Source organism: Drosophila guanche, unplaced genomic scaffold (genome assembly GCF_900245975.1).
Source record: "Drosophila guanche unplaced genomic scaffold, DGUA_6, whole genome shotgun sequence".
In the NCBI taxonomy this organism is placed as follows: domain Eukaryota; kingdom Metazoa; phylum Arthropoda; class Insecta; order Diptera; family Drosophilidae; genus Drosophila; species Drosophila guanche.
The window spans coordinates 2968071-3039126 of record NW_022995751.1 but is presented as its reverse complement, the minus strand read 5'-3'; the positions used below and the strand labels follow the sequence as shown (position 1 = coordinate 3039126).

The 71056-nt window shown below is 45.8% G+C and overlaps 4 protein-coding genes across 4 annotated transcripts in view; 1 reads left to right on the top strand and 3 right to left on the bottom strand.

The window, feature by feature from the left end:
* LOC117587425 (brachyurin) overlaps nucleotides 1–1616 on the bottom strand; it is a 1832-nt gene extending 216 nt beyond the window's left edge. Inside the window, exons 1-2 of the mRNA XM_034278095.1 lie at nucleotides 1176–1616; nucleotides 1–1144 (exon numbers count right to left, since the gene is read on the bottom strand). The exon at nucleotides 1–1144 is cut by the window's left edge and continues 216 nt beyond it. Of these exons, the coding sequence (XP_034133986.1) occupies nucleotides 158–1132 (975 nt within the window). The 5' untranslated portion in view covers nucleotides 1133–1144; nucleotides 1176–1616 and the 3' untranslated portion in view covers nucleotides 1–157. The remainder of the gene's footprint in view (nucleotides 1145–1175) is intronic.
* Nucleotides 1617–9934: 8318 nt separating this feature from the next.
* Nucleotides 9935–17845, bottom strand: LOC117587149 (probable serine/threonine-protein kinase cdc7). Its single transcript, XM_034277656.1, has 6 exons — nucleotides 17814–17845; nucleotides 15933–16661; nucleotides 15666–15768; nucleotides 10874–11135; nucleotides 10481–10815; nucleotides 9935–10420 (listed from the first exon to the last, which is right to left on the bottom strand). The coding sequence occupies exons 1-6, from the start codon at nucleotides 17843–17845 to the stop codon at nucleotides 10208–10210; spliced, it is 1674 nt and encodes a 557-aa protein (XP_034133547.1). The 3' UTR covers nucleotides 9935–10207.
* A 5732-nt stretch (nucleotides 17846–23577) lies between these two features.
* Nucleotides 23578–24439, bottom strand: LOC117587432 (serine protease 3-like). Its single transcript, XM_034278108.1, has one exon. It carries the CDS (start codon nucleotides 24428–24430, stop codon nucleotides 23648–23650), a length of 783 nt encoding a protein of 260 aa, XP_034133999.1. The 5' UTR covers nucleotides 24431–24439; the 3' UTR covers nucleotides 23578–23647.
* A 35713-nt stretch (nucleotides 24440–60152) lies between these two features.
* LOC117587423 lies at nucleotides 60153–69891 on the top strand. The gene is made up of 3 exons (XM_034278093.1): nucleotides 60153–60505; nucleotides 68475–68738; nucleotides 68814–69891. Exons 1-3 carry the CDS (start codon nucleotides 60416–60418, stop codon nucleotides 69585–69587), a joined length of 1128 nt encoding a protein of 375 aa, XP_034133984.1. The 5' UTR covers nucleotides 60153–60415; the 3' UTR covers nucleotides 69588–69891.
* Nucleotides 69892–71056: the final 1165 nt, after the last annotated feature.

The window sequence follows — 71056 nt, the reverse complement described above, 5'->3', positions numbered from 1 at the left end:
ACTCCACTCCTCTCTCCGCCCCACTTCGGACTCCATTTCATTGTGGCTTGGGCTGCTCAAATTGGTTTTATTGTCTGGCCACCCAACCGAGCGACCAACAGACCGACCGACTATATTGTTTAGCAATTAATGGCCAACAATTAGGCGTTAATTGCATTTAGTTGGTCATTCCCGTTTGCTGTCGGATCCATGGCAAATATGCGGTTATCCTGGTGTAGACAGTCGGTGCACCCAGCTCACAGCCCCCAACGCTACCGAACGAGGTTATCCCAATCAGGTGGCTGACATTTTGCCACTGATAGACCAGTGGGCCGCCAGAGTCGCCTCCACAGGCGCCACGTCCGCCCCGTCCATCGGTGCACAGGTGCCGCCGCGTGCTAACCAATCCGGGCAGGAAGGAGCACATGCAGCGCTCCTGGTCGAGCACCTCCGTGTCCAGATAGTGCAGCAGCCGGGTACGCTCCACGGCAGAGTCACCCAAGCTGCCCCAGCCCGAAACGGTCACTGGCTGCAGCTCGAGGAACTTTTGTTGCATAAATTCACCCGCCAAGGCGATGATTTGCACTCGAGCTGAGGCTGTGGCAGGTCTGGGCAGGCGTATCAATGCCAGATCATTGTAGGCGCCAAAACCCAGGTAGCCTGGATATATCCTGAACTCCTTGTGTGGCACGAGGAACTCCTCCGCCGCAGCTCCTCTTTCGGCTAGCTGCAGCGCGCCCAGATAAATCCTGGCAGCGATGGCATCCGTCAGGCAATGGGCCGCGGTCAGCACATATTGCAGAGTGACGAGGGATCCCCCACACTGTATGAGATCTCCGTTGCTCAGCTGCAAAACCAGACCCACTTGATAGGGAAACATTCCCGCATCGGACAGCTCCCCGCCAGCGATTCGAGTGCTCACTGGAGAAGTCTCCTCCTTCTTCTTCTCTGTAAACTTCTCGCAGAGAATGCGATATTGCTCGTAGCCAATCTGCCAGCGACGCTCCATGATCGTCTCATCATCGGAAGTGTCGTCATCGAGTTCGATCTGATCTTTCCAGTCCTGAGTTTGCGATTGCCCTTCTCCCATTATGATTAGCCAAAGGAGCAGCGGCAGCAGGAAGAGTGCTGTAATCGACTGATGATTCTTCATCTATTACGAGTGGCAAGTACGAGTTGAAGTACGATGCCGAGTACGAATGAATGAGCTGGGATGTTGCGTCAGTCCGTCTGAGTGGGCCCTCCACATGGAGTACAGAGATGGGTTTTTGTTCATGTCTATAGAGTTTTATAGTCGGGAGCGTCGGGCGTCTGCGTCAGCGTCAGCGTCAGTGTGTTTGGTGTTTGGCGGTGGCACGTGCCTGTGTCCCCCCAGTCTGTTAATTGAATTTTCTTGGGTTCCCATTGCAAATTATATACGTGGCAGAGGCAGAGGCAGAGGCAGATGTTTGGCATTCAACTTCCTCAAGCATCCATGTAATTGCCGCACGTTTCGGCGATTATGTTGCTTAGGTTTAGGCCTTCGACAGCTTCATTCTGCTAACTGCAGCTCCCTTAATTGCTTTCGACTCATTCATTTAGACGGCTCTCAATTGCATGATATTCCATTCCATTCTGCTGGCAATGCCTGTGTCGGGGTCTCACTACACTAGAGCTTTGCTTATTGTTTATTTGATTTATTGTATATATATTTATGTGTGCTTTGCTATGTGAAATGCCCATTGATAGTGGCAGACAAAGGCCACGATATCATGCTGTCATTCAGTTTTATAGCGTTCGTAAATGAGTTTTCAAGTGTTTTTTTCCCCTTTAATATGTTATTTATTTAATTAAAGATTATTAAGTTTTACACACATCCAATTCGGTATCTGATTCCGAGTAGTGCCGAGAGATTTCAAGTAATTTATTGAGTTATTGCGAAACATCCAAACATATTTTGTTTTGGATTTTATTTTGCAGCAGGAGAATCAATTGATTAGCCTAATCTAAGTACTCTGCGCAAATACGCTATCTTTAAATGATGATCTTAACCCGCTCTTATCTGCTTTTTACCTTGGGGATTTCCCACACTCTGAGCAAAATAATGGTACAAAAAAAACCCTGCTCAATATTTCTTTTTTGAATAAAAATATTTTGAAATTCAATAGATTTTACTACCATTTCAAATTAATATTTAATTGAAAAATCGTAGAAAGTATTTCCAAGAAATATTTGAGTTGAAGTTTATTTATTTTGAATATTTAAATACAATTTTTGTTCTGGTGTAGCTCTTTCTGGCACTTTTGTGAACATTTTTCTATGCTTTCGGGTATTAATTTCATATCTTCCAATTGCCACTGAAACAATACTGTGCCACAATTCTTATCCAAAACTTTTTTATGTTTCTGGAAATCTATGTTATGTATTCGCGCGATTGCTGCAAAGGAAATGCCCGACAGCACTCCTCTGCCAAGCATTGTGTTTGACTTCCATTGAGAAGTGGCAGAACTTTTGTTTGCTCTTTGTTCAATTTTTATTAGATACCATTTGTTTGCGTGCCTCGAATGGATCCACTTCGTCCCTCTACTCCGCGTTCCCTCTGCTGGTGTCTTTGGCTGGTGTCGTTGTTTTTCTACTACTTGAGGCTGAAACCTTTGGAGGTTTTGGTGCGTGGAGCTCTGTTTTTATGTTTATGCGGAAATCTGCAGAAATTGTGTCAATATCAATAAAATTAGATTAGTATCGACGACGGCAAACAGCCAACCAAAGTGTGGCAGGCAACAAATAAACCCCGCCAGAGCCCTCGGCCCCTCTCTGCCCTTAACCAATTTCATGTGTCTTGTTGTTGGGTTCTCTGCTTCCGTTATTGCCGATGCTCACTTCCGGCTACGAAGTGTGTCCGTGTGTGTGTGAGGGTCTGTGTATGTGACAAATGGTTAAATGCCTTGAAAATGGTTGCAATTTTCCATTCATCCTGACATCGGGGAGGAAAGTTAACTCCCCTCCCGGCAGCCAGCACTTAATCTCAGTTAATTTTCTTAATGCAAAAGTTTTCTCCACTCTTCCTTACCATTTTCCTTTCCTCCTCTTTGTTGGTAGGCTCAAAAATTGCTTTTCACTTAATTCTTTTCGGTGCCCTGTGCCTGTGCTGTTGGAACTTTATGTTTCGACCCAATTTTCATAATGCGCAAATTAGAAAAGTTTCTCCCTCCGAAAAAAGTTTTCCCCATTGGAATTTTACTTCTGTGCCCCACAATTCGCTTTAAAGTTGAGACCCTGGGATTGGTTTCCCATTCACAACATTGCCAGTCACAGCATTTACGTGGCACATTATCACCGACAGAGCTTTTCCCTCTCTTGCCTTAACAATTGTGTCTCCATTTCTCATCCGGTGGATGTAATCTTTTATATAAACACAGCAGCAGCAGCTCCAACACTTTTCATTTGATGTCCGCTAAGAAAAACATTTGCACAATTGGCAGCGCCAGAACAAGGACATAAAATGGAAGAGCACAAAAGTGTCAGTCGGTGGGTGGTTGTGGCAGAGTGTGTGACAGTAGTCGGAATCCCTGTGACTCCCCCAACACACCCAACCGAATCACGTGACGAATGATTGAGTGCACTTCTGTGTGCGCTTTTTCACTTAAAATGTGCGATTTCAATCACTAAAAGCAAAGGTACACATCGGAAAATCGAATCAGCAATGGCTCACTGCGACTGCCACACTGCTTGATGGAGTGCCTCCTCGAGTGGCATTCACCACCATTCCCCGGCGTTCGTTCGATTCGAAGTTTTTGGATTCGCGAAGGACGATTAACCGCAAGGTGACTGCGGCTTTCTGTGGACAGGGGCGGGTGTCTAAAAACAAAAGACATTCCCAGTGCATTAGAAGGTAGGGGAAAAGGGAAGTTGGCAATAAAATGCTGAAACAAGTTATGTGCAAAATATCCGGGACACGTGATGGACTTTACAGAAAAACCAAAAAAAAAAAGGAAACGGAGAGAGAGAGGGGGAGAGGGGGAAAGGGACTTTCGCTAAACATTCCGCACATCAAAACGACGCGCCACTTAACAAATCCCAAGTTGTCGTTGCGTGCCACGTGACTGGCATACGGAGAACAGCACAGAAAAGACCACGACACGGAGAGCGGAGACTCTCCGGGGCAGAGCACCGAAAACAATAGCTCTGCTTTGGCCTGTCGGAATGTTACTTGTTCGCTTGTTACTTTGGGGAGTATCTGGACAGGGTCTGGACGGATCTGGCCGGCAAAACGCTTTCACGCACGCTCGCTCCGGCACAGGCGACCTGCCGCGCTTAATTTCCGCTTGTAATGGACGCACGATAAATCTTGGCAAGCGTTTCCGAATCTCCACGAGGACTTTTCTTTTCTATTCCCCTGCACGCAATCGAAATACATCTTTTGTTTGGGTTTGCTCCTGGGCAGGGCAGCTTGTTGCACTTGAGCAAAAGTATCGGGGAATTTATGGGGAATTTTATTAATTTTTTGGTAGAGAAAAATCTTGAATTTCAGGTTCTTAGAGCAGTAAATGTTTTAGAATTCCTTTGGTATGCCATAAATATTAAATATTCTTTCTGAATATTCGAATGTTGTATTTTGAATTATGTTTTTGCTAAAGTTTTTGCAGTTTTTTCAATTTGTTCGGCAATAACTTTGACATTTTGTTGGAAAATACTTTAAAATCAATGAAACTTGTTGGCCTAGAACTTTCTCTGTTTGTCTGCCACCCTCCAGCGCCGCCCTGTCTAGGGGCCATCATTTTAAAATTGGAAATCCTTTTAACTTGCAGCCGCAATGTGCCAATTGCCAGGGCAATTTTTATTGTCGCCCCATCGTTAGTCACAGGCTAAAAGCGTTCGGCTAACAACTATTGCCATTTACCCATGCTCCAGGAACGAGCAGCCAGAAGCCAGCAGCCTGTAGCCAGTTCACCTGTGCGTGCCGCTTAAGCCGGCGATAAGGCGAGCACATTGGCTGTGGCAACCGAGAACCCCTTTCGACTGCTCGATCCTAGTGGATCCAGGAGCCTGGCACATCCTGTACCCGTGCCTTTGCTACGTGCCTTTCTCTGTGGCTGCGATAAATTGCTATTGGTTTGCAGTTGGGCCAAAAGGTAAAGCTGCTAATTTATTAGCCAAAAGCGACAAACAAAGCATAAATAAGCAGAGGGAGTACTGGCAAGAGGGGGGTGGCAGGGGTATGGGTTCGCCGGATAGCGCAGTTCCATCAGTCTGACCTTAAACAATCGATTCCCTTCCATGCCATTTCCACTCTTTGTCGCACTTTTTGGCCATTTTGGTCTTTAATGTGTCCTGTGTGTAGTGTGTGTGTGTGCAAGTGGCATATAAATTGCAATGGGCATAAGAATCCACTAAGCTTTGGCTTTAACTCTCTCTCTCTCTCTCTTTCTGTCTCTCCTGGGCCTCTGTGTGTGTGAGTGTCAAACAATGGGACAACGGGACAACGCATATTCAATAATGTCGCTTTCAACTTTTATGCTTGGAAAATGCAAAAATCTGCATGCCACCGAGAGAAACAGAGAGAGGGGACCAGATAGCGAGTTGGCTAAACACATTCTCATGCATTTTACAATGTTGCCAAAGCCCCCGTTGGACTACAGTTCTTGGCTGTGAACAATAGAAAAACGAATTAAACAAAAAGCCACGCCAGCGGCAAGTTCCACCCCGCACCGAGAGTGGGTGTGTGTGTGTGTGTGTGTGTGTGTGCAGCAACAACAATAAGTAGAAAAGCAGCAGCTGCAACAATGGCGAACAGCAGAAATGAATGTGCGATTCGAAAGTGTGTGTGTGTGATAAGGCGGGGAGAGAGGCAAAGGCGAAAAGCAGAAACTGTTCTACTGTTGCTTTTACTGGCTTTTGTTCGCCTCACCACCTACGACAACGACAACGACGACCTGCCACACTAGGCTACGTCTGCTCCCCCGACACAGCCGCTTGCTTTTGTTGTTGCTGTTGCATTAGCAGCCATAGTGCATTAAAGTGGCACGCCCAAAGCCCAAAGCCCAAGCCCAAGCGCAAGCCCAAGCATGTGGGCACACTGAGAGAGAGAATCCCCCTGTTCAAAGTGGATAAGTTTAGTTGCTGCTTTGTGGCACTCTTTTCCCCCAGTGTACGCCTCTGACTGTGCATCGAATGTGAAGCTAAGAAGCTAAGCAGCAGCACCGTCTGCAATCGAATGCCAGCAGCCCCTTTGCTGAACAAGATTTGATCAGATTCCGATATGTTACGAGTGGGTGTGTGTGCATAAATGAGACCAAATGGGATATTGATAGTCGAAAGAGAGAGAGAGACTTGTAAGACAATGAGACTTCTTGTGAGCTTAAAGATACCCAGTTGAAACTGCAGCCAAATCTTAGCTGGAATTCATATACCCAAACACCAGTGCATGCCCTCCTCTTAGGGTATTTTGTTAATACTTTCCGTTTACGCTTTTATTGCTTTGTGCTTTTGTTTTTATATTTTTACATGGCAGCCAGTCCTTTTAGTTGATCGAACTGCGCTGGCAGGCAGGCAGCATAAAAGTGTTTCTTTTTTGCGCAAAGTTTTCAAGTGCCAGCGGAGCTGAAGCCGTCACAGTTGCAGCAAACTTCACTCTCCGAGTGCTCCGTCACTCTGAAATAAGTTGAAATCTGGTCAATAGCATGCAATTTGGGTTAGGCAAGCAAGAGTAAACCCGGTCAGAGCTCCTTGTTGGGTGTGGCCAAACATTATGGCATAATGAGCTGCCTCCATCCACATCTGCCACGTTCACGTCTGCCGCATTCAATTGGCCATGGGGCAGGGCAACGTCGACGCACGCGGAACGGGGCTAAGCGTCTGCTCTGTCTGCCAATTGGCCAAAAATGCCACAAAAACATATTTGGCAACAGTGGTGCAGGCTGCAGCAGGACAAACTGTGCTCGTGGGTCAATGTTGATGTTGGTTTTTGGACACGGAGACGATGGCTCTACTTGGTTGCAGTTGGGGGCCATAAAATCAGGCAGTCAATGAGCCAAATAGCCAAAATAGCTTTTATTGTTAGTGCCGCAGTCCGGCAAATTAATGAGGTGTCCTGTTCTGTTTAGGGCATCAGACATCGAGACAGCGAGGCAGTGGGCTCTGTGCCTAATCGGCATCGGAACTGCCGCTCCACCCTCGGCTGCTGCAGTTTTGTAATTGAACATGTGGGTGGGACGGGTTGTAGAGAGTAATGGAAATCCCCCAAAGTGCAGACATTTAAACGGATTAGCAATTGTCCATACTAGACCTAAAGCTTTAAGGGGGTGCAGGATATTGCTGGCTATCTGCAGAGCACTTTAATCTCTGATGTGGCATTACATTTAGCCGCTTTCTTGGCCCGCTTTTGCGACAGTCGTCCGTCCATTGCCATTGCCATTGCCATTGCCTGACGGTCCAACAACATTCCCCAGACAATATTTGCATGGAAACTGTTACTGACACTTGAGCGTATTCCTGCCAAAAAAAAGAGCAGCACAAAAAAGGAAAGGAAGTGGAAAACTTTGCTGTCCTCACTTCTTTTTTATTGTTTTCCGTAATTTTCTGTCGCCAGCTCATTGTTGGAGTTTTAATGGTAAGCGAGGAGCATGGCAGGACAGGGCAGGGACAGATCAGAACTCTGGCAATTGTCGCCTTAATGCCAGTCCAGGCGACACACAAAATGTACAAAAATGTTCGCTGGAGTTTACATTTTTATGGATGGAACAGGCGAAAGTTACTTTAGATGCAAAGAGCCTAGCAAGTTTGGGGACAAGATTTGCTAGCCACAGGCAAGAGTAAACCTTTTTTCCTTGTTTCGTGCAGCTGCAGGCAGTGGCAGGGGGAATCCATTCGGTATAAAAGTTCATTTACCTCGCAGCCATAAAGCACTTATTGCGCATACGCCATGTGTTACAATTGCCAGCCAAAAACGAAGAACTTTCAAGACATTCGACAAACACTCACTCCTCCCACCACCCGCCACAGACATTTTTAATTAGCCTAATGAAAAAGTTCAAATATAAAAGGGAAAAGGGAAAATCTCTTTTCATATTTTTTGTGTGGCCCTGAACAAAGGGGATCGGCTGTCCCCCTCGCGACTGTCCTCGCTGACAAATGAAGAGAACGCAACGCAAATAAGCAAAGCAATAATTTCTGCCATTCTGCAGTGGAAGTTGCAGCAGCCAGGGGACGGACGGACAATCTGCTGGTGAACAAAGAAATGCGGCTAATGAAAAGCGTTTGCAAAAGAGCGCAAAAACCTCCTCTGGGGTAAATATGAATGGGGAACCAAACGCAATCTGAGCTCCATCTGCCATTGTCCTTCAACCGATTGGCCGCGTTTGTCTGCGCTATCAGCGCATTGAAAATGTTCAATTAAAAAACTTTCTTGGCGACAGATGACAGACAAAACGCTTAAGCCACTTAAGAATTATTCTCCCGACCCTCCACGGAATTATTTCTGCTCCTCCGATAAGTAGGCATTGCAGAGTGTAATTGATTTTCGACGTCTGACGATGTTTGTTGTGCTGCTACTCGACCACTTTGGCTTATTAAATATTTAAGAGGGAGAATTGTCAGAAAACATCGCAACTGAATGACAGGACATCCCCCGAGCGGCCCCCGCTGGTTTCCTGCCCGTTTGTTTGTCCCGCAATAATTGACAAATAAAGTGCAAAAAGCAGGGGAAAACTTTTCAAGACTTTTTCCCCATGAATACTTTGTGCTGCTGCCGTTTGGCAATTTTCAAATTATTTAAATGGCAGGCATTGGCTTTGCTTTTTTTATTCGCTTTACTTTTATTTCATTTACGCACGCCTTCGTGTGTAGCGATGCCGATAATTGCAACAAAGCAAAAGTTTCCAACGAACCTGAATGCCACAGAAAAAAGAAACCCCAGATGGGGAGCCAAGCAGAAAAGTAGACAACACTTTGACACTGAACAAAAGTAGAGAAGGAAAAGGAAAGGGGGTCGGAAAATAGCCGCTAGCCAGAAAGTTTTCCATTGAAAAAGATTTCGCCACACACACACACACAAGAAGCAAAGAAAAGGAGGAAAAAAATGTGTGTTTGGGAATGGCTGCAATTAAAAATAAAAAAAGGGATTACGCTGCTGGACAGACTTTCGATTTGTCTCCATCCTTCCTGGCCCGCTCCTTCCAGTCCTGCGGCTCCTTCCGCTCTTGATTTTCTTTGCTTTCTTCGATTAAAAGTTTAGCAAATTAAAATCGTATAATGACGGTGATTAGACCATAGAACAAACGCTCGCGGGGGCTCCTATCGGAATGGCATTGAAGAGCGAACTTTAATGTTATGGAATTTCCATGGCCATAAATATGGAGAACTGTGTCGCCGTATAATAATAATAATTAACGTGTGAAAATGTATATCCACACACAGCTGCCCTAGCGACCAATTTGCATAATGAGGCAGGAGACGAGAAATTGATTGTTATTTCCCGCTGTTTCTCCTTCTGTTTTCCAGGTTCTTTTTGTTTTTTTTTTTATTATAAATTAAACAACTTTATTTACTCAATTATGTTACGGTAGTGAATTATTTACATATATTTTCGGGATCCATTTACATACATTTCGTTTCACATCGCTTCGCCTAGGGTTTGCCAATTTCCAATTTCAATTTAGCATTTTGCTTATATTTAAAATATGCATTTTAATTAGATATATATTTTTATTTACGCTTAACAATTGAAAGCAGCAACAACATTTAACATAGATTTTTCGTTTTTTCTTTTTCTCATTTGTTCTTAATATATTTTTAATTTTTTTGCAGTTGGAAAATCCTGAATGGAAGTGGAGCAAAACTATGGGTAAGTTTGAGAAGAAAATATGCCATGCCTTTAATTGCAAATATTATTCCTTTCAATGAATGAAGTTCATGGAATTCTGTGAATTCTTGGAATGCCAACAAATCTACAATACAATTTATAGATAATTTTCTTTCCCTTTGCTTTAGTTAGTTTTCTTTCACACATTTCAAAACGCAATCAAACTTAAATCAAGTAACTAAACTAAACTAGAAATACTTTCACCATTTATCAGCTAGGCGTTTCATTTGCAGTTTCTGTGTGTTTGTTTGTGGTTATCTTTCCTTCTTTTCTTTCGTAGAGAGTATCACATATTCATGGTATCGAATGCCAGCAAAATTCTTTTGCTTGCGCATAATTTAGAACTTAAATGTAATTTTGTGCTACCAGATGTTCAATGTCCGCCATTAGCTACTGCTGCTGCTGCTCCGTCTCGGCGTTCTTGGCGCGCAGATACTTGAGCAGCATTTGCAGCGAGTCGTAGGTATCAAAGTCGTCGAGATTCCGCCGCGATGAGGAGATATTTGTGGGTCGCGGCATGGCCAGCGGCACGGGCAGCAGCTCCGGCATCACCGAATGATGTGTGATCAATGCCTTAAGGCTGGAGAATTCCTTGCGAAAACCCTAAGGGAATGAAGGTTTAATGAGTAAACTCCACGAGAGATTCCAACTAGTTCCTATTACCTTAATTTTGTAGCCCCTGGGGGATCTTAGAATGATATAGTTTGCTATCTTTGGGCCTGGTGGCGATGGCACACGCAGTGTCAGGGCGTAGCAGCCCGGCTTGGAGCTGCTCTTGCGCACCAGAAAGGCGCCCGGACTCTTGCTCTGCAGCACCTCCACGGCAATGTCGCGGGAAATGCCCGCCTGATACCAGCAGGCGTCCTTGAGGTCCAGCTCCTCCTCCTCGTCGGCGCCCACATTGCTGTGTGTGTTGGCCAGGCTGCTGCTCCGCTGGGCACTGGCTCCGCCCTGATTCATTCGCAGGCGATTCGCAAAGATCTTTGGACTGGAGTTGGCTGCAGAAGAGAGTAAATGATGCAGGCAACACCCAATGTGTCGATGTGTAGTTCTTACCGCTGCTCGTCTCTCGCAGATATCGTTTCTTCAGGTTGAACTCGTTGTTGTCATTCAGGTTTACATTGTCCAGCATGGGGATGGCTGTGAGGGACTGCCGGCATGAGTCACCGAACTTGCTGTCGATGTACGAGTCCTCGTTGATGTAGCCATTCGAGTAGACCGGCTGGCTGTCCAGAGGAGCCCTCAAGGGCGTCATGTTGCCCACCAGTGGGCGTGACTCCTCGTTGTGACGCAGCAGACCCATGGTTAAGCGTTTGACCTGTGGACAGAAATCGACAATCGAAGAGTTGACTTGAAGCTTTAAGCAATCCCCCGAAAAGTAGGAAGATCAAAGACGATGAAGATGTAGATGGCGATGGCTAAGGTAAAGGCAATGGCAAAGGCAAAGGCGTTCAAGTGGCAACAAAATTAACTACAATTTAAACACCTTGTAAGCCGACAAGGATCAGGCCAGGGCCAGGGCCAGGGCCAGGAGAAGGATGCAGTCAGGGGCGGGGCTGCAGCGTAGGCGTGGGCCCCGCAGCCACAGACGTGGGCGGACGGGAGGCAAAAAAAAGGGAAAGAATTTATTACCAAGAACCGCAACGAGACAAAATGCTGGCAAAATGCGCCACCGAAAGGCAGCAGAGGAAAGGCAGTCGAAAGTTTTTCTCTTCGCTTTTCTCTCTATTTTTTTCGGCTTTCGGCTGGTGGCACTTAAACAGGAAACGGATGCTTGGACTAGGCATTACTGGGCTGGGCCTGGCCTGGGATGGCAACAAAGGCAGCGAAAAAAGTGGCAGAGTAGCAGCTGAACGATGGAGTGGGTGGGCTAGTGGCAGGAAACGAAGAAAGAGTGCAAAGTGCACAAGGGAAAGGCGCATAAATTCGTGGCAGACTCGAGACTCTCTCTCGCCCTCTCTGTTCCACCCATTGTGTGGTGTGTCTCTCACATTGCAGCCGTCTAAAATGTTGCATTGCAAATGGCGAGTCGAGTCGAGGCGTTGGCGATGCGGCCGCTGTGGCATGCTTGGCGGAATTGTGCCGCAGGACAGCGACTACCGAGGACCAGAAATCAGCAGTAGCATGAGCCAAAAAAAAAAGAGAGCAGGAAAATGAAACAAGAATGGAATAGAGAACTATGTAGAGCAAGTGTTGAATGCTGGTTGCTCTTTTGCACAGTGGGGGAAGAGCGTAGCCGACTAAGGAATGCTCTGTAACAGCTAGCAGTAGGAAATACTCTTAACTTTGCCCAAAATGCATGACAAATGTGTAGCCCTACTGTAGTGTAGTGGAAGGGTAAAAGTCTCCGGCGATAATTCAGATGCACTTGTGCGCCGCATGTTTCCGAGATCCTCCGTGTGCCTCCTTCGTGTGCTTCGCCACCGTTTTCGGGGTCAGTGGCTTTGAAAAAAGTCTGCCTGGCTCTTCTGCTACAATGCTCTTGTGTCTGCCCCGAAACTAGACTACAGTCTAGATGCCAGCACTCTCCCTACCTACCTCTCTTTGGGTCGTTTTGTGTGGCATAATTTAAGGCGACATTGACAATGAGTTGGTGGCTGTGGCAGCGGCTTTATTCTACTTCCTCCAGTACTGTAGTACCTGCTTGGAGTCTGACAGCAATTGTTTGCCCATTGCTGCATAATTTAGATAGAAAGAGAGAGAGCGGGAGAGCGGTTGCTGCTTACGAGCGAAAGCCTTCGCCATTGTTTGCATATTTCACGGCGCATTGCACACTGATTTGCGGCCTTGTATGCCTGTGTGTGTGGGGGATTCCCGGTGTGGGTGTGGAGTTCATTTCTTTTGGATTTACCCCACCTGCTTGCCTGATGATGAAATGAATCGTTCTTCCACCAGGTGTTTTCTTTTGGAGGGTAAGTCGCGTCTCTCCTTTTTTGTTTGCTATTTGCTGTGCGGCTTTTGCTCATTTTGGGATTGGGTTTTGGAGGAGTGGGGTCTGCTCTTGGGGCTTCCCCAAGATGTACACTAATTGCCTTGTACGGCCTGTTGCCTTAATGAACTGCCACCGAGCTGGACATTAGTGGCAGATGTTGTGCTCCTCCCAGAAAGCAGGCGGCACGTGCACCCACTCACAGCAGCACCCAAACAAAAAAACAGAACAACAGCAGCCAACACTTGCCGCAAAATGCTCCACATTTATGCAAATTTAATAAACTCTGCAGCTGGAGCAGGGCGCTGGGCGCTGGAGCCTGGCAAAAGGCTAAGGAGCCAAAGGGATCCCTCAGCTGTCGGGCTCTGTCGGGGTGCGGAGGGAAGGCAAAAGGGTGGCCAGTTTTAAATCAAATCCACCAACTGGTTTGTGGGCGTTTTGTGTGTGTGTGGGCGTGTCCCACAAAATATTATTTATGGCTTTTGAGCTGGAAATACACAAATATTCCGTGCAGGAAAACACTCACACATGATACATGGGCGTAGGCGTGACGAGCGAGAGTCAGGATCAGAAGCGACATGGACTCCGACCCAAACCAGGCCAGGCCAGGCCATGCCACATGTGGCATGCTGATGGCTGTCGCTCAATGTCGGAGCGGAGTTGCACTTGCAGTTGCTAAACAAACATTTAGCGGCGTCGAGTCAACAGCATCGATGCATCAACGCCAGGCGGAAGTTGGAGGAATCAGTGGAAGAGGAAGTGGAGTCAGCCATGACAGACAGCGCGTCATTTCCGGCCAGAGTTGGAGTAGGGACACGGAGAGAGAGAGAGAGAGAGAGGGAGGACAGAGCGGAAGAGTGCTGCAGTAGACTGCAGCTGGGGCAAGGATATGCGGGTGACTCAGACTCGGCAAGCAACGACAGAGCAAACTGCATAATGTGGCAACGCATTTGTCTTTGACTCATGACTGGGTGTCACTCCCCTCCCAGTCCCCTGTTGGTGGCAGTCACTTTTCCAGTCTCTGGTCGCATGTGCAGCAGTTGGCTGCTGCTTTATTTTGCTTATCTGAAATTGAATCAGCCAGCCAAGCAGCAGCAGCAGGAGCACTGGTAGCAGCAGCAGACGACTGCCACGACGACAAGGACAAGGAAGGCAAGTTGCCTGTTGGGCACAATTAGGGAAGCATCACGCCCCTCTATATAACGAGCCCCCCCACAGCCCCTCACAGAGCAGTCCCCCCTCCCGCAAGGGGAAGCAAAAATTAATTTGCTTATCGGGCCGCACCCTGCAACAGAATGATGTTATTGACAGGCAGCAGGCAGCAGGCAGGGCGGGCGGGCGCGACAGGCAGTATGTTGGTTGAACCACACAACGATGGCAAAAAAATGGAAACCCCAGAGTGGCAAACAACAACAACAGCAAAAAAACTATGCAAAACAAAAGGATATGCCTCCTGGTTCGTGCCTGCTCCTGCCCGCCATGTGCCGCGTATGCGTGTTATTTGCTGTTGTCGGCAAAAAAAATGTTTATAGCCAAAATTGATTTATTGACAAAACAAGGGGCGATACACGCCAAGAATATGAAAAATACTCGAAACCAAAAGCGAAAGCCTGCAACCCTTTTTTCTCGTCTTTTGTTTCGGTTTTCGACATATGGGAAATGTCAGGCTGGAAAACGGGTAGCAGCAGCAGCAGCAGCAGCAGCAGCAGTGTCCTTGGCAAGCATTTTGCATGGCATTCCTATTGACAATATTTATGGTTTGCCATTAGAGGCAACTGATTGCTTTTCGCTTTCAATATGGTTGCCCCACGATGCTCCCGGATGCTCCCCGATATACGATTTCAATTTCTGAGAGTGTTGTGTTCTCGTTTCGGTTTCTGGTTGCTGCTTTCTGGTCTTTGGTTGTTTGACTTGGCCTTGACTTGATTTGATTTGATTCGACCCAGCGTTACGGGTCCCTGCAGTTTGCTCTTCCTCTCTGTTTCTGTGTCTGTAGGCATTTAGGTTGCGGCCATTAGTTTACAGACGTAATCACCATAATGCGCAATCGAGTCGAGTCGCATTGCTGCCATAAATAAGACAAACACATAACGTATACGCAGCGTGCCACAACATACGAGTACGAGTACGGGAAGCCGAGCCGAGTCGAGTCGAGTGCAGGAGTCGAGCATGAATAAACTCTCACGTACTTATCGCATAGACTATGCCCGACTGAGCACAGCTGCCGAGACTCTCTTCGAGCACCTACATATACACTCACACACACTCAGACATATACGTGTATGAATATTTAAGGCGTTGAATTTATGAAAACAACGTGCCACACGAGTCGAAGTCATCGTCAACGTTGGGCTAAAGGCTAAAGTTTTGCATTGGTAAACTTTTGGCTCACGCCCTTCACGTGACAAAGAACAGGCCGGGCCCGAAACATTTGATAAACATTTCGGGATGTGGGACGCCTCTTCGACATCTACGTGTTATGACACACACAGAAAGAAGAGCAGTAACCGTAGAAAAATCCACAAGCAATTCAGCAAATGGTCTGTAAGAAGTACCCCAAGGGTTTTCGCCCAGCTCTTAGCGCGTAGCCGAAACTTGTCTAAAGTTCTTCGTCTAAGAAATACTTTTTTCCTCCTCCATGCAATAATTCATAACAAAGCGCTGTGAAAAAAAGAAACGTTGGAAAATATTCGTGGCCCCAAAAAGACTTCGAAGGAGTGGCACACAAAAAACCAATAAACGTTTGGGAGTGATTGCACCCTTATCAAAGTCAACGCCAAAGCCGAAAGCCGAAAGCCAATGCCAAAGCCATCAAATGCGAGTATGTTTGATCTCCTCAATGGGATAATGGGAGGGGAAATATTTGTAATACATTTTGCTAAGCAAATCCTAAACCTACAAAATATTCAACCCACTTACCAGTGGAGGCTTGTCCGTCAGCCGCTTGCAATTGTTCAGCTCTGTGGGTGAGTTGTCCTCATCGGAGCTGGGCGTTTGGGCCACCTTCTCGTTGTCATTGCAGCTGTGGGATTATAGATTTGTTGGGAACCATATATCAGGAGGAATGCTTAGAGCTACAAAGGGATAGTGTATTGGTCTGTGTGTGTGTGTGTGTTTGTCTGATGAATGGCGATTAAAGCTTTTGGGGAAAACTACTACACGAAGCGCGTTTCGAGGGCTACTCACTTGAGATTGGCGTGCGTGAAGAGTTGCAGTGGCCGGCGACGTCCCAGAGTGACTGGCGATGAGGGAGCGCCCAGTCCGAGACCGTGCTTACCTCTGCTAATGGTCGAGACATGCATCGGGGAGCGTGGAGTGTTGCTGTTGGTCGCCTGCTGCTGATGCTGCTGCTGGCGATTGCTGCAGGAGGAGGACCTAAAGCGGGCCCCAGCACCCGTCAGCACAGCAGCCAGATTGGCGGCAATGCGATTGTCGAACCGATTGAAATAAGAGTTTGAATTGGAGTTGGAATTCGAATTTGAATTTGAATTTGAGTTGGAATTGTCGGCCGTGGGGGAGGAGTTGCTGCTGCTGCTGGTGCTGCCATTCCGATTGTTGCCTGTTGTCATTGTGGTTGTTGCTGCTGCCACGACTGATGCTACGAGTGATGCTGCTGTTCTGGTGGCTGTCGATGCTCCCCCGTTGCTTGTCCTGCCGCTGCTGCTGCCACTGCTGCTGCTGCTGGTCTGCTCATAATCCAAATTATTGTTGGTTATCATTGCGGCGGCTTCCCTTTGCTTTTGGGCATTAACTTTTGGCAGGGCCAGGGCAGTGTTTTCCCACTCTGAATTATGTGCGCGTATAAAAACGCTGCGGGCGGCTTTTGTCGCACTGCGTGTCGCCCCCAAAAATACAGGACATCGGCACCACTCACCACCAGACGAAGCTCTTTCAACGACTCGGCTTCGGGGCGGCCTTTATTAAATTTGCCTAGAGTGGGGTCGGTGGGTGGTAGAGGGGAGTTGGGGCACTCTGGTGAGGCTGTGCTCCAGCCGCAGGGGTTCTTTGCCGGCTTCAATCCCGCAAACTGCAGGCGGCGCAGGACGAAGGACAGCGACGAGGAGTCGCAGATTTAAACACAGAATTAATTCAAGCGGAAATTGGCAACGAAGGACACGCGGAGAGGGAAAGCAAAACAAGAATGCAAAAGCGTGAAGCATAAACGAAGCAAAAAATCAAAATGAAAATGGGCAGATAGCAGAGCGGGGTGGGAGGCATGCAGTGGGTGGTTGGGCACGAGGCAGCGATTGAAAGCGAAAACGCAAATGAAAACGCATAAAAGACGAGACCAATTTTTGGGGGAGAAGCCGCAAAAATGCACATAAATAGGAATAGAAAGTGAGTGAGAGAAAGGGAGAGAGACAAGAAGAGGGAGAGTGGGCACAGGGTGTTGTGTGGGTTGGTAGTTAGAGCGGTGGGGAGAGATGAGCAACCCAGCCATGACGTCAGACCCGCATAAAGCGCATAAATAGCAGGATTTTCGCAGGGATTTTCGCATGATGATGGAAATGATGATGTTGTTGGAGTTGTTGTTGTTGTTGTAGAGTTTTATTGTTGTTGTGATTGGGAATACAGAATAACCAGATTATTGTTTTATTCATTTTTGCATTTTCCATTTTATGCGATTATTGATTCCAGAAGCCCCAACAATTTTCCCCAATTTTCCACACAGTTGAAAGCAGAATTTTCGCCAATTAGTTGCCAATTTTCATTTTCGCATAAGATTGAAGTCGGGGAAATTGTTGGAGTTTTTTGTGTTGTTTTTTGCCAATTTCGTTTCGTTTCGGGTCAAATTTCATGTAAATAAAGAGTGAAAAAATATGGTCGATTTTGTAGAACATGTTTTCGGTTTCGTTTTCGTTTGCTTTTTGCAATTTTAAAATTTAATTTCAAACCAACAATTTTTGCACTGAAAGTTTCAGCGGAAAGCGAGAGCTCTTTTTGTTTTTACAATTTTTTTCGCTTGTTTTTTGATAGAACGAAAGGGAAAATTTCAATGCAAATTCGTGGCTAGTTTTTATAATTTTTAGACTGATATTTGTGAAGCGTTTTTTTGGGTGCACTCACATTGGTTCGGGGGGAGCAACCAAACTTTTCATTGAGCCTTCCTTCAGTGGGCCACGTTTACAGATGAAAGAAGATGTGAGGATGCTGCAAAGAGAAGAGTTCGATTTAATTAAAATCAAGCCAAAGCATTGCTCAAGTGTGTGTGTTGCGTAGGGGATGTACATGTGTGTGTGTGTTTGTGGGGGGGCTGCTATTCCATAGCAATCATTAGACGTTCATAGTCAACACCTCATTAGGTGACTAATCAAGCGAACGCTGGGCACGAAATAACAACCAGTTCAGTCCACTGGCAACAGATTAAAGAGAGAGAGAGAGAGAGTCAGCTCCAGGCAGCTCCAAGGGGGGGTAGACAGCGCTGAAGCCGGAACAAGGCGCCAAGCCACAGACACTAAACAAAACCAAAGCAAATCATCAAGATTGCACCATGAAAAACTAGAGATGGCATCGTGTCCGCAAGGAGCGACCAAAGCTAGCACGAAACTAAACGAGAGGCCATCGCCAGCGGTGGACTAGTGGGTGCTGGACTAGACGCAATGAAGTAAACAAGAAGACGATGCCATGCCGCAAATAAAACGCACAGATTAAAGGATGCCCGGGTGAAATGTCTTCTTAATTACTTCGCAGAGTCTAAGGAGGCGAGCGGGAGTGGCAGACAGAGCTAAGACTGGGAAGGATAAACAAGGCTGGGTGGGATGACTGAAACGTAATTGAGAAGTCGACGGGCTGGGACCTGTTCCTGGCTCGAGCTTTAGCTCTAGCTCTGCTGGCTCTGGCTTGGGGTTCCTGGTTCCTGTGTCTGCAGCGCAGTTTAAGCGGAAGTAATTTAATTAATTACAAATGAAACGGAAACACGACAACGACGACAGGAGAGAGAAAGGTACTGGGTGGGTACAGACTGCATCGTGTGTCGATTGTTTGCTCAACTGAATGGAGAAATGAGCGCTCTGAATGGGGGAAACCCCATGAAGAACCCTCTCTAAATGGATAAATCATAGGAATGGGGTGGAACCCCCCTCTAAAATTCCCTTAACAACAGCAAAACAACAAATCCAATTCAAAATTTTGTTGTATTCGTTATTTTGCATGTGGGTTGCGTGGCCTAAGCGTTTTTCAAAACGAGAACAACGAAAAGAAATTAAGGGCAGCTCTGGCTCCCCGGCTCCCAGCAGTGCAATTAAATTTTTCCACAGCAGACCGCAAACTATTCGAAGGCACTGTACGATACACACACACACACACACACACACACACACAGTGCTGTACGCATTAAGCACAGCTCATTTGCATTGCGGTTTTAATTGCCAGAATGAGAGAGGCAGAGAGCGAGCAAGAGCAAGAGCGATAGAGTGTGTGCTATTATCTCGGGTGGCCCTGTCCTTCGGTACGGTTCGCTGGCGGGGCTTACAAGGATAATGAAAACAATTTAACGACTCTCTCGACAATTCGCAGCACTAAAGAGGAAGAGAAAGAGGACAGAGAGCAATCGAGGCCCAGACTAAACAGACAGCACTAATCCTCCTGGTTAAACAAATCTAGAATCCCTTTTTGCAGCCCCCCTCTGAATTTGCTGTTGCTTTTTGTCATTATTTCGCACCCCTTTTTTTTTTGCTTACCCCTTGCCCCACCCATTCCCACCTCCAAAAAATTGCTGCGTGCCTGCGCAAAATATTTTCATTAAAATGTCAAAAAAATATCTGAAAATATTCTGCGTAAAATGTCTTCAAAAAGGGAAAGCGCAAAACAAGAAATATGAAAAAGGCAAAAAGCAAAAAGCAAAAAGGACAAGCTCCTTTGCTGATGAATTCTTGATCCTTTTGCGCTGGCTTAATATTATTTTAACGAAGCGGATTCCCCTCCCCGCTGAGAAGGGCTGCCGGGAGGAGTGGGTCAGTCGGTTTTAAGCCGTGCTGATGGCCAGTAATTAAATGCTTGACATGCCTTCGGGGTGTGAGGTTTGGCCCGGCAAAGGATTAGCGCGGCTAAGAGGATGTCAGAGCGAGCCAAAATCTGCGAGAAATTATGCAGCAAAAAATACGAGTAGATGCGGAGAGAATTTTCGCTCAGTGCAGGGGCAGCAGGAGAGCATTAACGCTGATGCTGGCATTATAATTATGGCATGCAGTTAAGGCGATTGTTTGCCAGCGAGAGCCAGGTAGCTGCAGCTGTCAGGTGTACGGGGCATGGACTCCGCATAAGATTCTCCACTTTATCCACTGGCCATAATTACCCGTTTTGTGGAGGCTGCAACAGGATGTTGTTGCTGCTGACTCATTAAATATTTACAAATTCTCAATTTGCTCAAGTGAGCAGCAAAAGAATAACAATTCCAGATAACAAAAATCAAGAAGCCTTAACGAAAATATTTGCACAGAAGAAATAAGTAAACAAGAGCCAGGAGACTGGAAAGATGTTCTCCAAATTAAAAGAAATCAAAATCATATGAGAATTTTCAAGTGATTGCCGCATGTGGCATGGTGGACGGGAGGCTGCGGGGCTGACAGGAAACGCGGGGAAAACATAAACAAGCAATTTAACAGGCACTCCCGCACACACAAGCTTTAAGGGGTAGGGCCTCTTGAGGAGGAAGGAGCCTGGAGCCGCATCAGAGTCGGAGACTCCATCGCCAGTTGGCAAACAAACGAAGCGTTCAGGCGAAAAAAGTCGGAGAGAAAAAAAGAAGCCTCGAAACAAGCAAAGCGTTTTATGTGCCGCCAACATGGCCAACACATGCATGTGGCCTCGGTGTGTGAGTGTGGCTGTGTGTTGCTGTGTGGCACCGCAGATTTCTCTCACACACACTCACACACAGGCCACACGGCCTTAAAGTATGCCGCAAGTTTTTCACGCTCTTTGTTAATGAAATTTTAATCAAGCTGCCGTTGCCGCTGCTGCTGCCGCTGCTGCTCTTGCTGCTAGCGAGAAAGAGTTTTCCTGCCAACTAAGTTTTCCCCGAGCACACATACGCCTGCCCCTTTCGTCAGCTGCGGCTCCTTCAAGCAGGGATTCATTTTCTCTCTTTTATTTTTTGTTGTTTGCCAAATAGCCAGCAGCTTCATTAGCACTCATCCGCCTGCTCCGCTCCTGCCACGCGCTGCGTATACGTAATAATTTATTTAAAATGCAATTCGTTTATGCCAGACATTAATCATTCGACAGTAAACGATAAGATGTCGAGGAGAGTCACGTTCTGAGGCCTGCTGCATTTATTAACAATTTACGTCATAAATAAAATTGAAAAACATTCATAATGTCAGAGACGAGAGACGAGAGTGGGAGAGGGAGAGGAGGAGAACGTGAGAGCATGGACTGATGGCAATTTCATAAATTACAGGGACACTAACAGGGAGAGAGAGTTGTGCTGGGTGTGAAAGAGCGTTAGGATCACATAAATTAGACAACAAATTTCCATGCAAAATGAGAACAACACGCAGGCACACAGGTAAATCACAAAGTGGCCCCAAAATGACAACATTACTCGCGAGAGCAGGAGCGTGGGTTGGGGGAGAGGCGCCTAAACTCCTCCCTTCCCTCCCATTCTGTGGTAGTTGGGCGGTGAAAAAACACTTTTACTTGCCAGGTTTTTTTGTTTTGCTTTCATTTTTTTAGCTTGTTTGCCCGTATCAGGCAGTTGTTTAACATATTTGTGTTTTGCTGTGGCTGTTACGCCTTTTCCTGGCCAACACAGCCGCAGCCAGAGCCGCAGCAAACTCCGCACCCCGCCCCACCACGCATTTCGAGTGAAAAATGTTCGCTTAGCACGGCAAATAATTATTTCTCGCTTACTGCCAACTGGCATGCCATTTTGGCCAGGCTTTAAGGATGGCTGTCGGTCGACGGTTCGTCCCTGATTCTCACCCTCTCGCACGGCTTTGAGTTCATTATGTGAATTTTGAAATTGTTTTTCTTGTTTTTTTATTTTGTGTTTTTTGCTGCGGGGCACAGAGCTACAAAAAAAGGAGAAGCGAGACTCCAAATGCCAACACGTTGCCCCCTCTCATGGAAGGCAAACAGCAATAGCAACAGCAGCAACCATCCCCTCGTTGAAAAGGTGTTGAGTTGAGCCAAATTACAAAAAAATGCTGCTTTTGTTGCTGTGCATATTTTTCTTTAATGATTTGAATATGCAAAGCGACGGAGGGACAGGGCGAAAACAAAAAGAATTTTAATTAGTTTACCAAATGCTCTTCGGCTGCAATTAAAGCCATGAATGGCGAATGCTTGGCAGCAATAAACAGAACAATGATTATATTTCTGCTCAGCGAAATTCTTCTGCTATTTTTAGTGGAACGAACGAAATATCCGATTCGGAAAACTAAATATTTAAACGTTTAATTTATGCTGGAAAAAGGCAAAAATTGAACTAAAGAAAGGCAAATATGCAAAGCAAAGTGAATTGATTTGGAAATTCTTATGCAATTGGCCTGACACAGAAATGGAAAATGTGGAAAACCAAAGAAACAGAGTAGAGGAAAATGTGTCAAATTGTATATCAATCGAATATTTTATACCTAGGAGCTTATAGATAACTTTAAGAACTTCATTTCAGTCATGGTCTACACCCAATTGCCTTTATCCTCTTGCTCTCTGAAGACTTTGAAGTCTCCAGACTGCTCCCATAAACATCATTGCCTTGCGCTCTAGACTACACGGTATTCAAAGCCTGAACCAGATCCTGCCAAGATGCCAATAAAGAAAAGAAAATTCCCATTGATTTCTGTACCTTGCCTGGAATTTAAAAGCAACAGCAGCAGCCAGAGGAGTAGGAAAGAAAAAAACTATTTCCCATGCAGCAGAGCGGCGGCGGTGGCAGCAACAACGAAATAATTCGACTACCTTTCCGTTGAATGTCTGGGCAGTGTCCCATGACGTGAACCCAGAAGCAATAAATGTTCAAATCAATTGAAACGTTTTGCCAAAGCCTCACACCCCCAGCTGGATCGAAGCAATCGAAGGCAGTGGAGCCACCCCCGCAGATAAATGGATGAGTGAGGGGATTGGAGTAAAGGAATGGTTTTTTGGGCAGCTTAAGGCGGCGATTTGGTTAGCCCCAAACAACAGAAAATCGATAGGGGGATGCCGAATGAACACCAATAAGGGAAGAATGTCAACTGTGTTTGGCACTAGTCCGGTGATGAGCACAAGGAACGGGCAACAGAGCAGAATCCTGTCCCATATTCGAGGCTGGCAAACTTTGGGGACTCTGTATGGATGCGATATATGGACCAGGCAGCGACAAAAGTCGATGGCAATAAAACGCCATTTGGTCATAAAAATAGTCGAACGTTGCAGGGCAAAGTGAAGGCGACAACTGGCCCGAGGGGAGAGTCCCAGCCGGACTGGGTGCGGGGGGCAGCAGGCGATTGGAGGGTGTCCTGTCTGCCAGAGCAAATTACGAATTTTGCATATTGCCAGTGGCCAGTGGCATGCCTGGGCCAGTCCTTTCTTCTCCTTTCTGCCTGCTCTCTGGTTTCTTTGCCCCTTTGGCCCATTAGGGCATTTGGGAGCCGGCGCTTTGGCTATGCCACTGCCGCTGCCTGCCGGGCGCTGGCTACGGCTTTGGTGTGTCGCCACTTTGCAGGATGAATGACCCCGAACCCGGTATAGTTGCTGCCTGCCGGCACTTGCCCCGTCGGCCAATTCACTCGTCTCTATTCCCCCTTTTGGCAGCGGAAATTGCGCACACGTCACAGGGCAGCAATTTTCATATAACCGTTCACCATTTCTTTCTCGCACGAGGGTTGTGTAGGCCATAATGAAATCGGGATTGGAATGCACATTATATTTATTTAGTGATGGAATCGTGCCATGACAGGGCACGATATCCAGCAAAACTTCTACGGTTTTACACCAGAGACAGACTCAATCCAGTCCAGGTAGTCGATAACATTCGTAAAAGCGACTGGCTTGCCAGAATCACATCCCGTTGAAGACACAAATGAGGTGATTCCGATCAGTTTGTTCTCATCTTCGGGCACCAGCGGTCCCCCAGAATCTCCGCTGCAGACGGACTTTTTCTTGTCAGTGCTTACACACAATTTGCCTTCCACATTCCCGTATTCTCTTTCACATTTCGATACATCCAAGATCTCCAGTTTGACCCAATTCAAACGATCGACTACATTTCCGTTTAAAACGGCTGAGCCCCATCCAGCGGCAATGACTGACGTGCCGGGCTTAGTCCATCGTTTGCCATTCAAGGGTGATGGCAGTGGAATGCTTTGAATTTTGTCATTGAATTTCATTTTAGGAGTGTGAATCAGGGCTATATCGTGACGGAAGTTGTTATGAAAAATTTTACGGAACTTCGGGTGCCGATAAATGTATTTTTCCTCCACTGTTAGAAGTTTAGCATTATTCTTGTTTTCAGAGCCATAGGAAACGGTTATCTTTCCTTGCAGCAATTTAATGCAATGAGCAGCCGTGAGTATCCATTCATCGGATATAATGCTGCCACCGCACCAACTGTCCTGAAAGGGAATTTTGGATGCGATATTAAGTCCAACCAGATATGGAAATTGTTCCTGCTTGGCCTGTTCTCCATTGACGATTCGCAGAAGTTGGTTTGACTCTCCAACAATAAAGAGTTGAGCCACCAAAAGGCACCACAAGATTACCATTTTGTTTGTTAAAACTTGACTTAATATTTGCTTTGAGTTCACTCTCCTTATATACTGTTTTTTTCTTATCTAAATCTATTAAAATTCCACATTCCGCATAGTTTCAATGACAAGACACGTGTACGTGATGAATGGATTGCTTCCCGTTTCTAATTTATGGCTTTTTTTGGTTTCAGAAACTCTGCGATTGTAAGGAATGAAAAGAGTGATGCTTGCGCTTATCCGAGTTGCCAAATGGTGAGTTATCTTCAATACAAATATTTATTTTAAATGCTTCGCTGCACAGGCAGTTCCATTCGTGTGTGCATTGTGCTGCCGTTTGTGTTACGTTTAATTGATTTTCGCAGCCGAATGCATCAAAAATGAATGCGTTCGCAATTAATGACATTACCGGTGTGCATTCCCCGTCCCCTCCGTCTACGTCCCGTCCAGGCTGGGTCAGATACAGAGGCAAGCGGTCTTTTTTAATAAATTATCACCATTATCATTATTAAGCAAATGGAATACTGCACAGAGATCTGCATAATGGGCGTGGCATTAATTGAATACGAGTTGAATTTAATTTCTGAATAATTATAAACGGAAGATAAACTGCTGAATTTTCGTATTAAAAATAAAATCCTATTTAAACCGCAGCTCGAACAGAAGCAGCCGAAAATTGAACGAAAATCTACGGAAAAATGTTTCGCTGACAAACTCCATAAATAATTAGTGGAAAATGTGGCACATCCATATGTATCTTTTGGTGGCTACGTGGCATGGCCTTGCTGACACACGCAGCCCCAGCCCCAGCCCCACGCACTCTGCCTTGCCCATGTAGGTCATAGACTGCGCAAAAAGCGTTGCATACCTTCTGGCTGTCAATTTATTTTTCGCGCTTCGCATGTTCTTTGGCCATGTTTTTCGAATTTCCCACACCAAAGCCCTGCCTCCTACTTTACCCTACCATCCATTCAGTCTCTGAGGCAGTCTTATGTCCTTGAAATTTATGCGTTCAACGCAGGCAAACCGCCAAGTGTTGAGCACATCGGATGGCAGATAGGCCCAAGTGCCACATGGCGTGTAATGCGCTCATTATGTTGCCTCTCCCCAGCACACACACACACACACACATAGATGAATGCCACATGCAGGGAAGGGAACCTACTCCTGGCCGCCCTTGGAACTGGGCCAATGCGTACGGCATTGTCTTTTGGGTTCGCCTCCACCAGGATATAATAACAACAAATTATTACACTTGCCAGGGGACCCTTTTCGGGCGGTGGAGAGGGTTCAACGGGCTTTCTGTTGTAACTAAATTAAGCATATCGTTGATAACTCAACGCAGATCGGACGAAACACGATAAGCCACAGTCTTGTGTTGTGTCTTTGTTGGGGTTTATGCCCCAAAGTTGTAATGGTTTGCTGTCTCCCTCTTGTCCCTGGCCATGGCCTTGAGCAGGAGCCTGTTTATCGATTTTGCCATAACCACTTTGCTTAGAAATATCCATCCTATCTGCATTTCGGTTGCCAATCAAGCGGACAAGGCCGAACGAGTGTCATTAAAATAAATATCCATTGCGTATACGCAACGCTGCCAGCGGTGCTCTGGCTGTCACTCATCGTTTTTATTTTTATTTCATAATTTTGTCGTGTCAGTTGCTCTGAGCCATTACTCGTTGGCTTCCTCACAAAACCCAATTGCACTTCCGCATCACACAGAAAAAAAAAACTCCAGCAAACAAGTTTCGTGGAAAAGCCAGATTATTGCAATCATAAATTTTTATGATTTTTCCATTGGTTGCAGCTCTCGGCTCGGTGGCACTGCCAGCCCAGAGGGACTCTAGTGTGCGTGGGAAAAATACTACTCGCATGCCGCATGCCGCATGCCGCCGCTGGCAATTTTATGTGAATTTAATAGCCTTGCAGATATGATGCAGAAAATTATTATAGTCTCGCTGTCTGCAGTCCTTCGCTCTTGGCTGAAAAGAAGCGATAAAGGAACGTAGGGAGCAGCAGCATTTTATATATATTTCGATTTATTGATACATATTCGCACATCCGGTAGAAAGGTTGTTTTTCTTTTGCGTGGCGGCGGCCATTAAAAGGAAATTTAATATAAACTTAGGAAGATGGAATGACGGGGACGAGGCTGATAAAAAGAAGCATATTGACAATGCCGCAAGATCCAACCGTCCATCAATCAATCGGGCTTGACAGCAGCTTCAGGGGTCTGTGGCAGGTAAAGAAAAAAACGCAACAAAAATTTGAGAAGTAATCTAATCCAATTACTCAACACTGGCAAACAAGCAGCAGCGGTTTGCTCCATGCCACGCAGGGTGCTAATGGACGAACGACGCCCCCACATGGCGTAGGATATCACATGTCTACGAAAAAGTTAAATAACCGAAGGGCAATCCCAAAGTATCAATAGCCAGGAAGCAGCTACCAGCACGAGGCCAGCTGGGGGGCAGATGGGGTTTAAGCCACGGGCGCCACACACATTTACATCATCAACAACCACCACCACCACCACCACACAGAAAAACGAATGCGTTTGATTATTAACCAACAAAAGTGGGTAATGGGTGGTGGGGAGGCGGAAAACGAAGTGCAAATCCTCACCAAAAAACACAAATTGAAATCCAAACGCATTCAATGTGAGTCCTCCCAGGGTTCGTAGAGGGTTTCTTCTCTCTTTTGTTGTTGCCACAGGGCTTACAAGCTACGGAATATGTTTCGGGGGAGCCACAGTAGCCGAAACCGAACCCAAAAATTCCATTCTATTGACGAAATTATCATTTTTGTTGCTTCAATAAAATGACAGGCCAAAATACTAATATGGTTTCAGTTTTTCTCTTTGCCCTAAGCAGGCTTAGGCATCAAATTGAAAATATAAGCAACGGCGGCAGTGCTGTGGGTGGAAAGCTCTTTGTTCGGAGGGTGATAACAATGGCGAAGAGAAGATCTTAGGCTGATTGGATGGCAGAAGTTTGTTGACTGTGATGATGGGGACGATGGTGATTCTGTGACATTGATAGGATATATCGATGGAGGAGGAGGTAAGAACTATTCACAATTCACCGCAACTTACTTAATCATTCAAATTAATTCAGGGTTTAGTTGTACTTCCACTCCCACTCGTATTTCGTAAGCAACCCCTCAAGTGATTTATTTTCCCCAGTCCATCCCCCGGAACACAACTTCACCTTTCACTTTCGGCAATCAAATAGCAATTATGCCAGCCCATAGTTCAAATATTTGCCACTGACACTGATGCTGATGCTGAGCTTTCCTTCTACCCTCAGGCCACCCGCCGTTTATGCAAATTTGTACGGGTTAACGTTTTCATTAAATGCCATGCCCGGCCACGCCTTATCTCTGACGGACAGTACGGACAGTACGGACAGGGACAGGCACAGGGACAGGCGACGGCACTGACTGCTCCTGTGGCATCTCGACTAATTTCAATATCAGCAAACCGACTCCGATCCGCCTCCTCCAGGAACTTGCATTAATTTTCACATTTAGCCATAAGCCGCAGGAGGCGTGGCATTGTTGATAAACCGCCGCATCAGAGCATCCGCTTCCCCCTACTCCCCGTAGCACCCCAGTTCCTCTTCTTTCTCTGTCTCTTGTAACGCTCCCCAGTGTCTCTTGTGTATCTCTCAACCGTTGAGGCGACACAAGTTTCCCCAACAACAAAAACGATACCCAGTGCTCCCCATTCGGTTGGGGCCTCCCAGGAAGTCCGGGACACAAGGTAGCCCGGAGGACACATGAGCAACAACAACGGGTTCCAAGGGGTCAATTTGGAGAGAGAGCTTCAAAAAGGGACAAGAATTTTATAAACTACAGTGGAGAATGGAGTAGATGGAGCATGGCGGAGCAGTCTGTCAGCAGAGGGAGTGTCTGGGGCCAGCATATTTATAAACACATTAAAAACGCTTCACTGGCATCCTGGACAGCACTCTGCAACCCATGCCAAGCCACATTCCCGCAAAGGATATGAGAACTTGATGAGTTATCAGTTGATTGTCGGGAAGGACTCCGACAAGGACTACTATTCCTTCTTCCTTTTCTGTGGAAGGAGTGCGCTCCTCTGTGTCTGAAGTATATGTGGGCTCGTTGCAAAATTAACACAAAACAAGTCAAAGTCAATGTTTGACGATGGAATGGGGAACTGGCACTGCTCCGTGCTCCTTGCGAGCATAGAGGAAATCCCACAGCATGTTTGAAAAATGTCAGTTGCACATGAGACAACCGGGAAACCTCAAACCTCAAGAATCTCGGCAGTCATGCTGCACCAGAGAGTGGGGCCATGTGTGTGTGTGTGATGAGGAATTGCTGCTGCAAGTTGCAGCTGACGGTTGTTAAGCTTGTCAACATGCAGCGACACTAAGTCTCCCCAGAGAGGAAGCGAGAACCCGACTATAATGCAGGAGGCAGTCAGCTGCAGCGTCTCAATTGAATATGCCACATCCTCACGCTACACATTTTCCAGGTCAAGGCACGTTTGACCCGGTTCTTATCTAAAAGTCAACAGTTTAAATGCCATTTAACATTTTATGGCTCACAGAGAGGGAGAGACTTTAGGACTGCTTGGAGGATGGTAGGGTGAGCATAACGATTTGTAACCTTCATGTTAATACTCCCGTCGAGTTATTTATGTAAATTACTTGCAACTGCAATGCCAACTACTCGGAGGATGCTGCTCCTGCCGACGAAGCTCTGCCTCTGACTCTGACTCTGGGTCTCTGCTCTTCTCTCCTCACTGCCAGCATTCATGTTTTATAATTAAGTCTGTAATTTAAGAGGGAAGGAAACTTTTTTTGCTTGCAGCTTTACTTGACTGCATTCCTTGTGGCTTACAATTTGGTTGAACGCAAACTTTTCGTTTTGTTTCGCCCCCGCCTCGGCTCCGGCCACCGCCCTAAAAGCAGAAAAACGCAAGAGGAAACGGGAAAGACAGAGAAAAGCCGTGCGAAAAAACGGAAATGTTAACAACTACTTTGACATTTGCCATGGCTCCACGACAGAGAGAGAGAGAGAGAGGATCGGGGGGCTGGTGGTGTTTGTTTGCAAGTTGAAATTACTTAAGTGCCAGCGCGACGAGCCGTGTGAATGCCAAACTGAGTTCCCGAGTGAATAAATGAATGCAAGGGGTGTGACCCGTGAATGGAAAATGGAAAATGGGCAATGCCAGGGCTCTGGCCCGAACTCAGACTCATAGATTAATGTCATTGCATTAAAGCGAATTAGGGAAAAGTATTCGCTAGCTTTCGCTCAATCTCTACATCTCTATCTGCCCCTCTCTCTCTCTCTCTTTTTCTGTTGCTGCATTCTCTCTTTGCTCTTGCTGCATTGCCTCAGTGCCTCTCTGTTGCTGCTGCATTTCCCTACGCCCGGAGGGGCTACCCTTTATACACAAAAACGAAGCGAAAGAAGTCAAAACCGTGCTGCAGTGTCGAGTGTAACAAAAGTTACTCGTGCCCCCAGATGCAGCCAAGTGTGAAGGACAACAGCAACAACTGCAATCAAGGGAAAGGGAAAACGGGAAAACACAAACACAGACGCAGAACTGATGCACAAAACCGAATGCAAAATACCGTAGAAGTGCCAAGGAGTGTGCACCTATTCCTGTATACCCTGTACCCTGATATCTGTGAAGCCTTTCCACGCTGCTGTTGCTGCTGCTGCAGCTTCCCTCTCCTGCTGTGTGCAACGACTGGCCCGTTGCATGTCAGAGGGCAAAAATGTTAGTTAAATTTTGTAGTTACATTTGCTTTGTGTTGCACAGCCCAGTCTGCCGCACAGCATGCCCCATAAGGCATCCGGCGGGTGAGAGAGAGAAAGAGTTGGCAACTCAACTGCATGCATAGTGCATAAGTCAGTCAGTCAGTCAGTCAGTGAGTCGAGGGGGGGGGAGGGAAGAGCAATAGGAAGAAGCAGTCCGGACAAGTTAGTAGTCCTGGCATGACTTTAAGACTTATTGTTCGTTGACTTTTTGGCAGCAGCTCGAGTGGATCCCCCCCCGTCGTGTGCTCCCTCCGCCTTGTTCATTTCCATTCGCACTCGCTAGCACTCGTCCTCGTACTCATACTCGTTCTCGCACAATGAAATGCAAAGCAATTTACGTTTAAGATCTCAGATACTCGCACAAAAATGTTGCCCATGGAAAATGCATTCCATAAACACGAGAAAGTTATTAAAATGTCAGTCACAGAGCGGCCTCTGCATGGAATATACCCTCTTAGATAGAATATACCTGGGATTACCTGTGCTTTACATAATTTTCCCAACTAGATTTGCCTTTGATTTTCCCCTTTGTTGAAGTTGCAGGGGTCAGACTTTTGCTCCTTGAATTTCACTTCAGTTTCAGCTCCAGTGCAAGTTTCAGTTTATCTTTGGCCATTTTATTTTCTGTCTCGTGATATATCCTTAAGGTATGCATTAATTACAAGGATCATAAAAACGGGGTGAAGGCAACGCCTGCTCCAAATTGCAATGGCAGACACAGACACCAGACCCCTGCCTGCCCGAATCCTTTTACTTTGTGTTACATTTTGCATTTTACGGCCCCAGACTATGATGCTGCTCCTGTCCGCCTGCCCTGCTCTCTGGGATGTCTCTCCCTTTATGGCATGCCATTGTTTTGGTGTTGTAATCAGCCAGAAATTTCGACTGCATAGTTTATGTGTGCCATCCATATATGCCTCCCCCAAAAAATATTTGTCTCCTGCTTGGAAAGCTTTTCATAAATTGCCCTTTCTCTCGTTTCTCTTCTCTTCCGTCCCGTTGCTGGCTGCTTTGTCGCCTGCTTTAAAATCTCCCGCTAACAAATGACGAACCCATGTCGAGGGCTCATTTGTTTTATGGCCAACGCTTAGGCAGCCAGATGTGGTCTTTGCCACTTTTCTGCCCCCCTTCTCTCTCCCTCTCCTACTCTATCTCCTGCTTTCTCTCTCTGTCTCCATTTCTCTATGTCTCTCTGTCTTGGTGGCCCAGTTATTTGACACGCTTTTTTGCTGGCTTAACTGAAAGGCAGACGACAGACAGCTGAGGAGTTCCTTCATTACATTTTCACAGTGGGAGGGGTCTGTGGCTTTGTTGCACGGATCATACTTCAGCTGCGCGTGTATGTATGTATGGGTGGGTGGATATGGGTACATGCAAAATATAATTGTCTACTTTTAAGGCCTTGCCAAATACAACATCTTCAAAGCATCGCCATTCGTCCTGGCGGCGGCTTTTTCAACTTTATTATACGTGCGCGCCAAAAGTTGCAAAATTAACAACAGCCGAGAGCAGAGAGCAGTGGGCGACAAAGAAAGGTTTCAACTGCAGGCCGCGACCGTTTTATGAGCCACACAGACAGAGACACACAGAGACAAGAGGCTGAAAACAGTTTCAATGTCTGACGCAGCAGCCTCAGCTGCTCGCTGCTCGCTGCTCTCCGCTCTTATGTTACCTCTAGTATCTTGTGATACCCTAGAAGAGGGTATGATGGGGTTGAGTATGTGCGAAGTGAAAGCAAGTAGATGTCTAGAGAGTGTAGATAAATATTCCCGATTGATGCTCATCAGAGTAGTGTCTTTCTGTTTTTTGTTTCAGAAGATAACCTAAGCATTAAACTGTCACTAAATGCAGTTTCAAAGATTCTACAGCTAGAGATTAATCACAACAATTTTCCCATACAACTCTTTCTCAGAAAATTGCCACATGTTAAGGGTATCGACAGCTTCCACACCGTCGCAACCTGTTTTCCTTTTCTTGTTTATCTCGTTTGTGTTTGCCCTCGTTCATCGTCGTTCAACCAGCCCCACTTGATGCTTCCCCTGTACCAGTCCCAGTCCCAGTCTCCGTCTCTGTCTCTGTGCCTGTTTCCCCTCAACCGACACAAAAAAAAAGTGTCTTACTTTGCTCGGCTTTTTCGCTATTTTGCGCTGCGCAACTTTCACGACGATTTTGTGTGCCTGTTTAGTGGTGTTTGTTTGTATCTCTCGCACTCTCTCTGTGTGTGTGTGTGTGGGTCTGTGCATTTTGTGCATGTTTGGGTGTGTTCTGCTTCATAGTGTGTGTGAACTGTTTGTGTGTGTGTGAAGTGCGTATTCCATGCGACTGTTGGCTGTTCCTGCTGGCTGTGGGTGCTCCCTTCTGACAATTGCTGAGCGCCTGTTCCAAAATATTCACTGTGTGTGGGTGTATCTCACACGGACACAAGCCTACAAAAGCGAAATCAGGCATGTGACTGTGCAATGATGCTTTGTGCTTGTGTGTGTGTGTGGGAGGCTGTGCCATGGTGCTGCTCAGTGGTGTGTGTGCATGTTGCTGGCAACATTAAACAATTATTTTTGGCCCGAATGTTGCCAGGCGGTAGGTAGGGTAGGGAGGGAGCTGAATGAATAAAGTGTTTTGATATCGGGCGACCCCCGACTAAGCCGCTGAGATTTCACTCATATGCACACATAACTCGGCAATTTTAAGCGGCTTACCCGACTCGCAGAATTTTCATTACAAAGGTGACTCCACACCCACCCAGAAGCACTCCTCCTCCGCCTCCTTCAAGACAGCACACTGGCAAGTGCACAATCTCTTTGGATACTTCAAAAGGCAGACTGAATTCTATAGAGCCAGTCTCGGTGGGTGAGGGTGGGGAGGGGAGGGGAGGACAGGCAGCAAACACAGATCAAATCTTATCGGGAATCATTTTATGAGCAAAATTAATACGCTTCAAGCCAACTGAAGCGTTGAGAGACTGGAAAATTTGTTCTTGTCTGTTGCGCTGGCAACCAGAGGGCAATATAATGAGCCCAGGCAGGTGGCTGCTCCCCATCCTGACTGGCTGCCAGTGATATCAAAAAGGATATAAGACTCTCCTGGCTCCTGCCTCCTGCCTCTACCTCTCATGGGCGGGCAACGACATCGTCATGGAAATTCTTCATTAACTCAACTTGGGCGCTTAGAGAAAAGAAGTTTATGTTATTAAGAACACAGTGATGGTTCGTGGGAAAGGGATGGATGGATGGGAAGTGGTGGCAGGGGCATGATGAAAATGGTAACCATTCGCCTCTCTCTTCATCTAAGAATTTGGCAGGAGGCGTGGCTAGGCGCACGAGCAACGGTGGAAGCAGCTGTTGTTGTAGTAAAATGTGTGTTTTACTTGACAAGAAAGAGATAACGGTAAATGAATATGCAGCAATTTGCACGCCCACATAATGAGCAAAGCACAAGGCGGTCTGCCGGAGGAGGAGGCTGACGGAACGGGAAGGAAGTATTGCCCCCAGGCAGAAACTGAAATAATAACAGCAATGGCAGCAGGAGTGGGAGCAGCAGCGACTAAACAAAAGTCGATGAACACAAACCAGGACCCAGGCAGGCGCTGAGGAGTGCGCTGATAAGTATGCTACACTTTCATTTCCCTCTTCAGCCTCAAGTGAAGAGTAGGAGTGTCTCTCCATATGTGTGCGTGTGGGAGTGTGTTTGTGTGTGAGGCAAAAGTAAATTAAAACGATTTTAATTACGGTTGCCAAGACGATGAATGAAAATGTCAACGCGATGCTGGGACAACGCTGCTGGCTACAACAAAACAGCAGGTGGGCAGCCAGAGCAAAAGGACAGGGACAGAGAGAGAGGGAGAGAAAAAAAAGAGCTAGAAGATAGAGCTCCTAAAAGCCTTTCGCTGTACCGCTTGTCGCCGTGTGCGAGTGTGAATTATAGCACATGCAGGAGGCCCTCATGTGTGTGTGTGTTTGTGGATGAAGTTGAATAAAAGACGAGTGGGAAGCCGCTTACTTCGGTGGCTCCTGGGAGCTGCCGTCAAGATACTCGTTTAGAAGCAACTCCACTGCCAAGCCAGTGTTGTCTTTAGCCACTCGAGAAGCCAGGCAGGCCCAAAGTCATTGCCAAGAGCAAAATCAGTGGCAGCAGCAGCAAACTTGGCCAAATAAAAGTGTTAACACTGCGGGAAAGAGAGACCAGAGAGTGGAGCACAAAAAGCAGCAGCAGCAGCAGCATCTAAAACAAACAAGCTTCAGTTTTATGACGCTCTTTTGTCTCTTTTTTTCTTTCGTTCGAGTAGCTGCTGTTCCGGTTTCGCCTTTCCCCCTTTTTTTATACCTTATTAACGCTCCCGTTTTCTATGCGGGGATCGTTGAAAATGAAAACTTTTCGTGGCGGGCGTGAAATTTTTTTGCCTTTGGCCGCGCAAAACCAACAAAAATAGAAAAAAGAGGAAACAGGAGACTTGCTTTGGGGTGGGTCGAATTTTTAGATACCCTGGAAATGTAACTCCTTATGGAAAAGGGAAAAGAAATTGACTGAAAGGCTTCGGTTTTTTGCTGATGAGCAGGCAGGCGGGAATTTATATCCCATCTAAGATATTTACACCATTTAGCATCAAAATTGTATGAATTTCCTGCTCTCCAAACATCTGTGCAAGCACATACAAACCTCCTGGAGGGTATCTCGACTAAAAGCTGGAAAACCACGAAAAAAAAAAGAAGAAAGCTCAGCAACCATGGCTTGCTGATTAACTTGACACGGCCAACGAGGGGATAAAAGCCGAGAGCTGAGGTGGGGTAGGGGAAGTGGAATTCGCGGTTTGAATGCAGCTGACAGGCAGCACCTGTCGCCGCTGCGGAAGTGTCGAAAGCGACGGTGACTGCAGCAGCGACTGCGAGGGCAAACCGCGCTTGACATTTCCTTGGCGACGATTTTCAAGGATAAACGAGGACAGGGACTGAGGGCAGAGAGCACAGGCGGAACCCCTGCGGTTGTGTATCTCATTTTAAGACTGCATTTAAGTGCATCGTTTTTATGGTAGAGATTTACGCGTAAGCCAGCGTTTGTCAAAGTTTGTTTAAGGGTTTAGTTTCATTAATTTTAGTTGGACTTTTATTAATGCCATTTAAGGCGAGGGATTAAAATGTAGGAGTAAAACGATGGCATGTCACAAAATGAAATTCGAAAGGTACTTGAGAGTGAGAAATCTATGGAACTGTTTCGGAAATCAGTTTGAAATTGCTTCTGCCTAAGAGTAGGCAATGTTTTTGCTTCAAACTTTCACAATCTGATTGGAATCCTTGGCAGTCCTTTGCTCTTTTTAACACTTCTTCGCTTTTGCAAGTAGTTAAACTTCCTCTTGAGAAAAGTGTAACGCGTAACACTTCACTCCAAACATGTTGACAGCTTAGCAGGAAGTCTCCCTCAACAACTGCTACTCCCGCGCTGGCAACTTTAACCGAGCCAAAAACTGCAACAGCTTTCGTGGCAAAAGTTTTGATGTGCCCCGCACAAAAAGAGTCAACCTTTGGGGGATCAAAGGTGGTGCTCGTTACAGGGGAGCTGCATTCGCTGTTTGAATAATTATATATAGATGAAAGCGCGCCCCGCGCACAGGCCTATCCAGCCATGATCCCTCAGCCCCATTCAAGTCAAGGCCAGTGACCTTTTTTAGCGCTGTTTGTTAAGGACTCAAAGGGAGAGCACACACACACAAAAAACGACAGGTTGATGCCATACTTTGATGTACCCAAATGGCTACAAAATCATAACGAAATTTACCAAAAAATATGGCACTTTATGCACCCATAAATACGACAATGTGAACAATGAAATTTGTTGCTCGTTTAACTCACCTTTGGATCAATTTTTGGCGGCAATAAACGTTAGTAGGTTTTTCGCAGGTTTCGTGTTCTGTTTGCTCTTTTATTGCGCGACGGGGACAAGAGGACCGAACCACAATCCACCGTCAAGTTTTCGCATAAAATTCAATTACGATTGTGAACTCATAAATTTCAACACTTGGTCGCGTTTTACGATTACGCCCTTTGATTTGAGTTTGAGTTTTGGGTTTCGTTTCGGCTCCCTGGACTAACACGAAAAGTGTGAAACTTTTGCCAACTGCTCGCCTTTTTGGCTACTTTGTTATCACTGTTATCAGTTGGCGGCAGCAGCAGTGTGGCAATAAAAATTACCCCGTCGCGGCATTAAAAGTTAAGCGTCGCGTCCGTCCCTTTTTTTCCTGCTAAACTGGCAGATTTGTTAAGTTTTTATGGCTCTTGGCTGTTGGCCTTTGGGTTTGGGACTTCACGTCAGATTTCTCGTCGTCGATTGTTTTCCTTACGACAAACTGTCTCTGGGCTCTGGCTCTGGCAATTCGAGGCGCCTTTTTTCGGGCCAACCTTTGCAGTTGAAAGCGCGCAAGGAACTGTTGGTTCTGGCCTCATGTTCTGGCATTTTTGTGTCGTGTTTTGGCCGCACGAAACTTGGCATCCTCGCCACGAAACTTGGCATCCACCAGGGCGCAGGCGTTGGATTCCACAGTGGGCTGGGGTGTGGGTGGTGGGGAACAAGCTCCGCTTCCAGTAAGGACTTGTTTACTCGACATTCAACTGGTGGTTGACTTGCCAATCCTCAACGGGCATCCATATGTGACTTGTTCGCTGCTGTTGTCGGTCGCTCGGTGGTTGTCGTGACAACTTGATTTTCCTTGTAATTTCATCACTGGGAAAATGCCAGCTAGCTGGCAGCTACCACTCCTCCTGCTCCTGCTCCGGCTCCTGCTCCGGCTCCTGCTCCTGCTGCTCCCCCCATGAGGTTTCACATTTCGCATTGCTTTAAAAGTTAATGAAATTGTATTTTGATTTCTGACTACACTCCACTGCCAGGGGCAACCTTTGAACTGTCTGTTTGTCCATTAGTTTGAAATCCAACTCTGTGGACATTTTGCTCATCTAATTATGAGAGCGTTTAGCCAGTGCATACTTTTCAGTGCTCAATGGGCTGGGGGAGATATATGAACGAAGGGTCGGTAAACATCTGAAAAGGCGAAAACTGAATGACATTACAGCAAATCCGCTTACAGACTGAACTTGTTTGTAACTAAAAGATACGGGATACAGCCGCAGCTACAGCAACAGCTACAGATGCGTATCCGAATGTGGATGAGGATGAAGGTAGCAGGAGAAGCCACTGTCGCACATTGTTTATGCAAGCGCATTAAGCTGAGGCTCAGCCCTGTCACTGATGCGACCCCAGATACGCGGCAACAACGACGCATGCAGAGATGGGCATATGCAGATACAACCAACAGATAAACTCTTACACAGATTGAGAGACAGTAGCAGTAGCAGCCGCACCTTCATCACACCCACACAGAAGAGGCGGAACGAACACATTGCGGTTTTTCTGAAGAATATTGACCTGCTCAACGGGTGTCCTCCTGCCTTCCTCCCTCAGTGCATAAACAAATGGCCAAAAACCGCATCGCCGTGGGCGTGCCGTGAGCCTCGTTAGGTCCGATCTTGAAGCAGCTGCCACCGCTGCCGCTGCAACAGTTGAAACTCAAAACTCCGACACGGAAAAGTCAGCGAAGCGAATTGAACTCATTAACTCAAGAGAGAAAGGAAAGAAAAAGTCGAACACCGGCGTACATTGTCGTGTAATTCAATGCTCCAGAGACTGAAATTGGTATCGCGTATCTCATGGATACATGGATACGTGCGCACATATCAAAAGGGCTAATAAAACCAAGAGGAAAAACCTCCGGCCGAAAGAAATTGAAACTCGCGTTGATTTTCCGTGATTTTCCGCTCGCTCTATGGGGATATGGCATGCAATTTTCCCATTTTATATGCCATGCCATCCATTTTATTGTTTATTTAGAGCATTGTTTAGCAGGGCATACATATATGTATCTAAAGCTGTGTATATGTTCGTATATTCGTGTAGCTGTTGCCGTGATTTAATGCCTGTAAATTGAAATGGGAAATGTGCAGGGGTTGGGGCAAATGGAAAAAATGTTGCCAATAGCTAAGAGAAGTTGATTTGCCAAAAAAGATACGAGATACGTTTGCGAGTGCGAAGTACATCTAACTACAGCAAATATACAACAAATATTTATTGAAAAAGTTGCCAAAAACAAAATAGAAAAAGAATTTAAACTTTGCGAAAAGTGTACAAGGGATTTTCAATGGATTTTTAGGCTAAAGATCCATGAAGGGATCACGTCATCCATTTGATATCATTCTTTATGTATTCAGAGACTATTTCTGGGGTAAACGGAAATTGTGTTAAATTTAAGGAAATAAATATCTTGGAATAATTTTAAGACTTTTCTACAACTGGAAATCCTTTTATTTTTAGGCTTTAATCAGTTTCATTTCCCTTCCTCGTTGAGAGCACCCAATCTTCGTTGTGGTGTTTCCTCCTTTGTGCCTGTATCTGTTTCTTGTATCTTTGCTTCGTTTTTGCTTACATTACAAGCGGAAATTTGATTTGTTTCTGATAAATGCCATTTATTTTACTTGTTTAAGTCGAATATGCTCGCTCGCCTACTCCTACCCATTCCCTTTGGGCTCTGCCCATTTTGCTGACTTTTTCCATGAAATTCAATTGCCAAATTGATTCAACTTTTTGTACCTTTTGCCCATCCTCTTATCCCTCGCCTGCTCCTTCTGCTACTGCCACCGCGTTGAGCCGCAGATAATTGAATGATTTGAATTTTTATATTGAATTTGGCTTTATGCTACAGCAACCTCTGTCCCTGCCCTGCCCCTTCCGTCACCGTCACACATAGCTGAACACGCCCACTTTTGAGTTAACGCCCCCTCCCTCGGACTTTCATCATATTTTGGCATTTGTGCCAAATTCTTTTTCTTTCTTTCTTTTTCGTTTGTGTGTGTGTGTGTGTGTGTGTGTGAGTGTTGCGTGGGATTTTTCTATTTAAATGGAAATGAAAATTGTAGGCGAATTGGAAAATTGCTTATCAATTGATGCGCGGCAGCGGGGGGTACAGCATCAACATATGCTTCAAGGATCAAACGGAGGTTCAAATTCAATTTCCCAATCCCCAGCATGTTTGCTGGGCAACCACCCAGCCGCCCCTGCTGGCCCCACACTTTATGCTGCAATTAAGCATTAAATTAAGTTTTTCGCTTGCCAGAAAACAGACTGGCAGAAAACTTAATTGAGTTGTGCATCGCCCATCGTCCGTATATGAAATGCATTCCCAACGCAAAGCTGGGAGGGATCTATGTAGCAGAAAGGGGCGCTGTAGAGGGGTGTACATAATTCAATCTACTGAACCATAACACCCGCCATAAAATGCATAGCCAATTTTTTGGGAAGCATTGCGAGCAGTTTGTTTCTATTCTTTTTGTAATTATTTGTGCGGCTTATGGCCCTGGGAATTCTAGACAACTGCCCGCATGGTGATGTAACCATACGAAAAAGATGAAGGAGAAGGAGGTGGAGGTGGAGGTGGAGGGGGGAGCTCTAGAGGCCGAGGGTTGCCATAGCTGTGAAGTAGGAGTACGAAGTACATTTAATGATGTCTCTGGAACCATTAGACGGCGCAGACATCGTGTCTCAGAGAGAGTTTCTTCTACAGCTACCCCATGGCTAATGGCAAGGTGCACTCGAGTGCCATTGTTGGCCTTTGTGGGACAGAACAAAACTATTGCTTATTGCTTCGTGGAAGGCAACTGGAACAGAATAGAAGAGAGTAGGGGTAGAAGAGCCTCTCCACCGTTCGACCTTTGTTTCGCAATCGAGTTTCAATTCAAAAGCAATACAAACACGCACTGCGGGTGCCGCTGCCACTTCAGTCATACAAATGGAAATGGAAGTGGGAAATGGGACTCGAAATGAAAATGGAATTGGATCGACATCTCAGCCGAAACAGGAGAAGGAGAAACAGCGAGGGAATCGCTTGAGAAACTGCGTCACCCATAAATTGTAATTACCCAGAATTCACGCGACCGACCCACAGTCTCTCCTCAACCAAATAAAAACGAACCGAAAAAAAGTGTCAGATATGGGGCGGAGCGTATGCAGCGACACTCTGCTCCGCCTCCCTGCTGGCACCAGGTACCACCGCCTGTGGCTTTATGATGTCGATTCGTGACTAGAGATGGTACACTGAGTGTAGAAGTGCAACATGAGAAGCGATAGCAAAGGGAGAGGGCTCTCTATATATACATCGCCAATAGAATCTTAAGTAGGAAAAATATCTTTAGTTGAGAACATAGAATATAGAATGAAGAGATAAAATATTCTTCTCAGTTCAATCCATTAATTTTCAGTCATATTTTAGCCTAAATTAGGAGAATTCTGAAAATATTTGCCAAACTCGTTTCGGAAATTTGATTCCAACTTGCTTTTACCCTCAGTACGAGCATTTCCTGCTATAATTGATCTATGGTTTTCACGCTGCCATCACTAATCCTGAAGCATATGTTTGTGTCGCATAACACAAAGACATTTACAAATGAATTAGCTCCGTCCTTCATCCGACAATCGTCAGTGGCTCTGGGCGCAGGCGCACAGCTTGAGGTCTCTAAGGCATAACCGTAAACTGAATGGAAAACTTCATGCCAGACACTCTGACGCAAACCACATGCTGACTTTTCACAATTTTCACGTTGCGCCGCCTCCCCAACACAAACCCCAAAGGCATGCAAAGGGAAGAGCTGACTGAGCCCAAGCGAAGGCATTCCTAATGCAAAACGTGTGGCAGGCGACACTTGCACACGTTCGCCGGCTCGCTCGCATGTGTTTGGCAGCTGTCTGTACCGAGCAGAACTCATCCCAAAAGAACTGAAACAGAACAGTCTCTGAGTTTCTCATTTGAGAGCGCAACAAATGGTTGAAAATTAATAACAAAATACTTGGACTTGTCGCTGACAGTAATTGAAGTGTGACATACTTTTAATGTGATTACGAGAGCTGTGCTGTGTGTTCTGTGCGAGTCAAAACTCATTCCGAATGCTGATGAGATTACAAAAACGGCGACAGAATGATGATGATGTTGTGGTGCCTGCACCAAAAGCCAATTACAGTTGGTGCCGTCCCCTATGCCAGCGTTCGATGATGGAATTACAATGTGTTTGACGGACAGAAACTCTCACTCAAAGGAGTAATATCCATTTACGACAACTACTTTCCCCCTGCACTCTCTCTCTCTCTAACGCATCATAAAACGCACACCTTAACCGGCTCCCACAGGATAGGGATGGGTAAATCTCAACCAGAAGTGACTCTCTCTCTCTCTTTCTCTCTCTCTGTGGTACTAATCCAGTGGCATATCAATAATTCGGAACTTGCGGCGGACATAAAAGTCAAGAACTTAATTTTCAGCTGCTGTCATTTTAAAAAACCATCTACACTTTTATGACTTTTTCGTTTGTCGTAGGAGAGTGAGATTACCAGGAAAAACTTTTCGATATCCGTGGCTATATCCGGCTCACACACATGCACAAACACACACACACACACACACACACACAGGGACAAACACAGATGGCGGGGCGGGCTGCCACTTTGTTGGCTTTGTGTAAAGTCGCAGCTTAAAACAAATAAAATGCGAATGAAATTGTATTTTATGCATGTTGATGCTGTCGTCGGCGTCGAGTGCATTGTTTTTGCAGCGACAACACACAGATAGACAAACACATGCCCAAAGAGACACAGGTACACCTGCACACACAAACAAATAGAGAGACAGACAGACAGACAGACAGACATACAAACAGATAGATAGAGACGCACACGTGATGTTTGCCTGCCACTGCCACTGTAACAAAATGTGAGCTGAGCTTCTTCTGAGCTGCCTGCATCTTAAGGAAGTACCACCCTGTGGTACACAGTGTCCAACGAAATGGTATCAGTCTTGTGTAGCTTCAAAGCTCTCCATAAGGCTGATTTTAGCTGTACTTTCCATGGAAATCCAACCACTGTCCTCTGGGTAACTGAAGCTTATCGTGGCAACTGTAAGATCTATTTGTGGTTTGGCTACTTCTGAGTTTGGTTTGGTTTGGGTTTAGTTTCTGTTTGGTTTCGTTTCGTTTCGTTTCGTTGTGTCGGGCTTGTTTATTTGCTTGCAACGGATACGTCGACGGAGAACGTAGGAGTAGTTGAAAGCGGGCTCTGAGGCTCCTGCTGCTGCTACTTCTGCTGCGTTAACATTTACACAAGTTGGGCAAATAAAATCGTTGAGCGGAAGCAGAGAGAACTCGAGATGTAGCTGGTCAGGAGGGAGATGCATGCAAGCTGCAGTTGCAAGTTGTATTATCTTGATGGCGACAGCTGAGTTCTACACGGCCACCCTCTGGGTCTCTCTCTCTCTCTCCTGGCTTTGCCTGCATACAAAGTGATGTGCCTGCTTAGTGATGCCAATTCTGGGAGCGTACGACTGACATGATAAACAAGCCAAACACAACCCAAAAGCTGTCCTGGCTACTGCTGCGACGCCAGCACCCACTCGCCATGGATTTTGATATGCTTCCTCAGGGTATTTCAGCTTGGAGCAGTTTCGAACGCAGTTTGGGAGTAACCAAGCTTCAAGTGTAACTCTGGCTTCGACTTGGCACTTTTTGCATACTCCTTTTCTGTTTCCTCCTTGGCCTGACAGCTCTTTTTCCTGTCTGTTGCTGTTTTGCACATTTATCCTGTTCCTGTTAGTGACACCTTCTTTGTCCTGGGCCCCATGTGCCCCGTGCCACACAGCTTGTCTCTGCATGTCACTCTTCATTCGCCATACCCCATACCCCATACCCCATCCCCCTGCCCTACCCCGTCTGCCAGCCACTAATGTTGTCGCCATAGGAAATACAAAGCAACTGCTTGCAGCGCATGCCACTGTCCCTGCCTCTCCCCACACAGTATTCAGTTAAAACGGGGGAAATTGATTTTCTATTTTGTTGCTGGTGAGTTTTCCTTTCGCTTTCGCTTCCCCCCCGTCTGCAGCGATTGTCAGTGTCAGCTACACGTGATTGAGTCTTATCTTTAGTTTTGTCACTTCAATAGCTGGCAGCTACTTTAAATGTCAGCACTACCGCAGCACCATCGCAGCTCCACCCCTCTGCTCTTATCCAATCCACACCCTACTCCCTACCCAATACTCCCCTCTGTGCTTGTGCTCGTGCTCGCACTCGTACTCGCTCATCCGTTTACGTACACGTACACGTGCTGTTTGGCGAATTTTCCCTATACAGAAGGAGCTCTGTGGAGGAGCGCTGTCAAAGGGCTTAGTGGGGACGCGTGTGTTGCATGTGTTTGGTGCAGGGGAGAGGTAACTTTTCCCCGTGGGGGTTAAGTGCAACACATGTTGGCACTTTGTTTTCGGGGGATTTGTTTGGAGTTTGTTTTAACCATTCCGATAATTTCATAAAAAAAGTGTTGCACCTAATCCATATGGCTTATCCGTACAACTTCCTAGATTTGCACTCTAAAAGTATTGGAGAATTACCTACTTTCCGCTACGAGTATTACTTCCTTGGGGGGACGTACAGGTAAATTAACCAACACCAGCAATTGCCTCACTCCACTCTCTCCCTCTCTTTGCTGATTGAATCTTCCCTCCCTGCTGGCTAAATCACTTTCCCACAATTTGAGCAAAATATTTGCTTACACATCAACAGATCCTGGCTGCCCCACCTTGCTGCTGCCAGCTCTATTTTGGAGCCGCAACCACAGCACAAAGTTTGTTTAAGTCGCCCCCCGCCCAGTGCCAGCCTCGCCTAGAAGAAGTTTCCCTTCTTGCCCCTAACGCATTTTTTATGCCTCGTCCTTTGGCGTCTCGCGGCTTTCATCGTTTTGGGAGCTATTAACGAGCCGCGTTGGGGACCAAACTCGGCCCACTCACGCACATTATGCTTGAAATTTATGTGATTAATAAATTTCCATAATTTTCAGATACAACATTTTTGTTCTTTCATTTTTTGGCACAACGAATAAAGCAACGGAAACGGAACTGCTGGGGGACGAATGTCCTGCGATGCGGTCTGTCGTCCTGTCTGTCAGCAGTTTTCCATTTTCCATTTTGCTTCGTTCGTTTGGTTAATGGCTGCAGAGATTGGCCCCAGATGAAAATTCAAGATTTCTCAGTTAAATTTCTCCAACATTTCCATCTTCCATCTTCATTCTCTTGTTGGGTTTTTGGGGTTCCATTTTCTGTGGCTCTTTGGAGCGTATGAAAATAAATTTGCGCGCTTAGTTTTGGGTGGCTGTGGAAAATGAATAAAAATTAGTTTGCAGACCATAAAAAATTAGGACAGCTTAACGGGGGATTCTGTGGTGCGGACTCCTCAGAGGGCATGGACAGCTCTGCACAGCACTAGTTGAAAATTTATGACAGTTTACGCACAATGCATAAATCCCGGCAATTGTGGACGATTTTTAATGCTAGTTAAATCGAGTGAAAATGACAGTTTAATGATTGACATGCGCTCGGCTTGATGCCGCCTCTGTGTCCGCTGTGCCGCACTGTGGTTGCCACTGGGAGATCTCTCTGTATACTGCTGCACCCCGTTTTGGGCGTGGGGGGAGTGTATCCCTTTTTTTTTCCATGGGCTCTGCTGGGCTCATGGAACGTTTCAAATAAATGTCAAGCGTCCTGTCTGTCTGCTCGAATGACGAATACAATCGTTAAAGGGCATACGCCGGAATGAGTCCGTCCAACGATGCCACAATTTGTGGAGCGTAGCGAAACGTGGCAGGGGGTTAGTCGGGTACTCGGCTACACGGATATGCGGATACTTGGGCAGGAACAGCCACTGCCACCACGCCCACTTGTCAGTTGTCAGTTGTCAGTGGCACAAAAGCAGCTACGACGAACATCGCCCTGCGTCATCATCGTCATCAGCATCAACATCAATGTCAATGTTTATGACAGGCGCAGAGGATTAGCGGGTTACCCATTCGGAACTGTTTTAACCCCCGGGCCAGGGTGCAGAGTTATGCAAAATGCGCATAGCTAGAATACGGCTGCACTGAGAAAAATTATCATAATACAACGCTTCAATGAGCAGATAGGGTTTGGAAATTAATGAACGGGAAACGAGAGAGTTCATTCCACCAGCTACTGCCAGCAATACAAAGTTGTCAGACTTATCTTTTGGCCCATCTTCTTTATGGGTGCCCTAATTATTGAAACTTAAGCAAAGGAATGTGAGTTTTAAAAATGGAAAAATAGCTGCAAATTTATAAGAAAAATCCGTATATAAGGCAGTCAGTAAACTTGACCTAAACTCAAGGTAATTTTCGATCTCAAAATGTTAATATTTTTGTGTCTTCTGTTTGTTCCACTCTTTGTGGCTGGTGAGGAGAATGTGGTGCAGCGCATAGTAAATGGAAAGCTTGCCAAGAACAGGCAATTCGTGTTCAATGAACAACGTAAGGTGTTCATCTCAAAGTCTCCAAAAATAATAACCATACCAGGGGCTGCGGTGGCAGTATTATTGCCAACACTTGGGTACTCACTGCTGCCCACTGCACTGACAATGCCACGTGGGTGAGCCTCAACTATGGCGATATCTGGAGAGGAGACAAGCCAACCATGAAGCTGTTGGTTGAAGATCACGTATTCCCACATCCACAGCTATGGCATCAACGATATTGCACTGATTCGCACAGAGCGGGTGGAGTTCCGTGTCCACATTCAAAGCATTCCACTGCCCACCGAATCCAGAGATGGCCACAATGACTACGTGGGTCAGTGGGCCACTGTCGCCGGCTGGGGTGAACTACATGACAAGGGAAATGGAAAACGCTGCAGGTCGTCGGTCAATCCGAATGCGGATATCGTTACGGAAATGACATGAAAGGAGTTCTGTGTGCTCGATCTGACAGTGAGCAGTCTGTGTGCGGGGTAGACTCTGGCGGACCGCTGGTGCACAACAAAAGGAAAGAACTAATTGGAGTCGTCTCATTTGGATCGGTGTCGGGATGTGAAGAAGGTTATGGATGTTTCCAAGTACGTGGCCTGGATTCGGCATGTCTCTGGTGTGGGTGCTAAAAATGTAAAATAATTTCAATACAATTTTTCATCGATTTAGAATCATTTAAATCAAAGAAGGTCACAGAAAGTCGTAGCTAAAATATACTTTAGAATATTATCAAGTGAAATATGATGCCAATGATGATTTCGCCTTATCTGCGGCAACTTTTCTTCGACTGCAGCTCGAAGGGCTGTGTGGCAGTGTCTCCATTTCGTGTGCACCCTCTGCCGCAATGCGGCTGTCAATCAGCGCCCCTTGTTGAGAATGACGAAAAGTGCATAATGTGGCCACGGATAGAGCTGGAGATGGAGGTGTAGTTGGGGTCTCCGTCTCCATCGTGTATGTGGCTGTGGGAGGGGATTGGGCAGTGGCAGGGGTAGTGGTTCAAGTGGCCTGCCTGCGGAGTAAATCATGCGTGCATTGCTGACCGAACGACCTCCCACTAGAGACGACAACGAGAACGACGACGACCACACTTGAAGCTGCTGCATTAAGCGAGGAAGTAAAGAGAGCGACTGCCGCTCTCCCTTCCCCTCCAAAATATGTGCCACAATCATTTGCTGACTGATCTTATTGTTGATAAATGCAGCATTTCATTTCATTCGTTGCCTGCCTCTGGCATTGCCACTCTGTCTGCTCTGAGGTTCAATTGGATGCCTTGCCATGGAAATTGACAAAAAAGAAACCTCACTTGAGACAAATTGTGAATTTGTTTAAGAATCATCAACGTGAAGTGCGCTTAACACAAATTTGTTTTGTTAGGCATTTTGTGTGCTGTGTGCGTGTTATGGAAAATGTTTTATTAGCTGAAGCAGAAGTTGCTACAGATGGGAGGGAGGGGATGGAACTGTCGCGTTGTAGGCGTTTGATTCTAGATTCTAGATTCTAGATGAAGATTAATTACGCTACACTCAAGTGACGGCAGCAAAAAAGACAGACAGAGATAGGGAGAGGCCAACGGGGAGGTCACCCCACAGGCAGCCACCACCCTAGAAGCAGCGGCAGCTTCAGTACTTTCCATCTCTATGGCACATCATATCGAATGGCACAAGGGCCGGTAACTAGAGCGGAATAAGCCCCGTAAAAATTATAGATCTGCTACATGGTTACCTTTAACAGCAGCGATGACATAATCTTGTCTCTTTATGGGAATCGTGAGATAGAAATCGCAGAGGTACGACCGAGTACGACTATCATTAGCAGGATTTGCAGCTATGGTTACAGCACTGACAGCCGGGGTGGATTGCCAAGTTAGCCAAGTGAAAAGCAAGCAGAGTACACGTGGACAGAGGCACACGCCAGGGAGATACTCCCTCTCCCTCTACCCCTCTGGAAGGTCTCGCCGGTGCAGCAGTCAACAGAAATTATAATAACAGTAATTACCAGAAAAACCAACAGACCATCAGGGGGAACCCCTTAACCGAACCAGAACTCCACTCCATGCACACTCTATAAAAATGGGGGAAAAATACTTACGTGTTTCCTACAATCAAATTTACAACTCAAGTGCAGGACAACAGCAACAGGAAGTGGCGGACCAGAGATATACTAGAAACTACCCCCAACAATTTGGCAAAAGAATCGAAGAATAGGAATCCATATAGTACGGCGTAGTTGTAGTTGCATGTTCCGCTCGCTTGTTGCAAGCGCGAGGCAGTTGATAAATGCGGCCACGTGCCTTATCAGCCATCCCCTTAACAAGCAGCGGACGTAGGACATATAAAAATAGACCCCGCCAAGGAGAGAGAGAGAGAGTAGAGATCACCATCACGTACCCCCCCGGACAAAACGCCAACCCCTGATTATGCAGACAGGCAAAATAGATGCGAGTGGAACACGAAAAGCAATTTGTAAACGACAAATGCAGACAGCCCAGAACTACAGAACTTTCCATGGATAGGCAGGCGGACGGGGCGAGGGGGCCAGCAGTCACGGTGTGTCGGCCACTAATGTGGCAAGCAAACAACAGAAGTGCATTGGCAAGTAACGCCAATAATAATAAACTCAAAATCGAAAGTGCAAACAGATAACTCTTCAGGGACTCTCCCACCCACCCTCAACGTTCGCTTAGAGCAGTGGGAAGAGGAGCAGCAGCCACCATAAGCTGTCGTGGTCCCCCCAGGGGACTTTGGTTACTGTGTAGCGCCACAAAAGACAGAATTTCTGGCTGTCTCCCTGTGCTCACCTTTTATCGGGGCTTTCATCAGTGTTCGTTTTCGGACTCCATACTTTGGCAATCAGACAAAAGCCCTGGAAGCGCGTGTCCTGCGAGCGTTTTGAATTAATTTAATGCCTTGTGCTCGATGGTCCCGGATGATGGCCCGTGGCCATGACCATGTCGCTTCCCAGCGTCAACATTCAACATCATAATTCAAAAAATTCATTCGAAAACATGACGTTTTCATTTCGGCACGCGTCCGAAACTTCTTTCCTTCATTCATTTGATTCAGTCTCTCCGCTCAATGGAGGGTTGGTTGTAAAAGTTTCGTCCGGTGTGAAACTCACCAGCGGCGTTTGCATAATCATAATTTCATTTCGCTTCTAAGTGCTGAGAAATTATGTTTGTGTTTAGTTTAATTTGCAGTTTGCAGCTGAGACGACGGGTCGAGTCGCGTCCCCTGGAGTTGCGAGGGTGAAGGCCAAATGTGACCCTGACATGCAAAAAAAAAGGAACAAGAAAGAAGAAATATAGAATGCAACAAGAACTCGCGTCTGGAACCCAAACTCGAAGGCTTTTAGTGTCATTATTAGGCTTGGGCGGATATCAGGCATGAAATTGCAGACTAATGCCCCCGTGCCTGGGCCCATTACCAACCCGTACACGACACGACTCGACATAGGGTTGAATGAGACAGTCTTGTGTCAAGTTTTTGGTGGTTTCTAATAGACCTGATTGATGACTCAGTAGAGTGTTGTGGCATATGTTCTGGCCGTCAAAGTTTTGTGGCAAAGTTAAGCCCAAGAGCAGCTGCTAAAAGCAACAGAAATCCCCAGGGGCACCAAAGCTTTAAACTTATAAAAAACGGGGGGAAAAAATGGAAACTCTAATGCCACATAAGCTGCCATTAAGGCATAGCTGTCAGATCCGGGGTCCAGGATCCAGGCAGGATGTCCTGCAGGTAGTGCCATTAAAAATGAATAAGAATCAATTTAATAATTTAAGCTAAAGACTTTTTCAATTAATGGAACAGCCAGAAGACCGCAGCCTAAGCTGCAGATGCCTGCAGGACATCAAGACCAAGACCAGCAGGACTCCACCACCACCATCATCATCGTCATCATCGTGAGGATTTTGTGGGTGTGGTCAGCCAGCAGATGAGGCAATGGAGCGGAAATCGAAACCAATAAATTTCACGATGTGGGAAATTATGAAAATCCTAATTGAAGCGAGGAAAGAGCGACCTGCCTCGATGTGGTGGGCAAGGAGGAGGGGTCGTACTTCTTTATATATCGATTTACCTGGTCGGCAAAAAAAACACACACAAAAAAGAAAGAGGATCCATCTTTATGGAGGCGGTGGCCGTTAATAGCATTCCTAATTGGTGGGCAGGCGGCTGTTTTTCTTGGTACTTAAAACTGCGCAGCGGTGGGAACCTTTGATGTGGGACACACACGATCTGTGGCACCGATAAATGCTATCCCTGGTTCAAAATATCTCAAATTATAGGCGAAAATAATATGCTATATAAATAAGCAGAGAAATATCTTTGAAAGGTGTCCAAAATGGAACATACTAATATGAAAATCTCTCTTTGAAGAATTAAATTTAAATTCTGGCAAAGAAAACGTATTCCCATAAATCAAATTATTTCCATGCACTTTGCAAAAGTTGTATTCACATTTCCTAGAAATATTTCCCTTCAATACATTTTCCAATTGAGCTTGTCAATTTTTTAACGCCCAAATCTTGATATAATGCCACACACGCCTGTCCCACAAACCCCAAAAAGGAAAACTTTTGTAAGCAGCACAAAAAAAGAGGAAAATCAGCAAATAATAAGCGAAGTGTCGCGCTTGATTTATGTGATTTGTTTGGCGCTCTCGGAGAGAGTAGGTGCCCTGTCCTGCCCCGACCATCTGCAGAGCCGTGTATGGGTGTAAATGTGCCTTTAATGGCGCTTTGTCATCATCAACATTTGTCCTTATGCCGAGTGCGTGGCCAGCAGGCAACAAGAGGCAACAGAAGCCAGAGGAGCACCATCCAGGATATGATTTATGTCCTCCCTTTCAAGGCACCCGCATATGTGTAGTTTTTCGTGCTGTATTCGTATTTTTTGTTGGGTTCTTTTTGCGGGCAACCACAGAAAAGCCGCCGCTAACTTGGCTTATTGTCGGCTGCTTCTTTTCCGGCTTGAACTTTTTCTGGCATTGCCACTGACTCTGACTCTGGCCTAATGACAATTTTTCATGTCGTTTGCTTGTGTGTGTACAGACTTCCCTAATGCCAGGATAATAGTCCAGAGTCCACAGTCCGTGGCTCCTAATCATAATTTATATACATTTTTGCTTACACTTGGTATCGCATTTGTGGCATTTGATTTATGTGATTACCTTTTGGCGCTCTTCTGAATCGATTTTAATGTAGTTTATCTACGTTTTTTTTGGCATTGAACTCGCCTACGCTTATAGAAATAGAGTCACTAATGAACTCAAAGTTTCTGCTCCGAAATAGACTTTGATTTCGACCCCTGGGAGTAGTGCATTGAGCGGTGATTGATAGGATGCGATGCCAAACGTCTTCAATTGCAGCCAAAGAATTGCTGGTTGACGTTTTTCTTCCGTCTTCATTTTACCCTCGCCTCGCCGGCATCTGGGGTCGTAAATCATATTTCTCTTGACATTTCAACTCGGTTTCAATTGGAAATATCGCTGAGGCGAGCTCTCGAGCTGCAGCATTGTTTACATAAGCCAATTTGATTACGCTCCGTTGACAATTGAATGGCAAGCCAATCAATCAGAACTATTCCGTCTTGGCCCAGAAAACAATGGGGGCACATAAATCAGCTACAAAACGCACCCGGAATACTCGCAGTTTTCGCAATTGAAATGCAATCTGCAAGCGACAATCGATGGATGCGATTGTGACTGCAATCGTTATGTACAGCGACAGTGGATGCTCTGTCCGGGTCAATAAAGTAATTGAGACTGGCGCCGAGGCGGATAAACAAACAGAAACAGCAACCGAGAGACGTCAGAGTCAGAGTCAGAGTGCCCCGAAGGGGTTGCAAATGGATGCGGGCCGGGCCCCTCTGCATTTATGCAAATGATATAGGGCAGGACACTCGATGGGAAGATACAGTTACCCCGGTTTCAAAAGAGGGTAGGAGATCAGACTAGTGATGGGAGTGTTGCGACAATAAAGAGAAAAGAAGCAGCGAAAACTTATCCAAGATCTTTTGATAGTAACTTTTGCATCTTGATGCGCGGTTCCACTCTTAACACGCATGTGAGAGATGGGAGTATTACAATGAAAAAGGAGAACAGAAGCGTAGTATTTATAGTATTATCTAAGATCTATGCTATTATGCTCCAAAAGAGGGTAGAAAACATGCCTAAAAGTATAAAATAAATACTAAAATTCCACTTCTTTCTTTCTAGATTCGGTTCCCCTCAACTAAAGCTACAAAAAGGTAAATCTATCATCTAAAATATCCATCATTTTACTTTACTGACTCACGATCGAAAAGTGACTCTATAATAAGGCAACACGCGCTCATCTCTAGCTGCTGTTGTTTTTGGTGTTGCTGGTCTCTGGTGCTTCCAGTCATTGACTGACAGCGAGGAGTAAAGTAAGGAAAATATTTACACAGTCAGCTCGCTCGCATTTAAAAGACATCAACACGAAAAGGGTTAAAACGATGCATTTGAATTACCAAAATAAACACGAAATACGAAAATACTTTTTAGTCGGTCGTGTGCGAGGGCAGGGGAGAAGCGGAAGGGACAGGGGAAAGGCAATGATATCGCAGGCGTTCGACTAAAGGGTTAATTGGACCGTTTTCTGTAGCGTGTATCTGAAAGATACTGACTGACAAGGCCTCTGGAAGGGATCGCTCTGCTTATGACAGCTGTCCAACTGCTGTCTCAATGAGTGGCTAAAAGTTCTCTCTTTTGCTCTACCTTTCTCCCGTGTTGTCTTTGTATCTCTGTCGAAAATTATGATTGGGGAGAGCGGTTCATTAAACAAGCGTTTTCGTATTTTCTTTTAATTTACTTGCCCCATTGTACATTGGGCCAAAGGATGTGCTCCGTGGACGAGGACTGCCTGCTGACAGCACCATTTAAATTGGCCATTGTGCGAAAGGATATGCGAGGATGGATGAGGATGAGGGGTACAGGTACAGGTACGAACACAATTACAATTGAATTTTCTCGTGCAGCTGCCTCGAGCACTGAAATTGACTTTACTCTGACTCCGACTCTGATTGTGACTCTGTCTCTGTGTGTGTTGCATGTTGCGGTTGATAGACGAGTACGGGACAAGGACACAAAAAAGGAAAACTCATTATTTCCCGCTTTGTTTTCCATTGCAACGTCATTAACTGATGTTCTCTGCTGCTGCTGCTGCTGCACTATAAATTCTCCTCGGGCTGTGCCAAAATTGCATTTACCCTTGAAGCGAAACGCCGACGTGTCTAGGTCTAGGCCTAGGACCTAGGGACTAGGTTCTAGGTGGCTCTACTCATCCTTCAGCCTGCGACAATGGCCTTCTGCGCCGGTCTGGCTGTCGGTCTGCCTGTCGGCGGCGCTCTCAAGCTGTCCAGACAGACAGTCAGGCACTTCTTTTTGTTCTACTAAAAATTCTATTTCTATTTTCTTTTTTTTTGCAATTCTTTGTTCCAGTTTTTGGCATTGTTTACGATTTATTCCCCTCGGTGTGCAGCCTTGAAAAATGTGAGCAAAAGGGAATCTAATGGATGAGGAGACTGAGCTAGAGCTAGAGCCAGAGACTGAGCCATAGTCAGAGACGACAAGGACACTCGCATTGGTTTCCACTTGAAAATCGCATTAAGCGGATTTCGTTTCGCGCTGTTGTCTAGCCGCATCTTTCACTCATCAGATTTTCCTTTTGGGGGGGCGAAAAAGGAGGCAGTAGGAGCCGGGATTAGAGAGGATCTTTGTTGGGAAACGAAGCGAAAACGGGCGTCGAAAGTGTGCAGCACTGGTGACATTTTGCTGGGGATTAGGTCATAGGTGATGCTGTTGATGCTGCTGCTGATGCGATAACAAGAGGCGTGTGTGGCGGCTACTTGAAGTACGAGCTGCTCGCTCATCTCCTCTCATCCCAAAACAAAGCAAAAATGGTCCACAAGAACCTTTGCAACTTTTTCTCTTTTCAATTTTCGTTTCTTTATGTAAAACTTTTCCTTTTCCTTTGGAAATCAAAATCGCTTTCGGACAAAACTAAGTCCAAGTTTCTTTTCACTAAAAGGACCCCACACACACTTACACGTAGTCAGTGAATGCCATTCCTCTGTGGCATCAGCATATGCTGTAATGTAAATGTCCTTAAAGATAACTCAATTTCCACTGATTACCCTCATGAGTCACATCAAACAGGAGGCTAAGGACCACTCTTCCTCTCTCCGTGTCTCCCATCCTCTTCTTCCTACTTTGTTTGTTTGCCCTTCTCGTTCGGAAATATATTTTTATGTCTAAATTTCATTAATTCCAAACAAATACGAGTACGTCGCGGAGGAGAGGAGAGGCGCCCATATCGAAAATTACAAGTCTCACTTCCTGCCACAGGAACGGGACCGTCTGCCTGCCTGGGAAAAATATCAAATTTCATCCAACACCCAATATTCAAATGGATGAAGGATGCAGAGGAAAAGCAGCGTCTGCCGGCAGCTGCTAAGGTCCGCCAAGGGGCTGGGCCCATTAATTCGGAGAGGAAAACCGACGGCTAAGTAAAGGATAACAAGCCCAACGACTGCACATGTCTTCATCTTGATTATGGGCACATCCTGGCGGCACCAAGCGCACACGTACCACGCCACAGAGTCCGTCTGTCCGCCTCTCCTTTGGTGCACCTTTAAGGGAAGATGTAAATGGGCAGGAGTCTGAAGGGAAGTTTGGTGCTCGGGTTCAGGTTCAGGTTCAGGTTCAGATACGGGCATATTTTTTATGTCTACTCGTAAGCTGCAAGTGTGACATTCTCACTTGGCCGTGACACCTACTGTGCGTGTGCCTGTGCCTGTGTCTGTGTCTGTGCCTGGGGCCTCTGCTAGTAGTGGAGCATTTGGTATCCTTTTTCCTTTGAGAAATTGTCCCGCATTTGTTCTTCTCGGGAAATATGTGTAAGCCTTGTGCCACACTCTCCAATTTCACATGATTTGTGCTCCCATCTTTTGTAGTTCATTAATCTTGAGGGGTTTTTTACCCACAAAATGAATTCTCTTACGCTGGCAGTTCTCCATGTGGTGGAAAATTGGGTCACTAAGGCAGTCGTTAGCTGACAGTGGCAGTCATTAGTTGGCATTGGAGTTTTACTGGACCCTGGGGAAAAACTATCCGAAAGTAACCCGCTGAACATTGACTCTCTCGCACGACTCTCGAACCCGTAGCTGCTGCTTTGACATTCAAATAATGAAGCATAACCTTTGAGAGCGTTATCATCCAATTTCCAATCTGTTTACCTCGCCTATCGCTCCGAAATAATCGCCAAAACTCTGCAGCAAATTGCCGAAACGACAAACCTAAACAAACTTCTGTGCAGCTGTTCGCACTCTCAGTCGCACTCTGTGTCGTATCTCCTTGCCATATCTCCACGCCGAGAAAACAAAGGAAAAACGGCACCTTCAGCAGCTCGACTGGCATCTATCATTACTCTAGTATCGCTCTACAGATTTTTCAATGGCGATAACACTTCACTACTTCCGCCACGGAGAGAGGAAAAGGGCCCTGGAAAACAAAGGGCCTCAACCGCAAAACGCCACTTCGGCTCTTTGGAATTTTTCCTGGCCCGTTTCGGCTGTTTTTTACGCTACGCTACGAGTTTTCCATTTTATTCATTTTAATGAGCATGGAAAAAAAACAAACCCCGAACCACTCGATACTAGACGATCCTATCGTATAATAAAAAAAAACCCTCGTACGCCAATTACGATTTATTTGTCTGTTCTGAAGTAGGAACGTAAATAAAAATCCCCTCCGTAACCCGTAACCCAGGCCCTACCTCTGAGCCTCTATCAAAATGTTCTGCATTAAGTGCAGCGATCTGTTCTGTCGTGTTCCACCTTATCGAGCCAAGCACTCTCTGCTCTGCTCTGTTCTGCTCTGCTCTTTTTGTGGTTGTTTCTGCGGTTCTGTGTCTCTGTGCATACAAAAACTACCATTCGCTTTGCCTTGCAAGTAGGGTAACACTTTGCTATCACAAACTTGCATTTTGTCACGTTTTTTTATTGGTTCGAATTCCTCTTTGACTCGCGGGTCCATTCGGTGTACGTTTTGTGTGCATTTTTCCAGCGATTAAATGTATCATGCATCCAAATATGCTCATTAAACGCGCACTTGCACTTGGAATCGGCATAGGTCTTGGAATTGGAATAGGAATTGTAAGTGAACGTTTTGTTCCCTCATGTAGATTGTGCCGGCTTCTCGCTCTCTCTTTCTTTTTTTGGTAATTGCCGTACAGGAAATTAGTTATTCAAGTTGGGTTGTGCCTAATTTATGCATCGCTATAATTGTTTGTGCTGCTGGAAAATCGTTTTCATTGTTCAACCGAAGCGAACGGAAAGTTCTCGTTAATGTGGGCGTTATCGAAATCATTACGGAGAATGCAAGGGAAAATAAACAAAACTTTGGGCAGGCAGGGAGGAGTTTCCCCCCGTTCGACTACAACATACATAAATTTGATATATAACGAAACGTGTGAGAAATTCCAAAATGCAACGGGCGCGCTTTATTTTTTATCAGAAGAAATATGGGAAAGGGCGGTGCGGAGCCTTGGGTGCTCGTTAATGTTGATGGGAAAGAAAAGGTAAAGTGAAAGAAACTTTTGCTGACATTTGATAAATGACTGATCGATCGAGAAATGCCAACTAAGTATGGAAAGAAAGTACAATCTAGGGCTGCCCAGCCACTAAAGCCATGTCAAATGAAATTATCTTTTGGGACAAGTTAATGTCCTATAAAATATGAATAGCACAAACTGTTGCCCGCTTCTTCAAGAGCTAAATCAAAATTCAACAACGAAAAATTATTCAAAAAGGCGATGTTTGCCCTCCCCCAGAGAAGCCCCAAAATGATTTATTATTCTGTAGCTGGGCGGGGCGCTGTTAGGGCGGGGAAACACACACAACAAAACACAACACAAAACATATAAAATGAGAACATTGAAAAACGCAAAGCGCAGCAATTAAAATATCTGTAGAACTTGCCGGCGCGCAGTCGTAAACCAAAATTTAAAATCAAACTGGGAAAATGGGGAAACACGAAGAATGAAAAACGAAGCAGAGCCCAGAGCCAGTGCCAGTGCCAGTGGCAGTGCCAGTGCCCCAGAGGCTTTGACAACAGTGCAACAAGCAGAAAACAATTAAAGTTAGATTTAATGGTTTTCACACATAATTTTTGGGATGGATAATACATAAGTATGCGTATAAAATAAAGGATTACCCAGAGACCCGACACCACTTGAAACTGCATCAGACCACCCCTAACAAATCATTTATAAAGATACATAATTGCTAGAGACACTTGAGAATCGGGCTAAAGATGAAACGAAAGAAAAATGTGGAATTTAAAGAAAAAGAACTCCAAGCCACACAAAGACACCGCAGGCCACAAAATTCTTCAATGGGAAAGCCCCCATCAGAGCCCCAGACCCCTAGACTTAGACTGAGACTCAAACACAATCTTGAAGCCCTGGAGCTGTGTCTGTGCTATGGTGTGCTGGTTGCATTCGATTTGCGTTTCTTTCGTTTCAAACAAATTGTTTGTTAAAGCAGATCTGTTAACTACATTTTTAACACTTGCTGTCGGCCTCCTGGTGGGTTGTGTGATGCGATAGAAATTCGAAATGTTGTTTGCCATTGTCTCTGTCAATAAATTAACATTTATTTTCCTTGTGCGATGCTGCTGCGACTACACTCGTAAATTAAACGCCGAAAAGTAAAACCCAACGACCTGAACACAACAATAACAAACAGAACAGAAAACCAAGCGAGATTTCCTTCCTTGTAGGCCATTTATCGCTGTCGATGGAGGAGAGAGCGTTGGATGAAGCCATTACGCTGAAGCGTCTCCTCGATTGTGCGATGATGCGGTGCGGGGGTGTATGCCCTGCAGTCAATGGGTGCTCTGTAAGTGCAAATGGCCATTAAAAACAATTTAAGGGGAGGATCACCATTGAGTGGCGAGGCATTTAGGAAAATATTGCAAATTACTGCAAATAATTGACGAACATTAAGTGCTGCTCTCTGGGGGGAATGGGTACATGGGAACGGGGTGTGTGCGGTCCTGTCCTGGGAACAGCTGCCAAAATTTACACAACATTCAATTGGAAAATCAAAAAAACGGAAATCTCCAAGAAAATTAATGTTATTGTGATGACAAATCAACCTCAGAGGAGTGGGTGGGTGTGTAAAAGCTTTCTATCTAATGAAACTGCAATTCACACAAGCCCAAGTGAACGATGAGCAGCAACAACTCTCCATTCAATCTGCCTCTCGGGGGGTTGCACTTGATTTATGTACACGTTGCGCTCCTTAAGTGTCCCGAAAGTGCTTTCTCATCGATGCGAGATGCGTTGCCAAACGATACAATGGGAAATATTTATTAAACGCTGCAACCGAATTCAATTTTCGCAACTGTTGCCAAAATATCAGCTAAGCCAAAGTAGGAGGGTCATCGTTCAACCGCCACCCAGGCGAAAGGGAGGGTGGCACAGTGGAATGATACTGGCCTGATATGCTGGCTACAAAGCGGAAAATTTGAACATTTGTTAGAGCGACTTATTAATGTTATAATCTAATTATAATCAGCAGTCCTTTGGCTCTGATTTCCTGCCATAAAAAATTACTTTATCCCGAGGGGTGCGAGATGTGGGTAATATTTCTGACAGGATTCTATTCTTTATCGTGGGCAGGGCTGAAAGAGCAGCAAAAATATGGGATTATCCTAAAGTAGCGGGAGAAAAGGGATTTTAGTATGATATATTAGGGGGGTTTGATCAGGTATTAGCTGCAGCTGTCCGGAAACTTTGATAAAAAGTGGCATTTGTGGCATATTGAGCCCCGAAAAGTGTTTCAATTAACCCGATCCTTTGCTGCACTCCTGATGGAACTTGCATCCTTCCGAGGCGTCGTACTAATTAAGTGGGGAACAAAGGGGGAACGCCTGAAGCCAAAGGCGGAGCAGCTCAATTAATAATAAAATGGAGAAAATGGCGAAACGAGAAAATGGAACAAGCCAAGCGCAGTCTCGTAAACAAGCCACAAAAAAGCTTGAACTCATAATTTCCGGAGGTGCTAATAAGTTGCAAAATTATTTTCAATGAAAATGGCTCCAAAAGGGAGCTGCAGGAGGGAGGTGGGAGGTGGTGCTGCAGAGCAGCAGTAAAAGTTACCATAGAGTATAAAAAATTGACTTCAATTAAAGTGCCATAGTTGCCTGTATAAACAGCACTGGAAAAAAGAGAAAATGAAAAGCGCAAAATGGGAGCGAGAGCGAAAAGGGGGGGGAGAGAGAGGGAAAGAGAGCAAACGAGGGGCAAAGGATAATGATAATTACGGCATGCTGTGGGTGGCTCTTTGGATCCCCACTGCTGAATGAGACTGAAAAAGTTTTTTGTGTTTATTTTATGCTCGGGCTCGGGAAAAAAGGCAAGCGAACAAGAAGAAGCTGAAAGTTTCAATGTAGTGGAGATGGTGGGAGGGGGAAAAGCAACCAGGAGGCAGTCCATCCGAGTGGGTGGCACATGCGATTACGAGTGTACGTTAAACAAATAAGCAAAAGGCACCCAGAGGCAAATGAAGAAGCCAAATGTAGAGCGTGCATCAATGACACACTCACACACACACACACTCGTACAGGGAAAGCACTCACGCATACACATACAGAACGGGGGGACACCCATACAAACCCAAAGCGCCTTCAATACTCTGTACAGAAATGAAAAGTCAAAAACTTGGCTTGGACGCTTTTCCTTCTGCTGTCCAAAATGAATGACTCGCTTGCTCACACAGCGGTCCAGCCCGTACTCTAGAGCAACCACCACCCACACTCTTCACTCAACTTGTTGAGGACTCGCACCGAACCACTCACTCACTCACCTACTCCGCCAACCCCCTGGGTCAGCAGTCATCACGGCAAGACTCAAACTCTGGGCTGTACTACACAGCCCTCGCATTTCATTCACTCTTTTTCCGTCCGCCCAACGCCCCATGCCGACTGCCCAAAACAGAAGTTCCTCTCATTTCATGTACTTGTCATTTGTTTTTTGTTATTTTGGCAGGCAGGGGAGGCACTTCTTTTTTCTCTCAGTGTAGTTGTAGTAAATTTTTCTCATTTCGCTTTTTGTTGGAGTGGTTTTTTCTTCGTCTATTTTGCTTCTGCTGCTGCTGCTGTTTTGAGTGTTCGTTCCTCTGTGCGACTCTGTCTGTGTGTGTGTCTGTGTTTGTTCCTCTGTTGTGTGTGTGTTTTGGTCTCTCTTTGTGTGCCTGTGTTGGTTTTTCTTCACACAGGCAGCTACACAGAGGCATAGAACTAGCGGTAAATGCATGAACAACGCCGGTTGACGTCGACGCTAGCGTCGCCGTCTGCCCTGTCATGAAATTTTGTATCTCTGCCGCTGCTGCCCTCTCTGCTCGACTCTCTTCACTCTTTCTCTCTCTCTCTCTCTCTCACTCACCCTCACCTCATGGGCGCTGTTGCCTGCCTGCTGACTGCCCTGCTTCTTCTTTGCTTTCGTCTCGTGCTCATTTTCCGTTGTACTTTTTCGAATGCATTCGGCGGCGTTTTCATTTCATTCCCTCTGCGCACTTCGAACTGATCGCTCGCATCGCTCCCCGAACTCCGGACTCGCTCGTTTCACATACACTTCGGACTTGGATTTCGGACTTCGACTTAGAATCGATTACGCGGCTAAATTATTGAACACATTTCGAAAGAAAGAATCCCATAAGTTTCCCAAGATTACGACTTTTGCATACTTCTTGTGGCATTTGTTTGTGGAGTGAAGTGTAAACATTACGAAAAAAAACCAAACTAAAAACTGCTTCAAATGGGTCGCCTGTTCCAATACAATCGCTTTGGCGCCACGGATAACATCAACAAACGCAACAAAAAGGATACGCAGAATAAGAACAAGATGGTGAGTCTTGCAGAATATGCAAATAGGTTGGGGGGAGGAATAGTTTGGGACTGTCTGAGAAACTGTGGTTAAAAGATAGTTACTTGAGGAAGATTTATGTTTATTATATTCCTTAGCAGAATAATAACTACCAACTATGGGGTTTGAAGGATTATAAAGGAGGGTCTCAATGGGCAGTTACTTAAGGGGAGAGATTAAAGATCATCCCTCACAAGTAAATAACTTCCTTGACCATCCAATAGAGCTTCCAATTATGGTGACTGGCAACCATAGCTTACAAAATATCACACACACATTACACAGAATCTATACAAAGTTCACACTCCCCCGCACATTCACAAAGGAGGCACAGAGTGCGAAGTAGTAGTATTTCCCTCCCAAGCCAACCCACGCACACACTTAGCACCCAACTATCCACTGTAAGCTTCGCTCCATGTTGACCATCTGTGGGGCTGCGGAGTGTCGGGTTCTGTGGGGGGGTGCATAACGAAATTCAAAACACGAAACGACAACAATTAAAATGATTTAGTGTCACAGATACGAGAGATACGACGGACACTGAAGCATAATAAACTCGACTGTCGGCGTAAATCAGTGGAACACTAAATCACATAGAATCAAATAAATATGATTTGCATAAAAAGCTAATCAAAGTATATAAAACAAACACAGCAGAGAGATAGAGGACAGCTGACAGAGGGAGGGAGAGCTGCTCTAAGCCCAGCGTTAAGCCAACAAACAGAAATCAGAAAAGTAAATCAAATAAATCAAATTGTAAATGCAGCGATTTCTGGCGATAAGTAGAGCAAACAAAATGGAGAGACTGGGGGGAATCAGAAATGGAAACAACATATGTTGCTCGCCCATAAAGATAATGATTGATTCGACTAAATGGATTTCTATTCGAGTATTTGTATTTGATTAGCGATAAGCGTTAACTAGGCTTTATCGCCTGCTGTAAGTCGATGGTGTGGAATGGCGACGTCTGGCTTCGGCTTCGGCTCTGGCTCTGGCTCTGATGATGTTGATTCCCAAAAGCAGATTAGTCAAATATCTTAATTAAGACAAACTACCTGAGAAGCTACCTGAAAGTCAACTCTCTCTCTTTCGCGCTGTCTCTCTGTTGTCTCATTTACCGTCAGATCTCTGGGTAAATCTTCTTAGGTAGCTACTTTGCTTTACTAATCTCCTACTTTGACTTCCCCCGCGATGCTTACTCGTGAAGCGACAATGCGCAGCAGCAGCATCCATCCCTACCATCCGCCTTACCATTTATCAAAATATTTATTTAAAAGAGTGACAAAATCTGGGGAAAAAAAGTTTGTAATTTCAAACTGAATGACAGTTTGCGTTTTGCCTTCTGCCCCGGCTACTCCTCTTTTATCTTTCTTCTGTGCTGCTGGCTCTCTGTGCATTTTCCATCATTGTTCCTTCTGCGCCTGTCATTTTTCACGGGAATTGACACTCATTCCAGAGTCAGAGCCATGGCCAGTCCATCCCACACCGTTGTGCCACTACGGCCCTGCCACTTTATCTCGACTCGGATTCTTTTTGTTTTGATCTATGGAAATCTGTCTTGTTTTCCTATTTCCTTTTATTCAATTTTTTCACTTTTTGTTGTGGGTGTTGCCGTGTTTGGGTTTTGGCTCCCTAAAGGATTGTCTTTTGAAATAGGAAGTTGTCGTTTTGATGCTTGTCGTGTGACGGGTGTGGTCGCAACGGGAGTTGATTTACCTAGAAGACTTGAACCGCACAAAAGAGTTCTTCAAACTCAAAAGAAACTGCAAGAATGCAGAGTCTGAAATTCTCAGATCTCTGAGCATATCGCATACACTTCTTTCAAGGCAGCGTAAATCGCTCGACACCTCCCCAAATACAGGAATCGAGAATCGACAATCTGCATCCGTTATCAAAATCTATTGCCCAAGGGAAATTGTCTGTTTACAGTCCGGGTGGGGTTGGGGCCACTGTGCTGACAAACGATTTCAATTAGCCGACTCACGATACGAGATAAAAGGCATCGCATCGCCGGTCGCGGGTCAAAGATCCGAGGCACTCCGCACAGAATGGAATCGAGACAAGCTGCAAAAGACCAGAACTAATAAAATTGTCACACAACTGTTGGCCTGTCCCTTGGGTTGGGACGTCAGCTGGACGCGGTCTGTTGTCGCTCTGATGACCATATGGTTGGTGCAGTCAGGGAGGATGGACGGATAAACAAGGAGGGAACTGCAACCATATTGCTGGATTAAAATCTAAAACAATTAAGAAAGCAAAAGATACACTGAGCAATGAGCTCTGCGTCGGCAAAAGCAAAGCGGAATTTAGTTGATATTTTGTTATGTTTGTGGAGATCATAATTTGCCACGGAGTGGATCGAATCTCTATCTGTATGACGATCGAAATTACTCTGAATTCTCGTACAAACATTTGAGTTATGGTTCCATGAATGTTCTCCGCCAGAGCGTTGCATCTTCTGTAAGAAGAATCTAGTTATGATTTATAGTTCGTACTTTCCCCTGCATAATCCCAACTCCTAGACTGCACAATGGAGCCACACAAGATACACTCGCACACACATATGCAATATGCTTATATCTGCCGTTGGATAAATCTGTTTGGAGGCATCTGCCTCTCCGGGCACTTTATGGTGCCATGCTCCGACGCCATCATCGCCCTGCCTAAGTGGCTTCTGGTCTGGTCTGGTCCTCTATCGTGTCTATCGGTGCCCTTCCTGCCGCTTCGGCCGGATTCCGGGGATGCGATGGACTGCTCTGGTCTGGCGCATGATGGGCCTCATAATTCTCGATGAGATGGAGCTAAAATTAAATCAACTTCTGGCGACGATTAGCAGCAATGAGCTGAGGCATTTAAATTCTAAGGCATTTTAATGCACTTTCCCCATAAGAACTCACGCTCCGTCGCACCCTCAAGGCCAATGATTAATGTTTATATCCCATGGTCGTGTTGTACACATGTAAAATGTATTCTCGAGGGCACAGGCACAAGCACACACTGAATCTTTGATTTTGGGGCTCAGTTTGGTTCGGTAAGTGGAAATTCTAAGGATAGAAATTAATTGCGATGATTTTAAGTGCATTTAATTTGAAATTTCCAACCAGACGACGCCGCTTGCCTCGTTGACTAAACCAAAAGATTTATTAGCAGGCAGGGAGGAATGGGGGAACGGAGTGCAACTGCAACTGCAACTGCAACTGCAACAGAAAGCTGCACAATTGATGAGCATAATTAAATAGCCGGCGACTGGCAAGTCTCGGATTGCCCCTTCGCATTCCCATTGCATGCATTGTTGTAATTTATGCTCCATATTTTGCCCAAACTACTGCTCACTGCTCACGAATGTAGCTGTAGCTGTAGCTGTATCTGTAGCTGTATCTGACGATCTGTGTAGCCTGAGTGTGACTCCGGAGTAGCCCCGTCGTTTTGAGTAAACAACAATTTCACTTATTTTCATGCTGTCTGCCCGTCTGGGCGTCCGTCGTTGTCTACTGTGTCTGCCGCCGTAGTCGTCGACCATCATCTGTCTGCATTGTTATTTTTACGCTCGACTCAATATACATTTTCGCAGTGTGCTCGTACTTCTACACTGCCCTGTCCGGCCCCTCGTTTTGTTTGCCACATGCCACGCCATGAAAATGTAATGCAAATATGCAAAAAAGCTTTCAACGGTATAGCCAACCCATCTATATGTACACATATCTGTCTTTGTGCCCCTCTCCATCTGCATACGGTTGTACGTGTGTAGGGCCTGGCTACGAATAGTTTTGGGTTTGGTTTAGCGTCTGGCCATCACATCGGACAACAGTCCGGCAACAGCAAACCAAGCAGCCAACATCATCGTTATCAGTTGTCCATGTATCACGTTGTCCATTGCCATTCCCAATCCCATGCCTGGCAACCACGGCCGTGGCCGTGTATCCGAGTCCGCGTCGTGCTGTTTGAGTTTCATATGGCTTCCCACCAAAGGATTTGTGTGTGCATTAGACGACGAAACGGCTCTAGACTCTCGGGCAGAACTATCTGCATGCGAAAACTACTAGACTGCAAAAGTTGAGTGACTAGACCAAGAGCACATAATACCCCAGCACCAGTGCACTCCTCGTAGTAGTTTTTCCTAGTAGTTGCAGCACAAAAAAGTTGCCAAAGAGAGAGCTAGAGAGAACGAGTGGGTCTTTTTCTAATTAAATTGTTCGCTAACCCCTCGAAATGATAAATTTGAAAAGTTCATTCCCTTGACCACTTGTACGTTGGAGTGTCCCTCTTCCAGAGGGAGGGCGCCCTGCTGTTCCACTTCATCTGCATAGCATAGCAGACTCCCCCATGCCCTCTCATCGTCTCTTGAGAATTCTCTACCCCCACACACACACAACCCGTAAAAAGAATACAAAGAAAACGACCTGCGCCTCATAAAATACAATTAAAATTTCAACAATTTTTTAATTTGCATTTAATAAACCCATCAAAATGGTTTTTTAAACTCACATAAAAACACAGACAATATACGCATGAAGGCTGGAGGATGAGAAAAAACTCAATTCGTTTCACATTTCAATAATTTTTCATATGACCCAATTTTTTACACCTATAAAAATGCCACAGAAAAGCCTCGGCCGAAGCAGCAACACGGAAAGTCGTAAAAAAGCCAATGCCACACGCCACATGTGTCTAAACAAAGGATTTTCCAGCAAAAGGCACTGCTAATTGCAATAAAAAAAGAATATCAAACACAAGAAACAAAACCATAAACATTTTCCCTGCGTATAAAACTAAATTAGTGGGAAAATCATTTTACGAGATGCCCAAAAAACGAACTCACTCGTTTAACAAAAACTTTTTGGGATATTTCAGTGAAAAGTACACATAGGAGAGGAGTAGGAATGGGGTGGGGGGTGTGTGTGGCAGGGAAAGACATGTTTTAAAAAATGTCATAAACTACTCGCGAGTCCGTGTATCTCTGACATTTTGAAAGCCCCCGGAACAGACACGACACGTGTGTGATGTGTGTGCTGGGGGATCCAATTTGAACGCTCCACTCTGCTCCACGTTGCTCTGCTCTGCCCGTTCGTGTGGCATTAAACTGTCAAATTAGCTGGAACTAAAAGCGAAATGTCTACAAAATATTCCAAAATGTTTCCCTAATGCTTGCGACCATCTGAAATATTACTAATTTCCATTCGAAAATGTCTAAAAGAATCTACAAAATTTCATTGATTGTGCCATGGGTGGAACTGAGGGTGAAATGGGTTGCTCTTCGGACTAGGAGTAGGCGGAGAAAGAGATGAAGGAGGAGGAGTTTTGTTTTGGCAGCACAGCTGCTTTGGCAATTGCCCAATTTGTGAAGGATAAGCGAGTGGTTAGCGTTATTGCGGTTGCAATTTAATAGCCACCAGGCAGAGCCACTGAAAAGCTGTAGGTTGTGGTTTGGACCCACCAAGGGTGGGTCCTTCAACAGCTGCTTGATTTTTCATGGCTGAAAATTCAGGCATATGTCCGTGAGTTCTCCTCTGTGTGGGACCACAAGTGGCCTTGCATAGAAAAAAGGAAACATTTCAATAAATTCATCAACTCATCTTGCCCTGCCACTTCAACTAATTTTTCTTTTCCCTGCCGATACCCCCGTATCCCAATTCCCGCTCCCCGCTCCCCGCTCCCCGCTTCGACTCACTCTAAATGCACAATAAATGAAAATTTAACAACTGTTTTTATAAGACCAGAAAAGGAGTTGGGGCAAAGGGCGACCAAAAGACCGAAGGGTTTCCCTTCCATCTTCTTTTGTTGTTCGTCAGCTGGCGTAGGTGCTTCGATGCGTTGGCAGAGCAGCAGCAGCTCTTACCTGAGTTTTCCTCAAGTTTTTATTGTAACACATTTTGATTACGAAAATATGCTAACACCTCGCAGGGCAAACAAAGAGATACGATAGATAGAAGCCCCGAAGACAGAGAGAGAGAGTGGTGGAGTGGTAGTGGGCTCTCGGGGCTATGCTTCATCATCAATTAGAGTTACCTTTCCGCAGGGCAGGATCAGGGACGGATAGACAGAGGGACAGACAGACAGACAGAGGGATTGATGCAGAGACAGACCTCTCAGACCCTATGATTATTGCATTAGCACGCACACACACACACAATCAAAGGAGAGCAACGCCAACACCTTTTGGTCACTACCGTATGGAGAGGCTCAAGTTTTTCTCATTCTGTTTCTTTTGATTCCATTTTGGGAATCTTCTTTTGGAGGTCTATTATCATTGAAATTACTGTTCCTTTTTGGGGTTTGCTTTGCATAAATTAAAACTCATGTAACTGGCAAGAATCGTAGCCATTAAACGCTTGTTGCCCCATTGTGTGTTTGATTTAAGCCGATAAAAGGTACACTCTGAGGCATTTTCACGCCGCTTTTACGCTCCCCTTCGACAGCCTTCTTGCTCTGTGCTGTTGGTCAAACCTCTGGCAGCAGATTTATGCGCTGCGTGGCCACATCAAAGAAACTCTTTTGGCCATGGCTCGTTGGCCACGAATTAATGGGCATTGGACAAGATGTAGAAACAATTTTCGTCGTGTATGTCCGTTCACATAAACAAGATTTTCAATTGGAAATGCAAATCAGGGGTGGGGTGGTGCAACGGAAGTTCTGCGTCTGCACTTCCCTTTGTTTGGTTTTGCATTTGGAATTTATTGAATGTGTTGAATTATGAGAGAGGAGAGCCGACACTTCCACTGCCACTGCCACTGCCACTGCCACTCCCTGCCGCTTACTCTTTATCCATTGAATTCAATTTCATTATCCCACGTACAGTGAAGAGCAGCAGCTACCTGGAAGCTACCATTGTCCCGGACTGCCTGCCATTCAATTGAATGCTCATTATTTTGCCATTTTTTGGAGTGTTGGTTCTGTGTGTGTATTCGTGCTGAAGTGTCGCACACGCAATGGATTTAAGGATTTCGATTCGTGCTAAAAAGGGGTGTGCCTGCAGCGCAATGAGATCGAACTGCCCTTTCTTCCTCCCACTAGACTATAACAAAGGATGCAACAGCCAAGGCGATGAGTAGATTTAAAGGATTTGTGCAAGAAGCAGCATCTAGATCCCTGCCGCTTATCATGGGATCCGTCCAACGGCCATTGTAGAAAACTTGCGTCACTCGTTGCCGCAAGGTCTTGTTGTAGATGCCCCTGAACTCGTATTCCCATGGTATACCCGACATGTCCACATACATGTAGATTTCTCTGGCAATAGCCAAGTTCTAGAAGTGGCAAAAAAGTTATTAAAGATCCGTGGAGGGAAAGCCTTTACGTACCACAAGTAACAGCAGAAGGAGTAGCACTGGAACTGCTGCAACTTTAAAGTCAAAAGCGAGCATTATTCAAATATTTTCATGTGACAGTGAGGCAAAGCTAACTATGAGGGATCCCAACGAGCAGAGCCCTTGGAACCCCTGGTACTCATGTGACTGCCTGCCTGCCTGCGTTATGAATATTTTATGGGCGAACTGAAAGGCAAATACAAGAAGTGAAAACAACAGGCTGGCAAATTATACAACAATGAACAAGTAGAGCAAGCGCATTACAAGGATACGAATGAGTATCACAGCAGCATGAGGCAGCAGGCACTGACCCAAAAGCATTAGCAGGAGTCGGATGAGAGTCGAGAGAGAGATTTGGGAAAGGGAAAGGCCTCTAAAAGTGGGAATGGGATTGGATTTGACAATGGCAAGAGCAGAACAAAGCGCACTCGGGCAGCAGAGAGGGAGCCTGAGACTGAGACTGTGAAACAAAAACAGGGATAATGGTGTGTTATCTGAATGGTTCTCGTTACACAACGGAGCACTCTTCAACGGAAAAAAATTAGAGCTTAGGGCTGGGGGTACAAGATTTATGTGACATTTGCTACAAATTCTATCATGGCCAAAACTAACCAACAATTTCACCTTATCGTTTGTTTTCGTTCCGACAGCTACGCAATGCCATCAAGTGCCCGGCCTATTCTGACATCTACGGGCAGTACAAAGACTCGTCCTTCGAGAAGTGCCAACAATGGAGCAGCAAACTGCAGTTCCCAAGGTCAGGAGCAGCGCTAGTGGCCACCGAGGAGCCCATTCAGAGTCGCACTCACAAAGTCTACGACAGCATGAAGAACTTTCTGCACCGCAAACTGTTTGCCCAACCCTCGCACAAGGAGCGGGCGCTGAATGAAGAGCCAACCAGTGATTATGATGAGGTTAGTAGTCCCCTGAAGAAAGTTCCATTTACAATGGAAAACTAACCGGATGGTTTCTCCTCTTTCGCTTTGCAGCAGGACCTTCTCGACTCCTCGTACCAGGCCGACGCGGAGGAAGAGGAAGAGGAAAGGGATGCGGACTGCAGCTGCAGCTCCAACTCCAACTCCAACAGCAGCACCATTTCCAGCAGTAGCCATGCGGACACGCCCAAACGCTCGCCCCAGAAGTCGCTGCTGTCGCTCAACTGCTGGCAGAGCAGTCAGCCAAGCGACTCCAACAAGGAGGAGGATGAGTCCGATGCCGGAATCTCCGACTGCTGCCAGCTGCTGGTGGAGAACACATCGAGCAACAAACAGCGTCGCAGCTCGCCCAAGAAGCGGACATCCCTGCCCCGCTACAACAGCGCCAACAGCACCGAGGACGACGACGATGATGAGGAGCCGGAACTGTTGGCCTGCGCCTGGTACCAGCCCCGCATCAGTGCGAAGGCCGCTCACGAGCATCTGCAGCAGTCGACTCCAGGCAGCTTCCTGCTCCGCCGCAGCACGCCCCGCCACTTTGAGCTCTGTCTGCGTCTCGAACGGAAGGTGAAGACGTACCCCGTGCAGTCCACGCGCACCCAGATGTACCGCCTGAAGGGGGCCAAGAAGCAGTTCAGCACTCTCAAGGCATTGATTACCCACCACTCGGTGATGGCCGAGCAGCTACCCCTCACCCTGGACATGCCCAGGGAGCGACATGTGGTCAAGTCGTCCGCGGTACGCTATGCGGATGACTTCGAGCCGCTGGAGTCTCTCCAGCTCCTGGGCATACTCAAGAGTCTGCAGGCCAAGAGCATTGAAGTATAGACTTAGAGGGTGGCTGAGGGTATTCTAGAGGGTATTTTAAAGGGGATTATTAATATCGAACTGCAAAGGGAACGATAGGTGAAAGAAATATCATATAGGAATTGTTTTCTCTATGCGTATTAGTCCACTAAGAAGGCTTTTGTGATATAGTTTATGGACCAGGACCAGGATCTGGTCCCCAGGTTTTAGTTGTACATTGAGGGTCCACCATTTACCAATTAATTGAAATATTTTTATTCTATTGATAAGTTTTCTATTGTGAAAGTAAATTATACGTAAATAAAATCGGAACAATGCAATCATCCTTCGAATGCAACCCTCGAGAGATGTGTGTCCACGCCCCAGCAATCCACACGTTTTCCTGTTGCCTTCAGCCTCCTGCCACTTCCTCTCCCTCACCGCTCAGTGAGTGAGATGAATCCTGGCGGAGGGTTGGCCAGGGAACGCTTCACTTACATGTGATTAGCGATTCGAGTGGCTCTCATTAAGTTTTCAAGTGCGGCCCTTGAGCTCTCGACGCAATGCGCTTGGCAACATGTTTCCAGCAACATTTCGGTGGCATAAATAATTAGCAGCAGCGATAAACTGTGGTGAGCCAGAGTGGCGCGGAAAAATACGATTCGAACTACAATTTTTAGTTCTAGAAGTGGCCGTCGTGATCGCGGGGGCGCTACTGTGCAAACGACACACCACCAAAAGCTGCCTGCTACGAAACTGGAAAAAATATTAAGACAAAAATATTGAACCTTGAAGTATGCAACACAATTTAAATACATTTGTAAGACAAAATAATTGAACCTTGAAGTATGCACCAATTTTTTTCGGAAATTTGAAATGTCGCTCACGAGTTGCATATTGGACACGTGACCCTTGAAGTATGCAACACAATTTTAATGGCATATTTTATGACATTTGTTGCATACTTCAAGGTTCAAATGTTCAATATGCAACACGTGAGCGACATTTCAAATTTCATAAAAAAACTGTTGCATACTTCAAGGTTCAATTATTTTGTCTTAAAAATGTACAAGGATATTGTTTTGCTGTTTTCTCCGCTATATGTGGTCCTTTCGGGATGTGCTATGCCTTTTCGTAATCAGAAAATCTTTTCTGATCGTTTTCGATCAGTTTCGGTTCAAGAACATCAGGGATTAAGGACATATTTTTTATAATTTGTCCATTTCACATCCGACGACGACGTACAGCGTTTCCTTACCAGCGGAAGAATTTCAAGTATCGTTTGAACTGCACAAGGACCTTAAGGACTGCAAGGATCCGCCTTTTAAGCTATTATTGAATATAAAGCATGGAAAGCAGCAGCCTGAAAGTATGCCATAAGATTTTATTAAGCCCACCCCAAAAGTATGCCCTATTTGTTTTGGTTTTACTTCATATATTTACGCACAAAAGTCGTTTCAGTTATGCATAAGCTAATAACAGTTTTCTCTTATGTTTGTAGTTTTAACTAA

Coding starts and splice junctions, on each gene's coding strand:
- LOC117587149 (XM_034277656.1), bottom strand. CDS start 17,845: ATGAAAAGTTTGGTTGCTCCCCCCGAACCAAT. Junction 16,662..17,813: donor GTTGCTCCCCCCGAACCAAT/GTGAGTGCACCC, acceptor AATTTAATAAAG/GCCGCCCCGAAGCCGAGTCG. Junction 11,136..15,665: donor TGACGGACAAGCCTCCACTG/GTAAGTGGGTTG, acceptor TTCTGTCCACAG/GTCAAACGCTTAACCATGGG.
- LOC117587432 (XM_034278108.1), bottom strand. CDS start 24,430: ATGGTAATCTTGTGGTGCCTTTTGGTGGCTCAACTCTTTATTGTTGGA.
- LOC117587423 (XM_034278093.1), top strand. CDS start 60,416: ATGGGTCGCCTGTTCCAATACAATCGCTTTGGCGCCACGGATAACATC. Junction 60,506..68,474: donor CGCAGAATAAGAACAAGATG/GTGAGTCTTGCA, acceptor TCGTTCCGACAG/CTACGCAATGCCATCAAGTG. Junction 68,739..68,813: donor CAACCAGTGATTATGATGAG/GTTAGTAGTCCC, acceptor TTCGCTTTGCAG/CAGGACCTTCTCGACTCCTC.